This window comes from Lepidochelys kempii, chromosome 1 (assembly GCF_965140265.1).
Source record: "Lepidochelys kempii isolate rLepKem1 chromosome 1, rLepKem1.hap2, whole genome shotgun sequence".
NCBI classification, from domain to species: Eukaryota; Metazoa; Chordata; order Testudines; family Cheloniidae; genus Lepidochelys; species Lepidochelys kempii.
The window spans coordinates 335,356,496-335,428,112 of record NC_133256.1 but is presented as its reverse complement, the minus strand read 5'-3'; the positions used below and the strand labels follow the sequence as shown (position 1 = coordinate 335,428,112).

Genomic DNA, 71,617 nt, shown 5'->3' with positions numbered 1-71,617 from the left:
GACTGGGAACTGCATTAGCTGCATGTGTCCTAGCATACACGGGTCAGCATCTGTAGTTTGTGAACACTTTTAAAAAACACTTTCAATAAACAGAGGGCCAAATCCTCAGTTGGTGTAAGTCAATAGAGCTGTGATGATTTACACTAGCTAAGGATCTGGCCCTAAATTTTAAAAAGACTGAGAAACCGCCTTGACCTGTGGAACTTTCAAGACAATCTTCAGGTGACGTCTCTAAGTAGTGCTGGATCTGAGCCCCAGGGTTCTGATCTGGATCTCAGACTCCTCAAAGTCTGGGGGTAATCAACTTTGATTTGGACCCATCTCTTTTGCTAACCTCAAAGGTGTAACTCCAGGTTTATTTCATGAGCGCCGCTTTCCTCACACAAGCCAATCAAGTACGTTAGCTACATTTCTATCTGAGACAGGTTCCTATTAGGGCAAGTGATGAGACTGGCTTATTGTTCTGTGAATTTGCTCATAAATCAATTACGAGCTCCGAGGTCCTGGCTTAATGCTTCAGTAGGTTGGACATTGAGTGTAAATGGAGAAGGCAAATTTCAGCCAAGCCACCAGCATGACCTGTCCTCTAAATCATTAGTTCAAAACTACAGTTCCTTTGATGTGGTTTTTCTTGTACTCTTCTAAGGCTCAGAAGGACATATGGGGCCAAATTCAGCCCAGGTGCCCGCCTACATCTGGATTCGGCTCTTAATTGTTCTGTTAATTTTGAAAGGGCCTGTTTAAAAGCTTATCACCCTGGGTGCATAGAATCATAGGACTGGAAGGGACCTCGAGAGGTCATCTAGTCCTGTCCCCTGCACTCATGGCAGGACTAAGTATTATCTAGACCATTCCTGACAGGTGTTTGTCCAACCTGCTCTTAAAAATCTCCAGTGATGGAGATTCCACAACCTCCTTAGGCAATTTATTCCAGTGCTTAACCACCCTGACAGTTAGGAAGTTTTTCCTAATGTCCAACCTAAACCTCCCTTGCTGCAATTTAAGCCCATTGCTTCTTGTCCTATTCTCAGAGGTTAACAATTTTTCTTCCTCCTCCTTGTTGTAACAATCTCGTATGTACTTGAAAACTGTTATCATGTCCCCTCTCAGTCTTCTCTTCTCCAGACTAAACAAACCCACTTTTTTCAGTCTTCTCAATTTAACATACTGCCATTTGTTTTCTTCTGTTGCACACATATGGTACTACTCACTTTACAAAATACTCTTCAAGGGACTGTCTGTAAGCTGAACTACACTTAAATGACAAACTAATGTATCAGACTCTTGATTCCCTGCTGTACCTCATGATAGACCTTTTTCATGTCGATCTCTAAGTGGCAAACTAATACATGTTAAGAAAAATGGCCACTGATATATTAATAAAATATACAATGGTGTATAACGAAAACAGCTTCCACTGCTACTCAAATGCATATGGAAACTCCCCATTGATGTTCAACTTTATGTGTTTATATAGCAGTGGTATCTTCCCTTACAAAGGAGGTTTGGAATGTCAGGTGATTGGTGAGACAATCTAGAATACTGAGTTCGGTTAGAAACGTCTATGTATCAGAAAGGTGGAGATTGACTGGAGGGAGTTTGGAGAAGAGGAACGCATGGTGGATGGACTGGTTTATGATGGGAGGTTTAAAGAGCTTTGCCCAGCTAAGCAACAACAAAGCAAGATAACATGATATATATTTGGAAGGCATAAGCACCAAGAATGAAAAGGAATTCTTCTTCTATGCCTTATCTCTGAGTAATCTCATCCACAAACACAAATTCAATTACCAGCTCTATGCTGACAACTCACAGGTCTATGTCTCTATTCCAGACTTGTCTCCTTCTGGCCAAACTAAAAGCACTGCCTGTCTCTCTGACATCACTCAACATGATTAACACACAGGTCATTAACTGCGCCCCGGAGCCTCGCTGCCCCTTCTCAATCACTGTAGACCACACCACCGTCCTGCCTGTCACTCAGGCACACAACCTGGGCATCATCTTCAACTCAGACCTCTGTGCTTTCTCCCATGCTGCCCATCATGCTTGGGAGGTGCTGTTCATAAGCACCTGCAAAGCTGACTCATTATCCTCCTTCAAATCCCTCCTTCAAACTCTCCTTTTCCATGATGTCTACGGCAAACTTGACAACAGTTGGGCTGCTGGTGAGCTGATACTACAGCCTAGCATGCTGCCCAATACAGTCTCACTGTTTCCTTGTACTTCCCTGTCTGTATCTATCTGTTGTCTTATCTTATACTTAAATTGTAAGATCCTTGGGACAGAGACTAACTTTTTGTCCTGTGTTTGTACAGCGCCTAGCATAATGGGGTCCTGGTCCATGACTAGGGCTCCTAGGTACTATGATTATGCAAATAATAATAATTAATAATAAAATAGAGAGGTCGGGTTATCCCATGTAAACTGCCAGATTTCTTGCACTTGCTTCTGAAGTGTGTGGTACTAGGCACTCTCAGAGATAGAGACTGAACTAGATGCACTGTTGGTCTGATCTGATTACGGCAATTCCTATATTCCTAATGAGGAACAATAAACTGAAATTAAGAGAGGGAAAACGTAGGCCGAATATCAAGAAAAGCTGACAATGAGCTGGTTTAAAAAAAAGTAAAAAAAAAATACCACAAATGTTTTTGGAATTTGTCACTGGAACCCGACATTTCAAAGAAAGTTGACATTTTACCTTTTGGGCAGGCGGGGGGTGGTGGTGGGGGTATTGAATCATTGAAAAAACAACCAGCTCTGGAGCACAAATCTTCAATGAAAGCTTGTTTCGTTTTTCTCAAATATAATTTTCAATTTTAAAAAATGGTCAAAGACTTGAAATTTGGATAAATTGAAGCAGCCTGGTCGAGTAAATTGTAGAGCATATTCCATGGGTAATCCTGGAACTCTCATAGCTTTGAACACTTAAAACCAGACTGCACTGAGGCCACCCTGGCTTACCAGGAGATCTTCCATGATATGAGACTCAAAAAGGAATCCTACAAAAAGTGGAAACTCGGTCAAATTACGAAGTATGAATCTAAACAAATAACACAAGTATGTAGGGACACAATTAGAAAGGCCAAGGCACAAAATGAGATTAAACTAGCTAGAGACATAAAGGGTAACAAGAAAAATTCTACAAATACATTAGAAACAAGAGAAAGACCAAGGACGGAGGACAGGGTATGTCCGTTACTGAATGCGGGGTGGGAGGAAACAATCACAGAAAAATGTGGAAATGACAGAAGTGATAAATGACTTCTTTGTTTTGGTTTTCACCAAAAAGTTTAGTAGCAATTGGATATCTAGCTTCATGCATGTGAGTGAAAATGAGGTTAGCTCAGAGGTTAAAATAGGGAAAGAATAAGTTAAAAAATATTTAAACAAGTTAGATGTCTTCAAGTCAGCAGGGCCTGATGAAATACATCCTAGACCTACATTGAATACTCAAGGAGCTGACTGAGGAGATATCTGAGCCATTAGCAATTATCTTTGAAAAGTCATGGAAGATGGGTGAGATTCTAGAGGACTGGAAAAGGGCAAATATAGTGGCAATCTATCAAAACGGAAATACAGACAACCCAGAGAATTACAGACCAGTCAGTTTAACTTCAGTACCCAGAAAGATAATGGAGGGAATAATTAAACAATCAATTTGCAGACCCCTAGAAGGTGATAAGTAACATCATGGATTTGTCATGAACAAATCATGTCAAACCTTCTTGCTTTCTTTGACTGGGTAACAAGCCTTGTGGATAGGGGGGAAAGTAGTAGATTTGGTATATCTTGACTTTAGTAAGGCTTTTGCTACTGTCTCACATGACCTTCTCAAAAACAAACTAGGGAAATATGTCCTAGATGGAGCTACTAAAAGGTGGGTGTAAAACTAGTTGGAAACTGTTCCCAGAGAGTAGTTAACAGTGGTTCACAGTCAAGCTGGAAGGGCGTATCGAGTGGGGTCCTGTGGGGATCTGTTCTGGGTCCAGTTCTATTCAATATCTTCATCAGTGATTTAGATAATAGTATAGAGAGTACACTTATAAAGTTTGCGGACAATACCAAATTGGGAGGGGTTGCAAGTGCTTTGGAGGATAGGATTAAAATTCAAAATGCTCTGGACAAACTGGAGATGTGGTCTGAAGTAAATAGGATGAAATTCAATAAGGACAAATGCAAAGTACTCCACTTAGGAAGGAACAATCAGTTGCACACATAGAAAATGGGAAATGACGGCCTAGGAAGGAGTACTGGAGAAAGGGATCTGGGGTCATAGTGGACCACAAGCTAAATATGAGTCAGTGTAACACTGTTGCAAAAAAAAAAAAAAAAAGCAAACATCATTCTAGGATGTATTAGCAGCAGTGTTGTAAGCAAGACACAAGTAGTAATTCTTCTGATCTACTCCGTGCTGATTAGGCCTCAACTGGAGTATTGTGACCAGTTCTGAACACCACATACCAGGAAAGATGTGGACAAATTGGAGAAAGTCGAGAGAAGAGCAACAAAAATGATTAAAGGTCTAGAAAACATGACCTGTGAGGGTAGATTGAACAAATTGGGTTTGTTTAGTCTGGAAAAGAGAAGACTGAGTGGGGGACATGATAACAGTTTTCAAGTACATAAAAGGTTGTTACAAGAAGGAGGGAGAAAACCTGTTCTCTTTAACCTCTGAGAATAAGACAAGAAGCAATGGGCTTAAATTGCAGCAAGGGCAGTTTAGGTTGTACATTAGGAAAAACTTCCTGTCAGGGTAGTTAAGCACTGGAATAAATTGCCTAGGGACCCAGACAGACAGGTGTGGCCCAGCCCCCGGCCCCTATCCGACCCCCCCGTTCCCTGTCCCCTGACCACCCCCGGACCTCCCACCCCTGACTGCCCCCCACCACTCCATCCAACTCTGCCTCTCCTTCCTGACTGCCCCCCCAGGACCTCTGACCCCATTCAACCTGCCTGTTCCCTGCCCTCTGCTGCCCCTGACCCCTATCCACACCCCCACCCCCTGACCACCACCCCGAACTCCCCTGCCCTCTATCCAACCCCCCCTGCTCCCTGGCCCTTTACCACACTGCCTGGAGCACCGATGGCTGGCGGCACTACAGCCATGCCGCCCACAGCACCAGGACAGGCAGCCGCACCGCCCGGCTGGAGCCAGCCACCCCACCACGCAGCACAGAGCACCGGGTCAGGCTGCGGCTCTGCAGCTGTGCTGCCCAGCAAAAGCTCGCAGCCCCACTGCCCAGAGCATTGTGCCAGTGGCACAGTGAGCTGAGGCTGCGGGGGAGGGGGAACAGCAGGGGAGGGGCCAGGGGCGAGCCTCCTGGGCCAGGAGCTCAGGGGCTGGGCAGGACGGTCCCGCAGGCCGGATGTGGCCCGCGGGCCATAGTTTGCCCACCTCTGGGTTAGCTTCATGGAAGAAGAATGATTAAAACTTAAAGCTAGCCAGTGAGACCAAAGAGATCGTTTCTGCCCTTTATTTCTGTTCTGTCCAACAAATTATGCAGTTCTGGTATTAGTTCTGAACAAAAGCTGGCTGCTTAGAAAAGATGCATCCCTCCTCTGCTTCAGAGCAGCTGATGGCTGCATGTATAAACTCTTCTTAGTAGTGAAGTGGAGGTCCTTGTTCATATTCTCTTGTCTACCCAGGCACATAACGGTCACAGAAATCCATGCAAGGGGCATGGGACTGGGCACCAGGAACGCCTGAGTTCTAATCTTGGTTCTGCCGGTGAAATCTGCAAAATAGAGATAACAATACTTACTTCCCTACCTTCCAGCAGTGCACTTAACATTCATTAGCTAATATTTTGAAAAAGAATATATTATGAATTTACAGGCCATGTGAAACCAAGCATAAGAGGACATAAACTTGGTTTCCCAGGCAGTGTCTCTATTGCTATTGTGGATAAAGCCACAGTTGATACACTTTTAAGAGATTCTCTTGTCTATCTTGCAAATGACTCTTTAAATAAACAGTATGCTGTTCTATAGTTTTTCCATGACCAACCTCTGGCCACACTGCAGGAAGGAATAGCCTGTGAAACATAAATGAAGTTAACCTTTGACACACTGTCAGGCCAGAAAATGTCATACAAATAAATGTTTAGAGAACGTGTGTGCATATGTAAACATCCCGTACATCTTAAATAGATACATTTGTCGACATTTTCCAAAGGGTTAAAGGAAATTAACAAGTGAGCAGATTCCATATGGACAAAACTATGGGCCAAACTTTGTTCTTATTTTTTTGTATATCCCCATGGCCTTCAGTGGAGTTGCATGCCAACCCCAAACACTCAAAAATCATGAGTCAGCCCTCTTCCCCCCATCCCACAACAACAAAAATGGCCTTGGCTTCTTTTTATTTGCCTTCTGGGTTTTAAACCTTTAGGTTTTGCTTTTTCTCTGCAACCATGTGTAAGCAGTGTCAGGATGAGCTCCACCCTGACATCTGGTGATGAGGTGTGGCAAGTTGTGGAAAAGAACTTCAGGGGCCAATCTCATTTGCATAGGCACACCCACCCCGCCTAGAATGAGACCATAGCTGCCCAAATGGTCACTTTGGCTGCTGTGGGATTCCCAGTGTCTCTGTTATTGGGGCAGGAAGAATAAATTGTTATTACCCTGATTATGGGAACTGTGCTTGGAACTGTATGTGGCCTTTTGTTATGATGGAGGGATTCACCATCAACTAAGTAGCACTCGCTAGGCAAGGGTCATGGGTTCCAAAACTCTGTGAATAGAGAGAGGCTGGGGGCAAGTATTAATACTTGGTGGCATGGGTTCCTTGGTGAGGGCCTTACATGCTAATTGTACTTCCTCTTTTCTCCACTGTAGAATATCAGAGCTAATTTTGATTTCATTAGAAGTCTAGTTACAGAATGTTGAGCTCACTTTGGGCTAACAGTGCACCAGCACTGGGGCTCCCCTACTACGAGCTGAAATCACTGAGTGTTGTGTTAAGTAGTGGGGGAGCCTGAAGATATATTGTGGAGCAGTTTGCAGGACAGCTGGAGTGCCTTGTGGACAGGCTGGTGAAGCAGTTCAACGTGGAGCAGTTTGTGGGCCGTGGAGCGGAGCGAAGGAGTTTGTGGGGCGGCTGGTGGAGCGGAGCTATGGGGCGGTCAGCTTCAGATCATGTAAGGTGCCTCTTACCCCTGTCCCATCTCCACCCAGGTTGGGAGGTAAAGCTCTGCAGATAAACTTTCAAACTCTGGGGCTGCCCTGACCAGGGACAGAGACTTTTGGGTCATTGGACTTTTGGGACTTTGGGTGATTTGGGGTTGCTGGACTCAAGAACCAAAGGGAAAAGGGCATGCCCCAATTTGCTTGGGGTGGGTTTTTTTTTTGCTCATGGGTTGTGTTATGAATCCTGTTGGTGGTGTTTCCCCAACAGAATGCCACATTGTTTCTCTCTGTTATTAAAAGGCTTTTTGCTACACTCAGACTATGTGCTTGCAAGAGGGGAAGTATTGCCTCTTGGAGGCGCCCAGCGGGGGTGGTATATATTTGTCCCAGGTCACTGGGTGGGGGCTTGAGCCGGTTTGCATTGTGTTATTGGAATGGATCCCCTAGATATTGAACCCGGCCCTTGTTGCTGCCAACTCTCACGGCAGAAGGGTTACACTTTAGGTTTTGCTTTTTCTCTGCAACCATGAGGACCACAAAGTTTTGCTTTGTTTTGTTTAATGGAAGCTGAGATATCATTAAATCACATAGCCCCCCAGGGCTTGGGCTTTAAGAAAGATACTAAATATTGCAATTCCTAGAGCTGGCAATACCTCTGAGCCAATGATTTTAAACTAATACCTAAATAATAATAAAATGCCTAGTTCTTATATAGCACTTTTCATCAGGAGATCTCAAAGCTCTTTACAATAGAGATAAGTATCATAATACCTATTTTACAAAGATCCTTCTCCATTACTTCCCCCAAAGTTCGGCAGACGGATTCTGCAGAGCACCCCCTTCTTCACCTAAATTGAAAAGTCAGTTCTGTCCACAACATGCCCCATTCTTAACACTGAAATGTCTTTTAGGAGGGTAAGCTTTGTTCACAGCTTAAGACTTTCCCAGCACCAATTAACAAAGTAAAATGTTCCCTGCAAGTCTCTGGGCAGAAGTAGTCAGGAATAAATGAGATTTTTTTATTTAATACAACTCACCACGTAACCGCCTTCTGTTTTCCTCCTTTCTTCCCAGATGTCTTCCTTGAGCTTCCTCCTTGTTCTCAAGTAAATTTTACATTGGATCACTCCTCTTCAGTCAGCCTTAGCAACAATAGTACTTGGTATTTTCCCCATCGCACTGAGATAATATGGTGATGAGTAGTATCAAAACAGATAGATTTAGGAATTTGGTGCTAAATTCAGGTTGCTTAACAGCAGTGCAAATAAAACGGCAGCTTCTAAGAACTGCACTTCCATTTAAGACAAGAACAGAATTCTGGTTGTCCATAGTTCAAGAGATTCAAGACGATACCAAAGATAAAACCCGTATATTGTTTTTAAAATGTACTGAAGCAAGCTACTGACACCTTGAGTTGCTGACTTAAAATAACATTTTAATTTTATTGACTTTTCACTGATGGAGCTGGGTGGGTGTTTGTTGTTTTTTTACTTTCTGCACTTCACTCAGTGAAATAGATTTGTCAGCTTCACTTTCTGTTTATAATCAGCTTCAGTTTCCAGTTATCGTCCTCTCACAAGAATCTTAGACTGAATTTGCAGCACTGCAGGGCATTCAATATGTCCAAAACAACACATTTTCATGGATTAATCATTTTAAAAGTCAGGAAATACTTTCTAGTCATATTTGAATTTGTAAAAAAAATCCTCTTCCATTATTTAAACAAAATTTAAATGTGGGGCTATTTGGTGAGATTTATAAACCCAGTCAAAGGCAGTTTACCTTAAAGCAATGAAGGAAAGGGAATAAGTTTGTTTTGTGTGTAAGCTCTTCAGGGAAAGGATCTGTCATTCGATTTGTGTAGTACACAGCTAGTGCACTTATGGGCACTATTGGCCTCATCCAGTGTCCACTGAAGTCTATGGGAGTCTGACCAGGAATTTCAGTGGGTGTTAGATCAGGACCAGTGTAAATGAATGATGATAACAGAAAATGGAAATTACAATTCCAGCAAGACTGTCTCAAGGCAGGCAGCCCCTCAGCAGCATAAGTGGGAACAATGCCAATTCAATAGACTGGCATATAAATACAGCAGATGGCTAAGACACCACACGCACGTTTGAAATGTATTTGCTAAAGGCCCATCTGGGAATACTCAGCTCTGTTTTTTTTGCTTCCACATATCTATTGTCTGAAGGGATGCACTGCCCTTCCCTTATCTAGCCTTCAGCTGGGTCAACATTCAGCAACAAAAATATAGATTCCCCCTCCGTGTAAGTAGAAACGTCAATCTAATTGACTCAAGCAGAATCATACTCTGGTCTTCCTCTTTATTATTGCACGGAATGAACCAAAACAGACTTCCAGTTCCCCACCACAGATGGCTAATTAGGATCCTGGCATGAGGAAATCTGTTCAGTGGCCTTCTGCACTTGGAATGGGCCCTCTGTGATGCAGCTGATACCGAGACCTACATAGCTTTCATTGATGTAGCCTTTCCCTCACTTTCTCCCGTGCACATGTAACCAAACTGAAACAAGGTGGACTTGCAGCCTCCCCTCCAGTCCAGATTTTGTACCATTACATATCCGTCACTCCTGGGCAAGAGTGTACATTGTACTGCCCAAAACATGAGAGATTCACAGTCCCAGCCCTAAGGAACTCCCAGTCTGATTCAGACCCCAATGATTCTGTATGCGCTGAGCAATGGTGCAAACAACAAGAGGTGGCAATGTCTAATAAAGAGCACCGCAGAAAAGCATTACACTCGAGGAAGATGCCTTGGCAATATTCCTCCTTCCTGGAACAACATCCGAAGCCCTTCATTCAACACCATCTGTGCAGCTGTGCATTCATCTCCAGGATGTGTGTCCCTGTCTTGAGCCTTTACCCTCTTCCACCAAGATGATGGACAAGACCACCACCTGTGCTCCAAACTCCTACACTCTCATTCCCAGAGCCTGTAGTCACTGCCGATCTGCTCAGGGTCAGACCTGGCAGTATCATTAGTGCCCGCACGGAGGAGCAGCATGGGGTAGTGGTCAGAGGGACAGATGAGCCTCTGCAACCTTTCAGCGACGTCTCAGATTCAGGCTCCAAACAGGCAGCAAACACTCCGGCATAGATATTAGCACTAGGGGTGCAGGGGGTGCTGGCTTGAAGTGGTTTCCATCACGTACAGGGTTTACAGTTTGGTTTTAATGGCTCTCAGCACCCCCGCTATACACACTGTTCCAGCACCTCCGCCCCCCGGGAACATCAGGTCAGGTCAGCAGGGACTCCTCTCAGAAGGGAGTCCCCAGTCACCAACACCCTGCATCTCTTGGGTGTGGTTGCCGTGACCCTCCCAGCCTTGGGGGGCGGGGGGCTCTTCTTCCTCAGCCTTGGGAATCTGCTTCTCTCCTCCTGTTGACAGAACAGCAAACTGGTTCCTGATGTTTATTGCACTGGGACAAATTCTTTGCAAGCGTAAACTGGCACAGCTCCATGGACTTTTACTTTGCTAATGGCTAGCTCAGTGCTCTTCACTATTTTTGGAGTGGGTGCCACTTTGGCAAAAAACCTTCAATGTGAGAGCCACATCAACCCGGCACAGACGGTTGAACGCTCTGAGTTCTTTGTTGGTTGATATGGTAATATTACTGTTATTGGTAATATTGCTTAGGGTGCAGGAGGGGTTATGGGGGGCTGGCTCTGGGAGGGGCTCAGGGCTGGGGCTTGGGGTGCAGGAGTGGGTGAGAGGTGCAAGCTCTGGGAGGGAGTTTGGTTGCAGGAGGGGACTTCAGGCTGGGGAAGTGTGTTTGGGTGCAGGAGGGGGTATGGGGTGCAGGCTCTGGGAGGGGGCTCAAGGTGCAGGAGGGGGCATAGGGGGCTGCTTCCGGGAAACTGCAGGTTGGGTGGTGGAAGAGCTATTCAGAACCTGCCCACTGAAGGGGGCGGCACTTACTTCGGGTGGCCCCGGCCCCACGCCACTCCTGGAAGGGGCCAACATGCCCCTGTGGCCCCTGTGCGAGGGCACATGGCTCTGTGCACTGCCCATCTCTACAGGCTCTGCCCCCACAACTCCCATTGGACACAGTTCCCCATTCCCGGCCAATGGGAGCTGCAGGGGTGGTGCTTGCAGGCAGGAGCAGCGTGCTGAGACCTCTGCCCCCCATCCCGCCTACTTCTCCCAGGGGCGTGCTGACAACTTCCGGGAGCAGCGTGAGGCTGGGGCAGGTAGGGAGCCTGCCTTAGCTGCAGCCCCAGTGCACCGCCCGGGATGGTGCGATCCACAGGGAGCCGCATTTAGGGTTCATGGGAGCAGCCAGTGGCTCGCAGGCCGACACTGACAGAAGGACACATAGATTTTAAGGCCAGCAGAGACAATGATGATCATCTAGTCCAGGGGTTATCAAACTGGAGGTCGGGACCCCTCAGGGAGTCATGAGGTTATTACATGGGGGATCGCGAGCTGTCAGCTTCTGCCCCAAACCCCGCTTTGCCTCCAGCATTTATAATGGTGTTAAATATATAAAAAAGTGTTTTTAATTGATAAGGGGGGTCGCACGCAGAGGATTGCTATGTGAAAGGGGTCACCTGTACAAAAGTTTGAGAACCACTGATCTAGTCTGACTGGCATAACACCAGCCATAGAAACTCACCCAGTAATTTCTGATATGGGAAGAGATGTTACTCAGATTGCATACCCCCTTGAAAAGACATCATCATCTAGTACTGGAATCACATATTCCATGTATATAGAAATTCCATATGCTTCTACTGAGCAACATTTAATCTTCATCTCAATGTGTCAACAATTTGTAAGTAATAAAAATGGAACTTTTTTCTCAAAAAAAGGGAAGTATATTATGTGAACATTTAAAAAATTCACTTTTTTCACAATTTTCCGTGAAAACTTTTGGTTTTCCAACAATCAAGATGATTTTTTTTTTTAATTTTATGTTGGGGAGAAAAAACACGTTTTTCCACCAATAGTTAAAAAAGGGGGAGAGCTAAGAGTTTTTTTGATGGAATTTTTTTTCGCTAGTTTTAAATAACTCCTCCTCCCCCACGTAATGGTCTTAAGTAGGAAGATGAATAGTGACAAAAGATATTTGCAACCATTTTGGTTCTTTTGATTTCATTTCAGCTATGTTCACACCTCATTGTTTGCTGTTTGCAAACATTCATACCCTATGTTTGCGGAAATCAATGGTTGTGCCCGTGGCTAAAATATTTGCTTACTCAATAAACAAAATTCAATTTGTGACTAAATCAAATTCATTTCAGGCAGAAGCAAAGTAAGTTACAAAGTTAAGGTCATCCATCCAATCAGCACACAGAAACAATGCCATGTGACATAGCTGACTGTGATGGGGTTTAATCCCCCTCACCTGCAAGGCAAGGGAAGAACCCCAGTTAGACACGCTCTGCACCTGGAGGGGGAGGGGTGATTAACCAATTGCCTCCTGGTCAGAGGAAGCAGAGCTAACCTGATAAGTAGACTGAGGGAGCTCAGTTGGAGAGAGACCACAGCTGAGACAGGTCTCCTTGGAGGAGAAAAGCCCTGGGACAGGGTTTAACCAGACAAATAACAACAGAGGAAGAATACTACAGGAGTAGGTTAGGCTCCTATAGGGGAAGCTCTGAGGTGCAGCTCACAAAGGAACTCCACTGAAGCCTGAGAGAGGCAAATGAGCTATTACTTTGAAGGTTTGCTTGGAATGGGTTTAGACTTTTGTGACCTGGCAGGTGGGCCAAACCACAGAATGCCCAGAGGGGGAGTTGAGAGAAGAAGCAGGTCTGAGGGAGAGCACAAGAGGGGGTGCCAGAGATGAGGACTCCCTGTAATGCTGTACTCAGGCATGAGGGGTTCCCTACAGGTGAGGATACATGCTTAGAGTGGCCAATCCCATTGTTCTACTAGCAAACTGTCAATTATGAGGGCTGGATTATAAATCAGAGCAATTTGTGGAGTGAGGTGCTAGTCAGCCTGCATAAGGTCGTAGCGTCTGGCCCTGACCGACTGGTCAATATAGAGAGTTGGTGAACAACTTATAAGCTGAAATTTTTGTGTACAGCACTAGCCAGGTGTGTCTTTGTCCCCCTCTAGGGGCTGGACCATGTAAAAATCCTTGAGTCTGCCATTGCCCCCAAGCTAATGAATCCACATTTTTGTTTAAACTCACTGGTCCCTGCAAATGACCCATCCCAAGGTGGTGTTATATTAGCGAAAACTAAATCCCTCTGACTTCAGTTTGTGCAGCCTGGTTGCCATTAGCCTCAATGTATATAGTAAAAAGGCTAGTAGCTTATACAGAGGTCCTGAAACTTTCCTAAACACTGATAGCTCCTTTGGGAGAGACCCTGAACCATTTCTTATTTTTTTTTTTTGCAAGACAATTAATAAGTGATCGCTTACAATACGGCCTCCATACAGCTTCTACGTTGTTAGTTTCACTCTCATTTGATTGAGTTCCGTTATTAAGACTTCCTTCCCTTCTCAAAACCACCCAAACAGGCACATACACAATGTGCCAGGTGCAGGCTTCCACTTATGAGCTTTTCTCAATTGGTTTTGCTGGCTGCAGCTGGCTGCCTGATCACAGGCTTGAATTCCTATATCAATGCCCCAAATGCTTCTAACAGCTGTCTCGTTTTCACAGGCATTCCTGATTTCTTTTCAATGGTTATTTTCCCCCATCCCATACCCCTTCAATTGTGATTTAACAAGGTCAGACTAAACCACAATGTAGGCAATTTTACAACATCTTCAAGAGCAATTGTTTGCCTGCATCGATGAAATCAGTGGTAGTAGCTGGGTGCTCAGACCACTTAAAATGAGGCCACTTATTTAGGTGCCTCAAAAATTGACTTAAGAGCCTAACTTTAGCCAGCAGCTTTGAAACTCTTGGCCCAGCAAAATGTCTTCTCCTGAAGATAAGGGCTACCAGGTTCCTAGGAGGAATGTCATCTAGTGTGGTGTTTCTCAACTCCAGGGGGGTCATAGGATGGGTTTAGGGGGGTGCAAGTGCAGGGCTGGCATTAGGGGGTGGCAAGCAGGGCAATTGCCTGGGGCCCATGCTGTAGGGGGCTCCGCAGAGCTAGAGTTACATGCTTCAGCCCTGCTGCCCGGGGCTGGGGCTGGAACCCAAGACCAAGCTTAAGGTAAAGGTTTGCAATTTGTTCAAGTGGGGGAGGGTCACAATTTTTGTAAAGTCCAGAGGGGGTCGCCAGCACAAAAAGGTTGAGAAACATTGGTCCAGTGACAGGAATATAATAGTAGGAGTCAAGAGTTCTGGGTTCTATCAGGGCTGGGTTAAGGCATGGGCATGTTGTTAGAGTCCTGGATCCCAGAGGCCTGTAATGGTAGAGTCTCAGATTAACTTTTTAAAAGCCATATTTCTAGCGTAACCTTTCTGCTAGTCAGAGTTGGCAGCAACAAGGACGAGGTTCAGTATCTAGCGGTTCCTTTTCAACAACAACACAACACAGAACTGGCTCATGCCCCCACCAAGTGACCTGGGACAATTACACCTCACCCCCTGGGCATCTATAAGAGGCAATACTTCCCCTCTCACAAGCACAGAGTCTGAGTATAGCAAAGAAACTTTTAATAAAAGGAGAAAAGTAACTCAGCATTAATTTGGGAAAACACAGCAAACAGGGTTCATAAACATAAACCATGAGCAGAAGACCCACCCCCAAGTAAATTGGGCAGTGTCCTTTTCCCTCAGGTTCTTAAGTCCAGCCACCAAAAGTCCCTTTAACGTGCCCGCCTCTTCTCTGCGCCCCATTCACAGTTGTTCTTGGTCAGTGCAGACCCAGAGTTCAGAAGCACATCTGCAAAGTTCACCTCCCACCCTGGGTGGTGGTGGGGGGAGTAAGAAGGCACCTTACTCACTCCACTGCCCAGGCACTTGCTCGCCACTCCTCTTCGCCAGTTGCCCTGCCGGCCAATTGGTGCTCCCTGCCTCTCCTCCAGGCACCCTGCTGGCTGAGTGCCACACCAGCTGCCCTGCTGGCCGAGTGCCACGTCTCCCTGCAGGGCTCTGCTCCAGTTCTCTCTACTGGCCAATTGCTGATCCACCAGGATGTCTTCAGGTCCCACTGCTTAACACAACTCTCAACAATTTCAGCTGTTAGTGGGGGAGCCTCCCTGCTGGTGCACACTGGGCAGTCTCTTGCAATAGAGATACTGTTTTAAAGAAGATCTAACACTTAGACCTACATATCAGTGATTTCAGCTCTGTGGTGTGAACAAGACTCTCAATTAAGTCTAAATTAGCTCTTTCATTACACAGTGAAGATAGGAAGGATCAAACAGTCTAAGACCCTTCAGCAGAACCCACACAGCCAGGCACAAATACCTATCCCCACCCTCTCTCAACTCCCTGGGCTTTGGAACCCATGTCCCCAGCCTAGAGAGTGCCATTTAGTTGAGCGTGAGTCCCTCAATCAGAGTATGCCAGGTACAGTTCTGCTGCCCTCAATTCACACAACAAGGATAACAACGCTTTATTACTCCCACCCCCAATAACAAGAAGACTGGGGATCCAATGCCAGTCAAAAGTGATCATTTGGACAAGCAATCCCATCATGCTGAGCACCTAGGCAGGGTGGGTCTTCCCTTACAAACGAGATCAGCTCCTGAAGTCCTCTTCCCCAGCTCATGACTAGATGTCAGGGGAGAGCTCATTCAGATTCCTCTTACACTAGCAAAGAAAAGTAAAGCTTGAAAACATGCCCAGGGCAACCAATGCACTGATATCTGCCTGACTCTGTAAACAGATTCCAGCAGGGGAAGGAAGAGCAGAGCCGAGGAAGGAGATTCCTGCTGCCAGGCTTACCACTGCAGCCCTTTCTCTGCGAAGGGGGCCACTGCCACCAACGCACGCTCTGAGACAGACTATGATGAGAGAGCCTACTGAGAGGGGTGAGTGCCTGGAGCCTTGGGCTACCTTAATCCAATCCTAGGTTGTGTGCCTCCCCATCTGTAAAACTGGCATATTATTAAAACAGGGATATCTATAAGCACTTAGAGGATAATAGGGATATAAAGAATAGCCAGCCATGGATTTGTCAAGAACCAGTCATGCCAAACCAACTTAATTTCCTTCTTTGACATGATTACTGGCCTAGTGGATAGGGGGGATGCTGTAGCTGTGATATACCTTGATATTTAGTAAGGCATTTGATGCAGCCCTTCTTGAAGTTCTCATAAGTAAACCAGGGAAATGTGGTCTAGCTGAAATTACTATGAAGGTGGACACACAACTGGTTGAAAGACAATACTCAGAGTAGTTATCGGTGGTTTGCTGTCAAACTGGGAAGGCGTATCTAGTAAGCTCCCATAGCGGTCCCCTACTCTTTCTGTGTCCAGTACAAGTCAATATTTTCATTAATGACTTGGATAATGGAGTAGAGTATGATGATAAAATTTTCAGGTAACACCACACTAGAAAAAGTTGCAAGGACTCTGGAGGACAGGATTAGAATTCTTGGCAAATTGGAGAATTGGTCTGAATTCAACAAGATGAAATTCAATAAAGAGAATTGCAAAGTACTACACTTAGGAAGGAAAGATCAAATGCACAACTACAAAATGGAGAATAACTGGGGTAGTACCACTGAAAAGGATGTGGCAGTAGTGGATCACAAACTGAATGAGTCAACAAAGTGACGCAGTTGCAAAAAAAGCTAATGTCATTGTGGGGTGTTGTCTGTAAGACATAGGAGGTAATTTTTCTGCTTTACTTGACACTGGTGAGGCTTCAGCTGGAGTACTGTGTCCAGTTCTGGGTTCTACACATCAGGAAAGATGTGGACAAATTGCAGAGATTCCATAGAACAGCAACAAAAATGATAAAAGACTTAGGAAATGTGACCTATGAGGAAAGGTTTAAAAAACTGGGCACCTTTAGTCTTGAGAAAAGAAGACTGAGAGGGGACCTGATAACGGTCTTCAAATGTGTTAAGGGCTGTTGTCATGAGGACGGCGATCAAGTGTTCTCCGTGTCCACTGAAGGTAGAACAAGAAGTAATGGGCTTAATCTGCAGAAAGGGAAATTTAGATCAGATATTAGGGAAAACTTTCTGACTATAAAAAGAAAAGGAGTACTTGTGGCACCTTAGAGACTAACAAATTTATTCGAGCATAAGCTTTCGTGAGCTACAGCTCACTTCATTGGATACATTCAGTGGGAAAAAAAATGCATCCAATGAAGTGAGCTGTAGCTTATGAAAGCTTATGCTCAAATAAATTGGTTAGTCTCTAAGGTGCCACAAGTACTCCTTTTCTTTTTGCGAATACAGACTCACACGGCTGCTACTCTGAAACCTTTCTGACTATAAGGACTGTTATACTGTGTAATAGGCTTCCAAGGGAGTTTGTGGAATCCCTGTTATTGGAGGCTTTTAAGAACAAGTTGGACAAACACCTGTCAGGGATGGTCTAGGTTTATTTGCTCCTGCCTCAGTACAGGACTTGATGACCTCTTGAGGTCCCTTCCAGCCCTACAGTTCTATGATTCTATATCAAACTACTTCATAGAGTTGTTGTGAAACTGGCAGTAATTTATAATGTTTGAGATCCTTTGATGGAAGGTACAAGAGGCCAAGTATCATTATTATTTCTGAGACCAACTTGTATCTATGAATCAGTATGATAACAAAGCCCTAACTTTACAGGAATTATTGGCTCAGATAAGCACAGTCACGCATACAGCAGCGATGTCTCTGCTGGTACCAGCCTCTCCATCTTCAGCTTACAGTAGCCCAATACAGGAGACTGAACAAGCTTGTGTCCTCTTGGCAGAATCATCCTTTATGGCTCAGTTGCCAGTAACAGTAGCTAGTGTTTCACACTTCCTTCTTCACCACCAGCCCTATTATAGGTGAACAAAGGGCTTTCTCTTCTTGTCACAGGACCCGGGGAGACACATTACCTCTTCTGCCAGAGTATGGGGAGTGGCATCCTCAGCAGCATGGAGGAAAAAATAGTTGGCATCAACAAATGCAGTTGTTTTTAGAGCCACACAATTCCAAGCTGGAGTATGCTAATAGCAGCTATTCCTCTATTGGCTGACAGGGTGTGGCAGCCATCCTTGGTATCCAACAAATTGCACTGTTCCCATATGTTGTCAGTAATGTTTCCCTCTACCCTGGTTTAAAAACTATTGCTAAAATGTCCATGAGTATCCACCCATGTATTATTCTGATGATAAATATCAGTCAAGCTATGAGCCAGATTCTCAGCTGGTGCACACTGGCATAGCTCCATTGACATCACCTGACATAGAGATGGTGAAAATCTGGCTATAGGTGTTCCCTTGGCTCCATGGTAGTTTCATATGAAAATGTAGTCATGACTGAGTTAAAAAACCAAATTCTTGAATAGAAAGCGAAACCCGTTTATCCAACCCTTCCTTAACTGTCTCTCTGCATTATATTTACACAATAGTAAATATAGGTGTATATTGCTACAAAGCAACCTGTGGCATTTCACAAAGTTTACACTCATGTGTGGATAATTTCATGTGCTACTGAAATGCATCTGAGACAAAATGTTGCACAATTTAACACCATGCAGCAAAACTAGACTGTAGTTTTGGGTAGGAAATGCAGAATATCTTATTCAGATCAAACTGGGAGGGACATGCAGGTTGGCAGAATGTTATTAACCAAGTTGGAGTTTGTCTAGGAACTCGGGGTTAACCACTGATGTTTTGATTAAAAAATGCTTGAAGATCTTAAACGTCCATGAGAGGTCAGAACCTCAGATTTGTTTCTTGCAGAAGACAGTACCTCCACCAGAACAGTGACATTAACACCATTCCCGGGCATTAGTTCATTACTGACTTAGAAGGAACAATGCCACCTACTGGCTCACCAGTATCACTTCCTAGGTTTTCAAGAGCCAGCCACACCTGGACAAGTTTAGCTTGTGAGATATGAAAGGATCATACAGCATTAGGTGATACTAACTTGTGTGTGGGCGGGAGAGGGGGGAATTAATCAGTCTTAAAATATTAAAACACAAGTTAATTACTGGAAACCAAGGGCCAAATTCTCCACTGGTGAAGTCGATGGAGTTACATAAGCAAAGAATTTGGTCTAAGGACCTGGTTTTGCTACTGTTTACAACAATGTAACTCTACTGAAGTGTGTGGAATTGAACTACTTTAAATGAGATCAAAATGTTTCTTTGAAGCAGACGTTACATTCTGTCTTTTTTCATACAAAAACTGGACGGACATTAATTTAGTGCATAGGCAAGCTAAGATTCAGCCAGCTGGTTTCTAATAAAAATAGACAACTGGTTTGTTGTAATAAGGACCAATCTGATTTTTTTACCGGTAAGTCAAACTGCACTTGAACCATTTCTGAGACTCAAAAAAGATTCTACTTAATTCTCTTTAATCCAGTTTTCACACACCACTGCAGTTCCTCCCTTCAGCGAGAAGCAGAAGTACACAAATAACTCGTGAAAGGGTAATTCTGCAGCAGGAAATACTATAACATTTATGAGAAACCACATAGTGCAAGGATACCAGATCACAGATGGCTGGCTATTTCACACCTCTACAGTTGGATGCATATCTGAATTGTACCTTAAACCCTTTTGAGATCTGTTCATTATTAGTGTACAAGCCTGGTTCTTTCCTACTGCACACACAGCAGACATCTCAGGCTTGATTCTTCTCTCACAGCAGTTTACACTGGAGTAACTCCACTGACTTCAGTGGATTTACTTTTGATTTATACCCATGTAAAGGAGACAGTCATGAAGCCTGTTCTCTAAGAAACAAAGTTGCAATGCCTTTTCAGTTCAGTGGGAGTTGTCTCTGTATCAAAGAATAGAATTTTGGCCCACATAATTTAGGATGTGGGCCCACTAATTCCTGGCTCTTCAAAGGCACATAATGCCTAAATACCTTTGAGGATCTGGGCTTAAATATTTTTTGCAAACATAAAACATTAATCGTGCAAATCACCACTGGATTTCAATTAAATGCAGGGATTTATGCAATCAAGATGAAAATATCTGGCAGTGAAGTCATAGTAACCTTTATCTTCCATATTTCAAACACTTCTAAAGATAAGCACTGAAATAGCTTTCTCCAGTGTACACAAAACCTTCTTTTCTGAAATGTAAATGTTTGAGTATTAGGTCACTTTAATATTTCAAAATCAGTTGGAACTTGGTAATCATAATCAGTTAGCCCCAATCCAGAAGAACAATTAAGACCTACTTCACTTTTAGCAAGTGAATAGTCCCATTGATTTCAATGGGACTATTCACATGCTTAAAATTGAGCCTTAAGTGCCTGGCTGGTCTGGGGCCTATGTGCATACGTGTAAAGTAATGACTTCAAACAAACTTGGACAAAACTTCTTGATTTAGTGGCACTCTCTGTCAACATTAGTGGTACAACTCACTAACTTCAGGGAATTCAAAGAAGGCCAAATAAAATATGTGAGAGAATGAAGAAACTGAGGAATTCTCAAAAGACTCTAAGGGAGTTAGGGGCCAAAATTCCATTGAAATCCTTTGAAAACCCCATCTTAAAAGAGCAAAATTATGCTTGTTGTGGCCAAACAGCAAGTAAGTTGGATATGCTAACCAGCTGCAAATACTTGAAGGGTGTCAATACCTAGGAAGGAACCGAACTAGAATGGACCAAAAAGGTAGATTGGTTTGTTTGCAAGTTTCTAAAATGTTCAAACTTTAGCAACCCGAGAACCCCCATTTTGATTTACAATTTTTCCCAGACCCCCAACACTCCTAACTCAGCCCCAGGCCCTGCCCCCACTCCAGCCCTTCCTCCAAGGCCCCACATCTTCCTGCCCCCACTGCACCCCTGCCCCTCCTCTTCCCCGCCTCTTTCCATGCCCCCGTGAGCATGCTCCATCTCTGCTCCTTCCCCTCCCTCCCAGCGCCTCCTGCACACAGGGGAACAGCTGTTCTGTGGCATGCAGGAGGCACTGGCCGGGGAGGAGTTATGGGAGGGAGGGTGAGGAGTTGATCAGCAGGGCTTGCGGACCTGCTGGAGTACCTCAACTGGCAGGAATATACTAAATAATCAAATAGGTCTTTTCCACCTCTAATTTCTGTTTCCAAACTGCTTAAATAAAAATATTGCTTTTCCCTGAATATATCAAGGTGTCGACCTAGGACTGGAAATGCACACGAGGGACAGTGGATGAGATAACAGCCTCATTCACTACAGAATGCTGGTTGTAAGGCCCCTGCCTCATTCCCTGCGGGAGTTAAAAGGTGTGTAATGAATGAGGCAGAGGCTGCAAAGAAGATTTTCTACAGAAATTTCACCAATTGAATTCAACTGGTGCAAGCCTCTGCATGGAGACTTATTGCATTGGTTTAAACATGGCTTATTTATGTACAAGTTGTGCCTACACATTACAAGCTATACCAATATAAGCCAAGTTTGAATAGACAGAAGAGCTGGTCTCCACACAGCTTGTGTATTGATTTAAACACATTGGTTTAGAAACAGATGTAGCTGAACTGATGCAACCCTCTACTGTGGATGCAGTTATACTATTATCAAATTGCTTATAATGGTATATATGATGTCATGGAAAATAATAGTATTTTGTTAATAATATGTAATGGTTTTTAAACCAATATGATCAAAGCAGTACAAGCCCTAATATTGTCTACACACAACATTACACTGGTTTAGCTAAAGGTCTGTTTTGGGTTTGTTTGGGGGAGTAGGTTGGTCTCTCCTCTTCTACTTTAGAGCATAAGATCTCTGGGGCACGGATCATTTTTTTGTTATGTGTGTGTACAGTCCTAGCACAATGGGGCTGAGGACTCTATTTGCTATTGCAATACCAATACAATTTGATTCTTATATATTATGTTCCTTGGTGCAGTGACCTTGTCTTGTCTGTAAAGTACTATGCCCTTCCATGGTGCTAGATAAGCAATTATTAATAATAACTCTGTTTTTTGGCACTTGTGAGTTGTAACCAAATGATAAGTTTTTAGCCCAGCTATTCCACTGTCAGTCATTCTTTGTGCACAGAAAGGTGACCTACCATAGCAAGCACTGGGCTGGCACAAGTATCAATCAAAGGTCTGATTTGGGGTTTGTAAGTGTATACTTAGGTGCCAGCTCCTTAATCAAGTTCACAAAGTCTGTTTTCTCTATACATGCTCTGCACACTTCTCCCCAGTTATCCAGGATCTTCCTCAGCTCAGCCACTCTCATCTTGGACAGATCCACCGAATTTAAGTCCAGTTTCCTTTCTGCAAAAACAAAGAACATGAGACATACTTTAGAGACCACAGGAGGGTTCATATTTGTCCTCAACTCCTCTGTGCTGCCAAAGAAAAAGATTCCAGTTCCTACAAATGTTCCAAAAGTGTCTCCTATAACTCAGGTAGTAGTTGAGTGAAGGACAAAAAGTTAAATATAAGGGGCCAGATCCTCACCTATTGTATATCTGCATAGCTCACGTGCAAAACAATAGAATTACACTGATTTATACCAGCTGAGGACCTGGCCTATAAATTCTGATTCTGATATCATTAACACACTGATGTAAAAGTGGAAACCCCATTGCCTTTAATGGAGTTATTCCTGATTCACATCGTGTGAAAACAGGGTCAGACCCAACTTTTCTTCTCAAAGTGACCACCTGTATAAGAAGTACATGGTTGAAACTATTGAAAATTGAAGTTTTCAACAAAAATCCATCTATTGGGTTTTTTCAACCAGTTACAGATTGTTCAATGTTCCTTCTATTGTTTTTTTTTCAAAATTTCAATAACATTTTTCAATGATTTTTGCAAAATTTGGAATTGTTTTTGACCAAATCTGATTAAAAGGACAGATCTTCCTCTATCTATTGAATATCCTACCTTCTGTGGCTCAAAACAAGGTCTATATAAAAAGGATGGTGATTCGATCTTTGAAGGAGCTACGACACAGAGCCTTATGGCCCTCATGTAACAAGACATGGACTCATACAAAGAAATTTGGCAACCATTTTTCTGCCTTATTCACCTGACACATGTACCCAGCAGGACCCTTGCTACACATAGTGATGTAATTCCGATCTTTGTTTTTAAGGCAAGTAAGAACATTGGTCTGTCCCATCATTGCTATTCCTATGGTCCATCTAGCCCAGTATTCTGTCTGACAGTGACCAGTGCCAGATGCTTCAGGGGGGGTGAGCAGAAGAGGGCAATTATCCAGTGATCCATCCCCTGAAATCCAGTCCCAGCTTCTGGCAAGCAGAGACTTAAGGACACCCAGAGTTGGAGTTGCGTCCTTGACCATCTTGTCCAATAGCCTTTGATGGACCATTCCCCCATGAACTTATCTCATTCTTTTTTGAACCCAGTTATAGTTTTGGCCTAGACAACATCTCATGGCAATGAGTTCCACAGGTTGACTGTGCATTGGGTGAAGCGGTACTTCCTTTTGTTTGTTTTAAACCTGCTGCCTATTAATTTTATTGGGTGACCCCTGGTTTGTGGGTTTTGTGAAGGGGCAAATAACACTTCCATATTCATTTTCTCTGCACTAGACATCATTTCATAGACTTCTATCATATCCCCCCTTACTCATCCCTTTTCCAAGCTGACCTGTCCCAGTTGTTTTTTAATCTCACCTCATAAGGAAGCTGTTACATACCAATAATCACTTTTGTTGCCCTTCGCTGTACCTCTTCCAATTCTAATATATTTTTTTTAAGATTGGGTGACCAGAACTGCATGCAGTATTCAAGGTATAGGTATACCATGGATTTATATGGTGACAATATTATCCATCACTTTCCTAATTGTTCTTAACATTCTGTTCGCTTTTTTGATTACCACTGCACATTGAGCAGATGTTTTCAGAGAACTATCCACGATGTCTCCAAGATTTTTCTTGAACAGCAACGATTAATTTAGACACCATTGTTTTGTATGTATAGTTGAGATTGTTTTCCAAATGTGCATTATGCACTTATCAACCTTGAACTTCATCTGACATTTTGTTGCCCAATCACCCAGTTGAGTGAGATCCCTTTGTAACACCTTGCAATCAGTTCTATCTTGAATAACTTTCTATTGTCTGCAAATTTTGCCATCTCACTGTTCACCCCCCCCTTTCCAGATCATTTATGAGTATGTTGAACAGCACAGTATTTCACGTCTACCTGGAAAGAGACCATCGGTGAGCAGTTTGTGGAGGAAGATGAGTCATGATACATCCCTTTAAAAATAAAATCAAAACCCTTTAAAAAAAAAAAAAAATGGGCAATCACTCTTTTAGAATTTTCAACCATTTTCAATACTTCATAATAAAAAGGAATTGTGCTTTGGAGACTATAGAACAGCTCCCACAACCGCACTGGGGAAAGAATTGGGCCTGTTAAATGGCCAGCTTCTCAACAGTAGCCCTTATTCTGCAGAGAAACCTTCACAGCTGGAATTGGCAAAGCTAGACAACACTGCTCACTGATATCAACGGCAGGACTCATGCTGCTTTCAGTGGGCTTTGCATCTCGCCCTGAGGACTCTGAGCTTTAGCAACATATTGGTGTGGTGGACGTTGGGTCAAAGTAACTCTCAGGGGAGGGGGAACAGGACATTTCAGTGTCCTAAAGGCAGGATGGAAATACTGGCTGAATTGGGTACAGAGAATGGAAGAAGGTGCATTTTCATGAGTTAGCAATTTCCTTGGCCATTTCTCACCACCTCTCTGTGACTTGGCATCCAGCAGTAGAGACTTTATTTTAAATGGCTTGTGTGAGCAGGCTGATTCCTTGTGGAACTGGCTTAGCAGAGCTCACTCCCTAAGCTTCTCAAGCCCTGACTGGCATCTGTTCCAATTCCTGCATAAAAATTGCTTGCAAGTATACCCAAGAGTGCCATGTGAGTGGTTCGGCTCAGCTGGGCAACAGGATGCCTTTGCCTCTGGTATAGAGACATTAAAACACAAATGAAGGATAACAGGCATGGGGTCAGCATCCTGCCAGTTCTTCAAATTCAAAGTGACTTGCAAAGAAAAGGACAAAGGGGTTGTGCTTTGTTTCTGCTTCTTCCTGGTGTATACAGGCCTGAAAGGTTTTTTAAGACACAGATAAGTTACAAGGATTTTTTTTCCTTGCTTGTTTTTTGCATTATACATTCAGTTTTACCACAGAAAACTACATGGACAAGTGGAAAGAAGTAAGTATTCAATATCAGTTACACAAAGGAAGTGCAGCCTAACTGAAGAGAGAGAAGAGATTTTTTAATTCACCATGTTTAAAATGATTTGTTTTTTGTTAATAGCTACTTAACTCAAACACATGCAAAAAAGCTCTCTCTTTAAAGAATTCCACATAACTGCCCCTTCACATAAGGGCTGAGAGAGTGCCCACCCACATACTTAAGCCAGCCAAAGAATCCTCCAGCAAAAATAGTGAAGACAAGACTTAATGCTCCTGATATTTCTAACTGGGGGAGGGCATTTCTCTCCTAATTTCTGAGAAGCAAAAAGAGTACAAACCTATTTATTTTCCTCTCTACAACCCATTTGACAATGAATATGGTATGTAGGCAGGAGCCAATGGGGATTCATGGGGATAATAAGTAGGTACAGAATGCAACTAGATCTCTAGGCCCACCAGTTTACTCCAGACTCTGGCCCTACCATATTTGAGCTCACAGATCTGAGTGTCGTTCTTCTTCAGTTTCTCGCATATCTTCGACACAGGCACATGAGCACTCATTGGGCGGCTGACCTCGCTGATGATCTTCGTGGCTGCATCGCTTGTTGCCCCAATGTAATAGCACTGAAACAAGCAGGACACATCATCAGCACTAAGAGAAAACCGGGAGTGGCTCCTGCCAACTGCTGAGGGGTTTACGTGAAGTACTGTATACCTCCAACTCCCATTGAAGTTGATGGAATTTGAAGATGCTTAGCACTCTGAAGGATTGTACACTAAAACTCAGACTCCTACCACTTCCTCTTTTGACAGAAAGACCTTCCCCGTAGTGGTGTGTTAAATGGATGCTTTGTTATGCTTGGTGGAATGCTGGGATATTGCAGGTCTGGCACATCTCACAGGAGACGAGGTGTGTTTGTGTTTGATGTACCTTATCTATGAGGCAGCTTGGAAGCTGTTATTGTGCAAATAACAGATTTGTGCAAATAACAGATTCCTCTGACTCTGATTACTACTTTGTACAAGGTATTGTTATTAAATAAGCCACTGACAATATGAAATACTGTCTCCAGGACATGAATTATATCACCCTGTTAACACAATCAATCATAATTTGTTACCAATGGGACATTTCCATCTCATCATAACACCTTCTAGAATGGGGTGCATCTGATGGAAAACAATGGCCCATTTTTGTTACGTCTTTCAATAGGCAGAGAGCAAATAGATACTTTCAATCAGAAGGACCTTTGTTTTGTATTAGGGATCAGATTTTGCCACCCTTATTCATGTTGAATAGTCTCAGTGAGGAAAACAGAACTACTTGGCATATGGGGTACTATTCAGCATGAGAATGGTTAGGCGGTTGGTGTGCTGAGGCCATGGCCCATCATGCTGACCAAGACAGTTTTCTTGCTTCCTTGTGCTCCCCCATCCGTCTGTCTGTATCCACCTGTTGTCTCTTGTCTTACATTTAGACCGCAGACTCTTTGGGGCAGGGACAGTCTTTTTGTTCTGGGTTTGTACGTATCTAGCACAATGGGGTCCTGGTCCATGACATGCTCCTACGCAGTGTAGGTACTACAGTAATACAAATAATAACAAAACCTGGCTCTAGGAGGCTAACGAAACAAGAGAGGACACAGTGACGCCATTGTGTGACCATGCAGTGTGGGTGTGTCGTTTAACAGTCTTCAGTGAACTGAAAACAAAATGGCTGCCAGTCTTTGCAAACAGCGGTCCTTAAAGATTTAAAGTGGCAGAATACAGACCACCCGTGCATAACAAAGCTAAAGACACCACAGCTCTCATCGGGACTGTCACTAGCCTAAAGCCAGGCTGGTGAGGTGCTGAATAGCACTGCAGCATTGTGCCCTGCCCAGAAGCTCTTCCCTATGGGGCTCAGTGATTCCTCTACCACTCCTTATCATCACTTGGCTGCTTAGCAGAGCAGAAAGAAGAATGAAGGGCATTTTTTCTCCCCAGCGAACACTGGGAAACAGCTGAAAAGCCTCTGAATTGTGAGGGACTCAGCATTAAGGCATGGCAGGAGAACTTGGCTTTAAAAACTAACATAACATAACATAAAAGTTAGATACTGCAGTAGGCTTCCGCCAGCCCCAGTCTCTTCTGCAGTCCAGAACCCCCCACTTCCAAAATGGAGGGTGCCTAGTGGCCTTTGGTCTCTGCAGCCTTAGCCCACATCCTTGCACAATGACAGCTCTTCTACTTACTCAGTGCTGTGCAGGACACAGCACAGTAATACTGAGAAGCACCTGCCACAGGCTTGAAATATGTGGTGTCCCCATCGAACTGTAGGGTGTAGGCCTGTGATTAGTGCTACCCCTGAGCCCAGGAAACAGAAATCATCTGTTTATCCACAGAACAGGTATATCATGGGTGGCAGCAGGGCAAACCTCTCCCACATGGTCCCACCAGCTTTGATCTGGAGGGATCACTTCTAGGAACGAAAGGGCAGCTCAGTCCCCCGCCTTGCCCTCTTAGCTAAACTACCCAAAAGGATGCTAACTAATGCCGATTGTGGTGGTGCATTTGGGGTCCCATCCAATGCCCAATGAATGAAGGGAAAGATTCCCATTAATTTCAAAGAGTGTTGGATCAGGGTCTTAATAATGTGGACACTTATAAACCTGAAATTAAACAAAAACCTTCAAACTTATTTTACCTAAGCTAGCAGTTGGTAATAATTTTCAGCCACTGTTGACGTAGCTGAATTTGAACCAGTGCCCTACAGCTCAATACTAAATGACAGTGCAGATTAACCAATATTATCTCATCTAATCAGTATTTTTTTTTCAAAGCATCATGAACTTAAAGACAAAAGAGATGAGTACCAAGCGGTGTTCTTTTCCTTTTGTATCCATGCAGCTGTTAACCAGTTCTCTCTCTATGGTGGCCACAGTGAAGTCAGAATGTTTTTCTTTTAATGAGTTGTAAAATCTATCCAAAAATCCTTTACACACTGTAAAAAGAAAATAAAATATATAAGCCACCCAGTAGGGTCTAGCAAAGCCTCAGGAATTTTAATAACTTGGCTAAAAACAGGGATCCATTAGCACATCATAAAAACAGAAAATGACAGATTTTAACAAATGAAGAATTTAAAAAAACAAACAAAAGGTTTATTTCAGCATTTTAGCTCCCAGTATTGCCAACAACAGGAATGGAAGGAATATGTAGGAATGGAATTCGTCCTGTCAGCTCTGGATGTTTCTCACGCCTTAAGTCTTTTATTATAACAGGAGATCAGAATACATCAGCATTTTGATCTTGGTTCGATTAAGTTAATCTCAACTAGAAAATTTAATTGTGTTTAATCACCATGAAAAAAAAATCAGTTTAGGTGAGACGATACTGCCCAGGACTGGCCAGGGAAGACAAGGAAAGGCTGTTGTGTTCTGTCCCTTTTAAGTACGCATCCTGCCCCCATTACCATAGTATCTGATTGCCTCAGTCTTTAATGCAGGCTCAGGTGAAGGATTTTTGCCTAGAATTGGCTAGTTGGCTATAAGTGCAGAAAGCACAGATCCATGAATTTCAGACACATTCCCAGGCATTGCTGGAGGAGATGACTTCACAGCGTGAACAAAGCAGGTAGAGGAAAGTTTATTATTCTGTGCTGGCCAATGAAGTTAAGACACTTCTACTTGGCAAAGAAAACGTTTTGGACAGGTGAGGACAAGTAACCCTCCCCCCCCACCACCCCCAGTATGAATGGTGGCTCAGGAAGGCCGAGCCAGGTGGACAGCAAGTTTCTCACACCTGTGGATACTGGGGGGCTGTCCACAGAGAGCACAAGAGTTCTCACAAGAAGAGTGGTGCCGGACATGGAGTCTCAAGACCCAGGTGGAGGCAGAGAAAGACCACTTCAAAGAGCAGATGTGTGAAGGAGCCAGACTGAACAGAGGCCTTGAGAAGGCAATTGCTCATCTAGAAAACAGACAGAAGGAGGTGGAACATCTGCTACTTTTGGAGAAGAACTGCTATTCTCACTACAAGAAATGGGGAAAGGCAGTAGCTGAAGCTCAGGACACAGAGAGGCTCATGCTTGCCCTGGAGCAGCAGATGACTGAGCTGAAACAGGAGGAACTTAAAATGGGAGAGTGAGAAAAAGGAAAAGATGCTGCTAAAGGAGCAACTGAAAAGTCTGCAGGTAACAGAGCAGGCTGAGATCTCCTAGCTCCAAGAAGAGCTAGTCACGCTCACTGAAGAGTTAAAAAGGAAGCAAGAGTTTCTCACAACTATACATATAGAAGGAAGCTCTTCATAGTGACAGCAAGGCCGAGATTGTGGTGATCCAGAAGAGGACAGATGAGCGGAAATCTCCGCAATTTTGGAACCTGAAATTACAATAGACTCTACAGACAGTTATGTGGAATGTCTCTGAGGTGCAGGGCCAGCTACAGAGCTAGCCTAATGAACATGCATGCGGAGGCTCTGCAAACACTTCAGACCCAGATTCAGATGTTGGAGACCCAGCCAATGAGTTTGCAAGACTGAAACGCAGTGCTCAGATGGGAGCTACAGCAACAATGGAGCAAGAAGGAGATGGTCACAGGACAGCAGGATGACCTCAACATCCAAGCCAACAACCACCTCCTGGAACAAATGGAGGAAATGAGAAGACTGAGGTTGATGGTCCAGAAGAGGGCAGAGAGGTGTGATAAGCACACAAGCATGGTGACCGCTGACCAGAAAGCTTGTATTCCCACAAGCAAATGGAGTAAGGATTCAAGCAGCTGGGAAGATGGTATAAGTGTGTGGATTCACCACACAGTGACAGATATAATATCAACAGCCACCAATACAGAGATTGTGTAGACTATAGCCTTTACACCACTCAACAAACCCAACCCCTACTGGAATGGAGAAAAGTAGAAGACAGGTTCAAAGAGGAAATCATGGCTCAATTCAATATCCTACAGGCCCAAAGGGTTGAGCACTTGCAAGAACTCGAAGGGATGTACTCCTCAAGAGACAGGATGTGAGCTCAAGCTATACAATGGGAACAGGACCTGACCAGAATTGAAAAAAGAGATTGGAGAACAAGTGTTTGATGATGCAAAGGAGCAGACTAAGCTCCAGAACTTAAGGTTCCAACTTGCTTCAGGTCCAGCATGGATAAAGGTAAAGAGCTGGAGAGCCTGAAGGAGCCATTCTTATGTAACACTGACAGACTCTGGTTGTCATCGGGCGGGATTGAACCTGGAATCTCTGGAGCTTAATGCATAAGCCTCTACTACATGAGCTAAAAGCCACATGGCTCTTAGCTAAGGCTGTAGCAGACTCATTAAGCTCTAAGTGGTGCCGGTGCCACTAGAAGGGACAGAACACCACACACAGGAGTTGTGTGGGTTACACTTAGAAAAGAGTTGTAGTGGTTGCACCCTGAAGGATAGCTTGAGCCACGAGGGACCTCAAACAGTTGAAATTAAGAGCTGCCCCGCCCTAGCTCAGATGACACAGGAACACAACAAGGCTGTAAGGCAAGGCCACAGCCAGACCCCAACTAAAAAGAGCTTTCCCCAGAGGAAAAAGGAAGACTAAAAATGATCCTAACATACTGAATGACATCCATGCAACAGTGTGGGTACAGAAAGAACAAAAGCAGGTGTTGCTAAGCCAGATACTAACAGCTGTGGGCAAAACAGTACAGAAACCTGCTGAACCTGAACCTTAAGATATCCTTAACCAGCCACTGGCGAAGTGACCTAAACCCTGAGAAGAAGACAAGGCTCGTTTAGAAGCCCAAGCAAAGGACTGAATTTAAAGGCCCTAGAGCTGCAGCTGAAGACCCCTGGCAAGGGCAGATAGTTTGGGCTTTTTGCTACCCCAGAAGGGGTTCCTTTTTGACTGTGTGACCCGACCATAGGGCCAAGGCACTGAAGACCCACCAAGAAAGGTCAGCAACGTACAGGGGGCTCCAGCTGCAGAAAAAGGCCTGCAGTACTGCATGCAGCAACAGGAGGTGCTTGAGGAGCGTCCCATTACCATTTCCCATAACCTATCTCACATCTTGGAGTTATGTCATTAACACAATACTTTTGCATTTATACAGTTCCTTCCAGCCCAGGGTTTCAAAATGCTTCATAAACATTAATTAATTAAGCCTCACAACACTGCTGTGGCATGTTGTTAGCACCATTTAATAGGTGGGGAACCTGGGGCCCAGAGAGGTGAAAGGCTAACATTTTCAAACCTTGGCATCTGCTCCTGGGCTCCTAAATCCAGATTTTAATACTGCATGCAGACAACATCAACTGAACATAAACTTAAAGGGGCCGATTTTCCCTCCTCATTTAATGAGTTAAAAATATTTGAACTTGCAGAAAGAAAAGGAGTACTTGTGGCACCTTAGAGACTAACCAATTTATTTGAGCATGAGCTTTCGTGAGCTACAGCTCACTTCATAGCATGAGCTTTCGTGAGCTACAGCTCACTTCATCGATGAAGTGAGCTGTAGCTCACGAAAGCTCATGCTCAAATAAATTGGTTAGTCTCTAAGGTGCCACAAGTACTCCTTTTCTTTTTGCGAATACAGACTAACACGGCTGTTACTCTGAAACCTGAACTTGCAGAGTAAGTCCTGGCATCGCCAGTTACTACTACCAGTTGAAAATGTTCAGTTGGTTCCTACTAGTTCCAGTTGTTAACTAGGGATCCAATTCAGCAAAGCACCCCTATTCAGTAAAGTACTTGCTTAAAGTTCTGTGTATGCTTAAGTGCTTTGCTGAGTTAGGGTATAGGTTTGGAATAGAGTCTTTTAGTTCCTGGGGCAGTTGATCCTCCAGTAAGAACTACCAGAGGCCAGCAGTGACTACCTGAATGATTTTAATGGAGTCTATTGAAAGTTTCCAGTAGGGTAATCTGGGGAACATGCTGCTTATTTGTTCTTTTGCTTTATTAATGTGAAGTGCAGGTGTAACTTTCTTTGCAGCATCCCGGTGCCTACCCCTGAGGATAATCCAATGTCCGCATGAATATGATGATTTGCTACGAACATTTTTTTTAAATGGTAACTTGTCTCAAGTCTAGCTATCAAGTATGGAGACATGGAAGATAACTTGGTGGCCTTGTGTAATTAGCCATGTGTACTCTTTCCAAAGTGAAGAATTAGGCAGGGAGCTGCTGACCGAATGGAGCAAGAGAAGGGATTTAGCAAGTCATTGATTATTTTATTCAGTTCAGTGCTGTTTACAAGCAAACAAAATCAGTTGGTCTCACTGGTCAATTATCCCAGGATTATTTGGTGCAGGAAAGCAGCTTTGTCTAGGACAGTAATTTAATGACTCTTGTTACAGGTCTGGATTTTGGTTGTTTCAGGCTATCAGACAATAGAATTTTTCTATCTCAGTGACTAAAACTTGTGACTCAGTGTATTATAAAGGAGGTGTGGTTACCACTTACCAGGCTAGCCACGTCCTTTCAAGGAAAAAGAAGAAAAGCAACAACTCAACTCTTGGACAACAGCAAAGGGAATTTTATAGTTTGTTTTGTAATAACCTAACAAAAAGCCCAGTGATGTTGGTTAATTAACCCTTTGGCACCAAGCTTTCCCAATGCTTAAAACTCTGCTGCAAAATCCCCAACCTGTCAAACACTCCAAGCTGCAAAAGACTTATCAGGTGGTAATTGTATGATATGTTCATGCCACCTACAGGAAAAAACACATCCCTTCAAGAGATGTTGCTTGTAAAGCTTTGCATTAATACTTTTTTTTTTTAAAATGGCTGTTATGCGAGATTGATTATCTAGTATCACTGGACACCCTGCTCATAAAAAAAATCCTATTCAAGTTATCATTAATTAACCAAAACATTTAATGCATCTAATTCACTAATGGCAGGTTTTATAAAGTATTTAATAGTCACTTTCCCCTGTCTGTGTCCCAGTTACCTCAATTGTGAAATGGGGATAATGATAATGACTTCCTTTGTAACGCGCTTCGAGATCTATTGATGAACAACTCTATGTAATATTGTTATTATACTTTACAACTATATCACAAAAGTGCTCTGAGAATTGTCAATTCACACTCCACTGAAATCCATCCAACTCTGGGGAGCAGCAGGTTAACAGACACAACACACACAGCAGTTTGGGACAGGAAATGAAGAGTACCCGTGTCCATCTGAAACTGAAGAAAGTATTCTGACGTGGGCAGAATGTAGTTACGCTGTGTGGAATTTAACCCCACCCCCGGGGGGGCTAATAGCCCTAATTTTACAAAAACTTCCATGAGAACTTTCATGATCACAAGTGATCAGAACCTCAGTTTTACACCCCTTTAAAAAGCCAGCACCTCCAGTAGCATGATGCTCCTAATACCACAGTGAGGAACTTGGTTCTGTACAAACTCGGAGAGGAAAGTGCCACCTACCGGTTCACCAACACCACTTCCTGCAGCATCTGGGTTTACCCTGGGGGTTTCCTAAGTATTGACTCAGTCTGCCCCTGCTTACCTCCTGGGATATGATAAGAGCATAGACAGTGATGATACAGCTGTCATCCACAGCCTCCTACAAGCTTAATTTTCAAGGAATTAAGGCAGCACATGCAAAAGATAATTAAAAGGGGTTCTTTTACCCCCCCAGGGACATTTTAGAGCACATATTATTTACTGAGCACCAGCAGTGGGCTGGGCAGTAGTGCAGTCAAGGGTAAATTCAGGTAAACTGAGTTTACCTGCCTCTCATTTGGGGAACATGGAGTTTAGGTTAGATTAGTTCACCCACTTCTTTTTTTTTACCACTACAGCACTGATGCTGGGCACTGCATACATGTCTTTGCTTCCCAGCTAATATCTAACAGATGTTTCTGCTTGTTTTTATCACTGTGATTTTACTACAGGTACAGGCTAAAATCCAAGGGGGAGCTCTTTGAATCTCAGCGTTTCAGGCTGACCCTGGGCTTTCAGTGCAGTAGTAGCTTGGATTCCTACAGCAGAGGGGCTCACAATGTGCTAACAGCGCATCTCGCTGGCAGGTCCGGCCTTTGAATTTGTGGAGCGCCAATGTGCCAGATGGGAAGAATCATGCCATGAGCTGCCTCCCACTCCTGGGAGGGGGCCTGGAGATTATGCAGGCCTGTGGCAACTTGTGTTCTCCCACACAGGTCTAGCTACTAAGGAAGGAAATAGGTCTGCAAGCTGCAGACTGGGAAGTGTTTGCTTTGCTGAGAGCCTGCCATCAGTAGTTTATACTGAGGCTGGTGCTGATAGTTGGCCATCTGAGTTGAACTAACATATTTCAACAGAACTCTTGGCTAAAACTCTACCTCCCTGCAATTCAGTGTGAGAGCTCTCTATGGAGACTTAAAGGAAATTGAATCTCTCTGTTCAGAGACACATGTGACTCCTTCATCGTAGTATCTGAACATCTCCCAAGTATTTATGGATTTTAGCTCACAAACCCCTATGACATGAAGTACTACGGTGTCCATTTTACAGAGGGGAAACCGAATCTTACGGTCTGACTATGCTGCACTGGGGAGGTCTGATTGCAGCAGGGGTAGACGTACCTGAACCTGCTTTGATTGAACCACAAGAGCAGTGAAGCCGCTGCAGCACAGGATGTACGAGCCCACCCGGGACCCTGGGGACTCTAGCAGCTAGTCCACACTGCTGCAGCTTCACTGCTTGGTATCCAAGCCAGCTTGAGTAACAACAGCAGTGAAGCCATGGCAGCATGGCTTAGCACCACACACCTAGAACCCCTGGTACATACGTGAGCAGCTGCTGCGCTTGCTGCCACAGTTCCACTTCTGTTGCCACTCGACCTAGCTTTGATCTAGCTGGCTTGGGCCTGCCTACACATGCTGCAATCACACCTCCAGTTGCAGTGTAGACATACCCATGGAGAGTGACTTGCCATATGCATGTAGGAATTCTGTAGCAGACCCAGGAATTTAACCCAGCTGTTCCGAGTCCCAATCCAATGCTCTCCTGACCATCCCTCCTCCCCATGCAGAAGAGTGGACACCATTAAGCCTTTAATACACTTACAATACATTGCTATTGCAAACTGGGCATCTCTTCCATTTTCCTTATTTAAGTGTAACTCCTTGGTAGCTGCCCCGTGTGCCAGGCAAGTCCCAGGATCAGGGCAGCTCCAGAGCTGCCCACGCACCTTCTGAAGTACTAACTTGCCAATGGAATGGCAGCACTGAGAAGTCTGTCACTGCAGTAGCCCAGAAATTAAAGTGATGGTGCTTTGTTGAAAGTAAAATGTTTAAAGGATTTTTTTTGCCTGTGCTACTGTTACCATCTCAGATGGTTAAAGACAAAAGAATTCTTAAAATTTCATTTACTTTCCCCCAGTTATGGTACTTGTAGCCTTTTAGTCAGCTTGGATCAGGAGTGGGCAAACTTTTTGGCCTGACGGCCACATCTGGGTGGGGAAATTGCATGTAGGGCCATGAATGTAGGGCTGGGGCAGGGGGTTAGGTTGCGGGAGGGAGTGCTGGGTGTGAGAAGGGGTGCAGTGTGCAGGAAGGGGTTGGGGTGCGGGATGTACAAGGGGGCTCAGGGCAGGGGGTTGGGGGGCAGGAGGGGTGTGGCAGGGAGATCAGGGCAGGGGTTCAGGGTGCAGGTGCTTACTTGGAGCGGCTCTCATGTGGCAGCGGCACACAGGGAGGCTAAGGCAGGCTCCCTGCCTGCCCTGGCCCCGCGCCGCTCCCAGAAGCGGCCGACACCACGTCCATGTGGCCTCTGGGGAAGGGGGAGCAGAGGGCTCTGCGCGCTGCCCTTGCATGTGGGTACCTCCCCCGAAGCTCCCATTGGCCGCGGTTCCCCGTTCCCAGCCAATGGGAGCTGCGGGGGAGCGGTGCCTGCAGGCGAGGGCAATACACGGAGCCCTCTGCCCCCACCCCCTTCCCCAGAGGCCGCAGGGACGTGGTACCGGCCGCTTCTGGGAGTGGTGCGGGGCCTGCGGTGCCATGGGGGTGGCAATCCTGCAGGCCGGATCCAAAGCCCTGATGGGCCAGATCCGGCCCGCGGGCCGTAGCTTGCCCACCCATGGTTTGGATTGTGAAATTAGATTGCTCGATTTCACTTTCTGGTTGGTATGCACTAGCACCATGCTGTTATTACACTGCAGTGTAACACTTAAGATCCTGATCCTGAAACCTGCTCCACATGGGCAGACCCCTGGGCCTCTGTGGAACCACATTGGCTTTGGCCGTTGCATGGGAATGGTTTGCAGGATCAGGGCCTCAATTCTTATGCACTAATACAATGCTGCATTGAGGTTTTCATTTTTAAAGTGTTTAGAGCATAAAACATTTTTATTCATTTTACAATTTGGATTTTGTTTAAAAAAGATTCAAACGGGCCTAAAATTTTTAGTTGACACATTCCATTTAAATCAAGCGTGTTCTAAAACATCACACACACATATAGGCTCTGGGGAACTATGTTTGTTTTCTGTTGCCTAACAGTACTGGTGTGTCCCCATGTCCCTCTTACTGCAAGAAGAAAAGCTGATAGAGAACGCTTTTGTGTGCCTCACATCAACATTCATCTACTGTTTATGTACTAAGAAAAGGAGTACTTGTGGCACCTTAGAGACTAACCAATTTATTTGAGTATAAGCTTTCGTGAGCTACAGCTCACTTCATCAGATGCATCCGATGAAGTGAGCTGTAGCTCACGAAATCTTATGCTCAAATAAATTGGTTAGTCTCTAAGGTGCCACAAGTACTCCTTTTCTTTTTGCGAATACAGACTAACATGGCTGTCACTCTGAAACCTGTTTATGTACTGATTGTGTGTATATTTAGCATACAGGACCTAAAGAAAACAAGGGGCTGTACAGTGAGAGATAAGAGCTTTTAAAGAAAATTAATGACAGCATACAGATGGTAGGTTAGAAAATTTTATTTACACATTTTACTTAGCACATATTATTGTACACCTGTGGCCGAGATGAGCCACAGTTTCATAAGCTACAAGCAAGGAGAGACATGATGGCAAAATGGTATGACTTGCGTCGAATTTTTGCCATTGTTGCACAAAGAGTCTGACTTAACTGGGCATAGGGGTTATTTTTACGACTGTCAATGACACAGGTATCATCCCTCCTTGCGCCCCATTCCAACTTTTGCAACCCTGTGCACATGCCAGTTTTGACACCCTTGTCCTCTTTTCCCACACTACCTCTTTATGCTCAAAATGTTCTTTGTCAACCCCTCCTTAAGACTCCCTTCTACAAGCCATTAACTAACGTAATGGGGAGGGAGGAGGCATGAAGAAAACTTTCACTGTGTTTTATCCCTCTGCCCTACCCTTCACCTGTTGCTTGATTGCTAGATTGTGAGTTCTTAGAAGCAGAGACTATGTCTTGTATATTTGCACAGAGGTTAGCATATTTACGGTGCTAATGTTACAAATATTATTTATAATGCAGTATTTTCTACAGGCTTTCATGTTGACCCCATTAAATCAAGCAGATACACAACCTGGTGTAACGGACAGAGCCACATGGATCCAGGCAGAGATTCCTAAAAGGTGGCCAAGATTTTGTTTTATTTACTCTATTTCTCCATCAATGGCCAGGTATAACAGGCCAGAGCAACCAGTGCTTACAAAAAAGCCCTCTAATAAATGGAGGCCTGGCTCCATGGAACCGTGGCCTTAATTTTGACAACTGAATTCCAACCTTGATTTCTACCTGTGACGCATGACCAGAAAGGGTTAAGTGTCCTGCAGGATGAATGACTCAAATTCAACCCTTAAAAATATGTGGGGAGATAATGTTTGTGTTTTTGTGTATTTACATATATATTGGTAGAGGTCAACAATGTAATCAAACAGTCCCTGTCTATGCTGTATTCTGTTAATTCAGAGATCAAAAGAACATTTCAGCATTTAAATGAACTGTAAACACAGGATATCCCTGTATTTATCTCTTTGAAGTGTATAGCCAGTCATCTGCGAATGGTGGAAAAACAGACGATTGCCTTATATTAATTTGTGTAGCTAAGTACTGGTGATAGACCTTCTTCGAAGTTGCCCTGATTGCCTATTGTAAGCCAAGGGACTTTGACCTATCAAAGAAGGCCTGAAATTGTATAAAAGATCCTTGGGTCATAGATTCATAGATTCATAGATATTTAGGTCAGAAGGGACCATTATGATCATCTAGTCTGACCTCCTGCACAATGCAGGCCACAGAATTTCACCCACCACTCCTAAAAAAGACCTCACACCTATATCTGTGCTATTGAAGTCCTCAAATTGTAGTTTGAAGACCTCAAGGAGCAGAGAATCCTCCAGCAAGTGACCCGTGCCCCATGCTACAGAGGAAGGCGAAAAACCTCCAGGGCCTTCCAATCTGCCCTGGAGGAAAATTCCTTCCCGACCCCAAATATGGCGATCAGCTAAACCCTGAGCATATGGGCAAGATTCATCAGCCAGATACTACAGAAAATTCTTTCCCGGGTAACTTGGATCTTACCCCATCTAAAAACCCATCACAGGCCATTGGGCCTATTTACCATGAATATTTAATTACCAAAACCATGTTATCCCATCATACCATCTCCTCCATAAACTTATCGAGTTTAATCTTAAAGCAAGATAGATCTTTTGCCCCCACTACTTCCCTCGGAAGGCTATTCCAAAACTTCACTCCTCTGATGGTTAGAAACCTTCGTCTAATTTCTAATCTAAATTTCCTAGTGGCCAGTTTATATCCATTTGTTCTTGTGTCCACATTGGTATTGAGTTTAAATAATTCCTCTCCCTCTCTGGTATTTATCCCTCTGATATATTTATAGAGAGCAATCATATCTCCCCTCAACCTTCTTTTAGTTAGGCTAAACAAGCCAAGCTCCCTGAGTCTCATAGAATCATAGAATATCAGGGTTGGAAGGGACCCCAGAAGGTCATCTAGTCCAACCCCCTGCTCAAAGCAGGACCAATTCCCAGTTAAATCATCCCAGCCAGGGCTTTGTCAAGCCTGACCTTAAAAACCTCTAAGGAAGGAGATTCTACCACCTCCCTAGGTAACGCATTCCAGTGTTTCACCACCCTTTTAGTGAAAAAGTTTTTCCTAATATCCAATCTAAACCTCCCCCACTGCAACTTGAGACCATTACTCCTCGTTCTGTCATCTGCTACCATTGAGAACAGTCTAGAGCCATCCTCTTTGGAACCCCCTTTCAGGTAGTTGAAAGCAGCTATCAAATCCCCCCTCATTCTTCTCTTCTGCAGGCTAAACAATCCCAGCTCCCTCAGCCTCTCCTCATAAGTCATGTGTTCCAGTCCCCTAATCATTTTTGTTGCCCTTCGCTGGACTCTCTCCAATTTATCCTGATCCTCTCATCTCAGATTTGCTTCAGCTTCATCGGGGGAAGTTTGAGTTGCAAGACTGAGATCCCAGTTAAACCAGAACACACTGAATAGGATATTGGACTATAATCTATGGACTAAATTCTAAAAGAACTCCTTGCAACTACAAAGCTCACCATCTCTGCTATGAATCTGAACCTCAAGAATTGAACTCATGCCTATATGTATATTGATCTTTTAACCACTCTCTCTCTCTCCCTTTTCTTTTTAAATAAATTTTAGTTAATAAGAATGGCTGTAAGAAAGCATGTATTTGGATAAAATCTGGAATATTCATTAACCTGGAAGGTAATGTGTCTGATTCCTTGGGATTGGTAGGAACTTTTTTATATGATGAAATGAGATTTTTAAGAAATCATCATACCTGACTTGGGTGTGTAGGCGGAGGCCTGAGGCTGGGTTTCTTTAAGGGGACTGTGTTGTTGATTTCTGAGTAACCAGCGAGTATAACAGAAGCTGCTTTGTGCTGGCTTGGTAAGTCTAAGTATTGGCATATCTACTAGCTTGGGGGATTGCCTGCCCCACTCTTTGCAGTTCACCCTGAGTGACCTCAGCTGGCTCCCCTGGGATGCCGGTGACTACCATCTGTCAGTGACACAGAAGCGTCATTAACTATGCGTGCAAGCAGCATTCAAAATCACTGCTCTAGAGCACCAGGAGCGAGGACACGAGGCCTCTGCGTATGACTCCAGCCTGTCTGCCATGTCTGACCTGATTTCCGAAGTGGCTGAGCGAGCACAGGTAGCGCCCACTTGCTTTCATGGGATCTTTGACTGAGCACTTCCGAAAATCAAAGCGAGGGGGCGCCAGGCAGCGGAGGCAAATCTGCCCCAGGGGAGCTGGCAGGAACCCCAAAGAGACTCTCCCGGGGACGCTGCGGGGGCCGGGGCCACGCATGGGGGGGGCTGCACTTCCCACGGTGGATTAACCAGTCCTGGGGTGGGGGGGGGCGGCTCTCCCTCCCCCCCCCGGATGAGGACGATCGCACTGTTAAGAGACCGCCGTGAGGCACAGGGCGCACGCCGCAGCGAGCAGCCGGGGTCATGCAGCTACTGCTAGCACCGGACAGCGGCACACGGGGCAGTCAGGCCAGCGGGCCCCAGTCCCTCTGCCCCGCCCGGCCCCACGGGGCGCGGGCGGCGGCGGCGGCCCAGGGGCCCGCGCACAGCAGGGCGAGGGCCGGAGCTGCGCGGGGGGCCGCGCGCGGGGGGCTGGCAGCGCCGCCGGGCTCGAGACGAGACCCCCGCCGACTGACCCCGCCCCCTTCTCCCCTCCCGGCCGCCGCCGCCGCCGCCGCCGCCACCAGGAGGAAGAAAAGTGCTTGGGTTGCTGGGCTCGGTGACGACGAACCCCGGCTCGATCTTTCATTGGCGGCTCGCCGCCTCCGTCTGTACCCGGAAGGGCGAGGGAGAAACCTGAGCCTGTCTCTGCGATTGGCCCGAGCGAAAGCTTCGTCGGGAGGCCGATGCGGAATTTGATTGGCGCGGGCGGCGTCGCGGTGCATTGTGGGGGGGGGGGGAAGCGGCGGCGGTGGCGTGGAGTAAGGGGCTCATGGCGGCCATAGGCGTCCATTTGGGCTCCACCTGCGCCTGTGTGGCCGTCTATAAGGTAGGCCGCGCTGGGGGTGCGGGGAGGGGTAGCCGGGGGTGGGGAGCCCTCCCCCCAGGCCGGCCGCTTGGGGGTGGGGCCCTCTCTGGTGCCGCTGTGGGGGCCGGCTCGGCTCGGGGTGGGGTGCCAGGGCCACCGTTCACAGAGTCATAGAATATCGGGGTTGGGAGGGACCTCAGGAGATCATTTAGTCCAAGCCCCTGCTCAGAGCAGGCCCGATCCCCAATGGCCCCCTCAAGGATTGAACTCACAACCCTGGGTTTAGCAGGCCAATGCTCGAACCACTGAGCTAGCCCTCCCCCTGTGAGCAGGATGCGTGTGTACCACAGTCAGGGCCACAGGCTGTAAAGGGCTGGGATGGCTAAGCCCTGGACAGCCCGCCAAGGGACGTGAGAGATTCTCCCTCCCTTGGTGTCCTCGGGAGGATGCTTTTCTGAAAGATGCTTTTGTGGCACACAAGTTATGCAGGGGTCCCTGGGTGCAGTTCTCTGGACTGGACAGGTCACGGTGGCCTCACAGTGTGCGAAAAAGCCGTTCTAGTGTCTGTCCGTTGCTGTTAGCCGCAGAGCTGTTCAGTGGGGGCATTTAGCTGTTACCACTCAATGGAGAGATCTTGGAGTCATTGCGGATAGTTCTCTGAAATCCTCGACTCCATGTGCAGTGGGAGTCAAAAAAATGCAAACAGAATGTTGGGAATCCATTAAGAGAGAGATAGATAATACAGAAAATATCATGTTGCCTCTATATAAATCAATGGTATGCCCACCTCTTGAATACTGCGTGCAGATGTGCTCGCCCCACCTCAAAAAAGATATATTGGAATTCGAAAAGGTTCAGAAAAGGCAACAAGAATTATTAGGGGTGTGGAATGGTTGCCATATGAGGAGAGATTAATAAAACTGGGAGTTTTCAGCTTGGAAAAGAGATGACTAAGGGGGATATGATAGAGGTCTATAAAATCATGACTGGAGCGTAGAAAGTAAATAAGGAAGTGTTATTTACTCCTTCTCATAACTCAAGAACTAGGAGTCACCAAATGAAATTAATAGGCAGCAGGCTTAAAACAAACAAAAGGAAATATTTTTTCATGCAACGTATGGTCAGTCTATGGAACTTTTTGCCAGAGAATGTTGTGAAGGCCAAGACTATAACAGGGTTAAAAAAAGAACTAGATAAGTTCATGGACGGTAGGTCCATCAATGGCTTTTAGCCAGGATGGGCAGGGATAGCGACTCTAGCCTCTGTTTGCCAAAAGCTGGAAATGGGTGACGGCATGGATCTCTTGATGATTACCTGTTCTGTTCATTCTCTCTGGGGCACCTGGCATTTGCCACTGTCGGAAGATAGAATACTGGGCTAGATGGACCTTTGATCTGACCCAGTATGGCCGTTCTTATGTTCCCAATAGAGGATCTCGCTCTGCAGGATGGAACGATGAAATGCTAAACTCACTCATAGAGCGCAAGTTTTTAATTGGCACCACTGGCTGTGTTTGGTAATAAATGTTGATGCTGCATATTTCATTGCTAAGGTAGGAAGGTATGTTAATATTTCACTGAATGACTTCTCTCTGCCTTTGGGTGGTGTATTTTGTTTTTAGGATGGCCGTGCAGATGTGGTTGCCAATGATGCAGGTGATAGAGTCACACCAGCTGTTGTTGCTTACTCAAAAAACGAAGAGGTAATTTTTTTATCGCTGTAGCAGTTTTCTGCAGAGAGGAATGTCCATTTTTCATTTCATAATTTCTTTTCCATTTTGCAGGTGGTTGGTTTGGCAGCAAAACAAAGTAGAGTAAGAAATATTGCAAATACAGTAGTGAAAGTAAAGCAGATTCTTGGGAGAAGGTAAGTGAATAGATATGAAAGAAAATATACACACACTCCTCAAATGAAATATTACAAATTGGGGATGAAAATAGCAAATGCTTATTTAACGCATATTTGTACACAAGTCTTCTCACTAAAGCTGGTCTGTTAATGAGATATATATAATTTAAGATCTAAAGTTTAATCAGTTTAATAGTTTGGCTTTGATAAGAGAGGTCACTAGATCCCAAAAATTGTCTTTGGTAGTTTTTCCGTTCTTTAATGAACTGTGGAATAAGAAGTTAGAGACTTTAGAGTATTCTTTGCCTGCATTTGTTTGCAGAATCAAACTGGAATAAGAATTTGCCAATAGGTAATCCTCACACTTCATAACTTGTCCAAAATAATGCTGGGTTTGGCCTACTTCTCAACTGTAGTGTGGACTCTTATTACCAAGATTTCTTTATTTGTATGCAGAAAACATTACAAAGGTTAAAATATGCTGCTGTACATTTACTGAATTATTACCTTGAATTTAAAGTAAACTACAAGTAAATCCACAAATTAACAAAGACCATCTTGTGAACTACAGTGAACACAAGAATCATAGATATTAAGGTCAGAAGGGACCATGATGATCATCTAGTCTGACCTCCTGCACAATGCAGGCCACAGAATCTCATCCACCCATTCCTGCGATAAACTTCTCACCTATGTCTGAGCTACGTAAGTCCTCAGATTATGGTTTAAAGACTTCAAGGAGCAGAGAATCCTCCAGCAAGTGACCCTTGCCCCATGCTACAGAGGAAGGCGAAAAACCTCCAGGGCCTCTTCCAATCTGCCCTAGAGGAAAATTCCTTCCCGACCCCAAATATGGCGATCAGCTGAACCCTGAGCATATGGGCAAGATTCACCAGCCAGATCCCACCACTCAGTGCTCGTGTCCTGAGTCCAAAAGCGGTATTCCACTCTGGTCAGCACCTCCATGAATGCCACAAGCAATCTCGTGTCGTTCATTCATCATTGCAAATTAGCAAGGTTCTACTTTATTTGGTTTTTAGTCCTGCCTAATAAAATGCTCAACTTTGTAATCAGAGAGGTGACAAATCAACAAGAAAGGTTTGTAACAGATTAAAAACAAATTAAAATTCTTTAAATGGCAGGCCGAGGGAGAGAATCTACCTGTGTATAGCCTGATTTTTATTTTATTTTCCTTCTGGTGTAGAATTTTGACAGTTAAACTTTTGCTCATCTTTTAGAATAAGTTAATCAGCTTGTAACTGCTGTGATTATTTACAACTGATATAACGAAAATGATATTGACATATGGTCCTGAAATAAAAATCACGTTGAATGCAGAAGATACTGTTAATTGTTCAGATTTTATTTTGTATCCGTGAGGGTAGTAAATCAGAAGTGATTGATATTTTTCCAGGGTGCGCTTTGTTTTCTTTCTTCAAAATGTAACTTAGGCTTTATCTACGCTACGCACCTTTTAGCGACACAGCTGTGCCACTACAGCCAGGCCGCTAAAAGATGCACAGTGTAGCTGCGCTCCTGCTGACAGAGCACTGTTCATACCGATGCTTTTTGTCGGTAAAACTTTTTTGTCGTTCGAGGGTGTTTTGGTTTTTTTTAACACCCCTGAATGACAAGAGTTTTGCCGACAAAATTCCCGAGTAGACAAAGCCTTAGAAAAATTGTCCCTTTCTCTTGAGTTTTTCCATGACAGGGGTGGGGCCCCAGACCTGCTTTTTATTAATAGTAATTGCAACAGGAGTTTTGACTAAAATCAATAAAATACAAGTGGATCTTCGTAGACGGAGTGTCATAAGCTGAAAAAATGAACAACTAGGTAGGTGGAACCACACATCCAATGCCACCTGCAAAACATCACTCTTAATTTGTTTTGACAGCTCTGGTGACCCACAAGCTGAGAAATATATTGCAGAAAGCAAATGTCCAGTAAGTATGATCCAGTTTTTTTCTTGTCCCTAGAGTTGAAAAAATTGGCATTGGTTCCATCATTTATTTTAGTATCACAAACACCTCATTACAGTGTCTTTGTGCCATATGGGTCTGATCACTATCTGAAGCTCTACAGGACGCCATGTGTGATAGAAGCTTCTTTTTTAATGAGAGGTTTTGCTATATTCTGCTTTAAACCCTCTATTTGTCTCTCTTGTGGAGTTAGAGCCATCCATTATATGTGGGTTCTCCCTTGGGTAATATGCCTGAAGGAGAACTTCAGAGACGGTGATTCTTTAATGCAGTCAAAGAGAATACTAACTAGCTTTTATTAACATTATAAATAAATGCAGAAAACGCTCAGCATAGAAAGCATGAAATTAAAATGTTTATTACACAAGCAACCACATAATTGAATCTTAAGACAACATTATCCTTGCTACTGGAAAGCTTTGTTTCAAAGAAAGATTTTAAAAAAAACTTTATTAACTCAAGATACTGACCTGATCTCTGTTTCAGGAGCTCACAGGCATGGGGGAGTCTGAGTAACAGATCAATGATCCCCTGTATCCAGCCCTTGCCTCACCTCCTTCCTCCCAGAGGAGTGACAGCCAGGCTGTGTTAATCGTTGACCACCCATCTCGATAAATTCATGTAAATTGGCGCAAAAGCTAGATAATATGAGGGTCTGAAAGTCCTCCCTGTGTGCCTGGGAAAAATTGTGCCTTAGACAAACCTTCCCCAACATTTCCATGATATTTGAGGTCCAAATCCTTAGGGGTTTTTTCCCTTGTGTTTGAATGTTATATACCATGGGCTTGGCTTCATGATTCAGGCCTGGATATGACCCCCCTCCTTGGTCAAATCTGTTGTGGAGTCTTCAGACCATTTGGGCCAAACACAAACATGAAAATGTTTCCCTGATCTAGTTTTCTTTTCTGGGAATGGAAACCAAATTAGACATAAACATTAATTTTCATTACAAACAAACTGAGACCTACCATGTCACATGCACATATGTTGGCTTTATTCCTAGGTCACTGAGAAGAATGGAAAACTCCAGTATGAAATAGATAACAAACTTGTTTGCCCTGAAGAAGTTGCAAAACTCATATTCAGTAAAATGAAAGGTAAATAGGGAGTAAAACTTTAAAAGTTATCAACACCTTGGCTATATTAAGGCGTCTTTTAAAAATAGTAATATTTTAATCCACATGTTCTGCCTCTGTTTGTAAACAGAAACTGCTCAGTCTGCTTTGGGTTCCGATGTCAGTGATGTGGTTATTACTGTGCCATTTGAGTTTGGAGAGAACCAGAAAAATGCCCTTGGGTAAGAAGAATGACTTCTCTTTTCATTTAGATGCAGGGGGACAGAATGGCTCAAGGGATTACTGATGGTAGGGCCCTACCAAATTCATGGTCCATTTTGGTCAACGTTATGGTCCTAGGATTTTAAAAATCATAAATGTCATGCTTTCAGCTATTTAAATCTGAAATTTCACAGTGTTGTATTTGTAGGGATTGACCCAAAAAGGAGTTGGGAGAGGAGGGGTGTCATAAGGTTCACACACACAAGGGTCACATTGGGTCAGGACCTCCAATTTGAAAAATGCTTGTCTCCCCCGTGAAATATGTATAGCGTAGGGGAAAAGCACACAAAAGACCAGATTTTACAGTCCTTGATGCGTCTTTCATGGCCATGAATTTGGTAGGGCCCTACTGATGGGATATGGAGACTTCCATATTTGGACCTAAATCCTGTAACTGATAGTGCATGGGGCAGGTTGCTGTGCGTCTATAGAGCCTTCACAGGTGTAGCAATCTGAACATCCACTAACAGTTACAAGATTCAGAGTAGCAGCCGTGTTAGTCTGTATTTGCAAAAAGAAAAGGAGTACTTGTGGCACCTTAGAGACTAACCGACTGATTAGTCTCTGAGGTGCCACAGGTACTCCTTTTATAGTTACAAGATTGGAACCCTAGTTTGCTGGTTCAAATTTGGACCACCCTGGTAATAATCAGGAGTAGAATCCTGGCCCAGTTGAAGACAGTGGGAGTTTTGCTACTGACTTCAATAGAAAAGACTTCACCCCAGAGGTTTTATCACCTGGTGACTGTTGTGTTCCACTTGAAATGTGTCAAAGTTTGACTCAGACTCCCAATTTATCAGACCACTCTGTTTTATTAGCAAAGCTGCTCTGCTAATACATTTAGAAGTGAGCCCCCCCCGAGTGGGGCTTGTGTCTCTTAATTTATACAGTTTTTTGGAGGACAAGTTACAGAGAAGTTACAGACAAAAGAAGAAAAAGATTTTAGTCACCACCCTTAGAGATCCCTGAGACCAGTCATGTATCTTCAATTACCTGCCACCCTTAACAATCTCCTTTAACAGCTTCCAGTTACCTTAACTAATTGCCCTTCACACCTTCTATTCTGATGCCTGCTTCTTAGACGTGCTGGCTCTATCTTAATTGCTTCTCCATTCAAAAGCTAACTGTCCCTATGTGTGCTCCCTCAGATACTTTGTAACATGTTTTGGCATGCCCTCTCATATACAATGTATCCAGCATGTCCCCTTATACAATGTTATACTTCCACAAATGCAAATGACTTCAGTGCTGTTCCTCCTTAGGTTTTTACATCACAAATCTGAGCATCAAAATTGGTACCAAATAGCACCTTTATGGGCGATCGTACCAGGGAGGTTAGATGCTGAGAGACTGAACTCTTATCCTGCCATGCTAGGTTTGAGACGCCCTGGTAGGACAACACAGGACCACTGTCTGTACCACTGTTTATACTTGTAGGGGTTCTCTCTCCAGGGCTGTCAGTCCTTTTTATATTACACAAGCCTAAGTCATTTTAAAAAAAAAAAGTATTTTACTATTATAAATCGAAATGCTCCAACTTTTAGATTTTAAAAAAAGCAGATGCCAGATGTCTATTAAAAATCCATCTGGAAATAAGCATTGTGAGTGTCAAAGTCAGATTCAGGACTCACATAATTTGTCAGACCACTCTGTTTATTAGCAAAGCGCTTTGCCAATTCACCCAGATATGTGAGTCCCTCTTTGAGGCTCAAGCTAACTTATTTATACAAATAAGCCAAAGCCAATTTAACATAAGAGACAAAAGGAAGCAGAAACTGACAAATATACATACATATCTTATTTGCATACTAACTTTTACCAATATCCTAGCTCAGTAGGAGCTCTAAGTTAATTAGTTTGAGGACCCATTGTCTCTCACTCCTTAATGTTTCTCATCCTGACAACTATATTTCAACAAACCCTTCAAATAGCATTTCTTTAATGAATTATAATTTCAGTATAATTCATTCTACTTTCACATGAGTCTTAAACCAGCAAATGGTATTTGAGAGTCATTGAGCAAAGCACTTATGAGGTTTTTGTGTTACTGAGGACATTTCATACTTGCCAGTTAATCTGAGAAATGCTAAATTAGTTACATGGCTATTACAAGATGCATATTGGAGTGTGTCACAATGGCTTAGTACTTCTGTTTCAAGCGTAAAGGCAATAGACTTTTATCTGGAAGAAATTTTATTGTAGGCAGTTCAGAGACATTGAATTTTCCAGAGATGTTTTTTTTTTTTTTTTTTTTTGGACGCAATCAAGGTGATTTGGATCAGATATAAAACCAAACTTTCCTGCTATCAGTGCTGAGAACAATTTATGGGGATTTTTTCTGGAATGTTATCAGTTAGATTTTGTTCTTAAAGTTAAAACTTCTGCTGCCAAATAAAACACAGCCAATTTCACTTTGTTATATTTTGAGTCAGAGACTCTCATGCATTACAATACATTTTTCCTTGACACTTCATATATACAATTAAGGCAGGGGATCCAATAACAATTTGCATTATAGACAGGACTTTTAATAGTGTTCCTTGACTAGGCCAAAACCTTGGAAATATCATTTTATATCTGGGTAACATGGCTCTGTGGTGTATGTACATTGAAGAGGCCTCAGTAATATGTACCACTACAGTAAGTGAAATGCAGATCTTTAGCTGTGGTGTGTCTTATCACAGGCAAGCAGCTGGGGCAGCTGGATTTAATGTTCTGAGATTAATTCATGAGCCATCTGCAGCTCTCTTGGCGTATGGAATTGGACAAGATTCACCCACTGGGAAAAGGTAAAATGCTTTTATCTCATTTTTGTGTGTGCTTTTTAAAATAGATTTAACTGTGGTTGCTTGAAAACTGGAGGTTTTGATGAACAATAGTGGTGTGTAATTAAGGCTTTATTGTGACTACAAAAATCGGGAGACGTCATTGTATTGTCATAACAATAAATGCAAAAATCATAACTTTGCTAGGAAATGCCCAGGGAACACAATATTATAGTTAACATTAAAGTTTGTCATTGGAAATTTGAAAAGTTTTTTTTATAGCCTTCATTTTCAATACAGATTTGTTTTCAATTACTTAAATGACTTTGAACGGATAACCGTAATTTAAAAACCCATACTGTGCTACACTTGATATGGAAAAAAATATGTAAAAAAGTTGTCTTGCTCGGTAGTGAGCTGACTGGATTGACAAAAGACCATGACTACTTAACTTGAAAATAAAAACTAAAATGTAATTCAATTTGTTAAGGAAGTTATGACAATAGTAAACATAGTACTGTTCTATCCAAGTTTTAAGTTAAAATATGTCGCTTCTATTACCTGAGTATTCAAGTGCTGTACAAAATTAAAAAGTTGAGATCTGCCCAGGTGTCAGTTTTCTGTCCTGCTGTAAGTATAACTAGGGCTCATAACATCAAGTAAATGTTAGTTCCCAGTTACGCTCCGTTTAGTCATAGGCTGTTTGCTACTTGTAAGCATGCTATCAACTATTGTTCTGTTTCTTGGAGGAATACTGTAAAATAATAGCCATAGATATGATAGATGTATTTCAGTACTTCCAATCAAATGTTATTGACAAACAATTTAAAAAACTTAATTTACATTGTGTGTATATGTTTAGTTAGAAACAATGAGTATGAGGAAATGTATGTATTTTACTGATCTAGTTTTCAGGTTTTTGTTTTGTTTTGTTTTAACCTGGCAGCAATGTGTTGGTTTTTAAGCTTGGAGGAACATCGCTCTCTGTGACAGTTATAGAAGTAAATAGTGGAATATATCGTGTTCTTGCCACAAACACAGATGATAGTATAGGTGGTGTCTGTTTCACAGAAGCCTTAGCACAACATTTAGCTTCTGAATTTCAGAGGTAAGTGCTGAATATTTTACAGCTACAGAAAAACATACATTGCTATTAATGTTGGGACTACCTTTTTTAAAATGGTCTCTGGAGGCAAAGTGGGGTTTGGGGTGGAGGCTCACAGCTCACAACCCCCCCCCAATGACCTTGTGACCCCCCCGTTTGAGAACCCCCGTTCTAGGTGTTACCACCATATAAATATTGAATAATAATTCCATGCATTTAGCAAAAGTTGGCTTAGGTGAATTCACTGATCCTACATAAAACCACCCTGTAAGTTTCAGATGGATAACATTCTTTTTCTGACTCAAACTGTTGTGCAGTGTTGCTGTAAGCTGCTTTTTTTTTTTTTTTTTTTTTTAAAGCAGTCTCATTCCAACTCTGGGGTGTTTTGTTTTTGTTTTTAAATAACGGCAGCTTTTATTAAGAAGTTGTTGAAGCAATTGCTATATATTCCTAATCACTTAGTCAAGTTTATAGAATGCTTTGAGATCTTTTGGATGAGGTTGTTACAACTTCTGTTTAATGTTGTTTTGTTTCTTGAAACAACTCTGATTGAACTTTAAATTGATTAGCTTCAGGCATCTTCTTCCCATATTGCATTCATTTAGGAGATTGTTCTGAGGAGAGACTGATGAAATCTCTGCTTGTTAAAACACTAATTCCTGGCTTTCCCCAAATAGCACTGAAGAATGTGTCCTTTGCTTGAATTTGAAGCAGACATTTTTCTTTATTCTTGTAAGGCCATTCAAAATGTACAGTTTACTGAAGAATGGGAAAAGGAGCCACTTTAATACTAACTTCTTGAAAGCATATCTAATGCATTATGTCTAAAACAGTTTCTCAGTCATCGTAAAGACTTCTTTTTAATACAGATCTTACAAACATGATGTAAGAGGAAATTCCAGAGCTATGATGAAGCTAATGAACAGCGCTGATGTTGCAAAGCACTCTTTGTCAACCTTGGGAAGTTCAAACTGTTTCGTAGACTCATTATATGATGGTCTGGATTTTGATTGTAATGTGTCCAGGTAAGGGTGATCCTTTTGAAATTACTTTTGATATTTTTGTTAGGATTGTTTTCTAGGATTGTGTGTGTGTGTAAAATTGAATTTTGGGGTGGAGGGGTACTGAAGATGAAAACTGGGTTTTTGATCTCTCATTCCTGCAATATCTAGAAGTCTCTGCTAATGTGAATAGCTCCGTTGGCTTTAGTGTCAGATGAGTAAAGGCTGCAAGAATTGGGCTCTGAGTACTAACGAAGGCTTCTAGCATTGCACTGCAGGTTCTGACTGTTCACTTTTGAAAGGTCCCCCAGAATTTTGTCTTTATTTCATATGCACTATTTTCCAGACTTTTACTTGAAGGATGAATAGTCCTAATCCAGCATAATGACATAGCATCTGACTTTATTGAAGACGGGGCTTGAAAACCTTACCAGAGACCTACTGGCCAGAGCTAGATATCAAAAAAAAGTGGATAGAGAGCCCTGATAAGTGAGAGGTGTAGGGAGCTGGGATTTGTACCAGGTGTTCTGTTCCAAGACCCTGCACAGAGTAAGTTCTATCCCTTTTGCTGAGAGGGGCAGAAACTTTCTCTCCCTTCCACCCCTCCTCGGTTCTCTGGTGTGAGAGTGGACTGTTTATACTACTCTTACCTCTCCCTGGAGGCTTGCGTTTTTTTGTTTGTTTGTTTGTTTGTTTTTTCCCCCGTTTGGAGAAGGATTGTCTTCCCCTGTCAATTCTGCTACTGCTCATTGCTTTCCCAGTTGGCAGTAGAAGCAGAATAAAATAGGATGCTTGGCAGTTTTCTTAACAGAATAGCAGCAGTTCCATTTTGCTGCTGCTGCAGCCTGGTATAAAAACAAATTAAAAACAAAAACAACAAAACCCACCACAGTAGCACAGACAAAGGAGCAGTCTATCTGCAGACTTACATAAAAACTGTTTGGATTGCTCTAGTTCAGTTTCATGGACTAATATTTTGTTTTAATTAAAGTGATTCATTGTATACCTTTCAACCACGTAAAGCTTCCCCAGACTCCTTTGGTGAGTAGTATTCTCAAGCTCTGATTAAAGGTAGTAAAACATACTGGGGTCCTCAGACTACTTGCTTGTGAACATAAAGCAAGAGGTTGACCGTTAATTCTTAAGAACTCTTCTTACTTTGTTTTACCTCTGCAGATAAATTTGTTTTTAGTGTTTCATGCATCTTCAGATTAAAAATCAAAATTAGATTCAATTTTTCCACTTTGTCTCACCACCTTGTTGTACCCCCACAACTTGCATATGGAGATGGTTTTCTGTGGACCATCTGGGGTATGTCTATACAGGAGGAAAAACTGGCCTTGTAATTCTCTACTGGTGTACTGCTGCTGATGGAGTTATAGTGCAGGGAGCATGCAGGCACTTTTTCCACCACATTATCTCAGCAGAGTTAATGTGTATTGGTGAAACTTTGGGTGGAACAACACCCAATTTTTTTGCATGTCTAAACTGCTGCATTTTTTCGGCTGTTCTTCACAAAAACAAAATCAAAGTTGAATCCACAGCTTTCTTGGTGTATTTGTGAAGCCATAATATTTCTGAGACTCTTTCACACCAGTACATTGCTCCTGCTGTTACTTAATCCTGCCACTTCATGGCTATGGAAACAGAGTATGCTGTGGAAAATATCTTTCTCTTCCATTTTAACTGCTAATTCTTCCAACAGCTGAGAGATTGTATTTGCTGTTTACTTAGCATTTTCTCTGTTTGTTAAACAGGGCCAGATTTGAACTGATTTGTTCTCCACTTTTTAATAAATGTGTAGAAGCAATTAAAAAAGTCTTGCAACAAGTTGGATTTACAGCAGATGACATTAACAAGGTAACAATTAATCTTTATTCTCAGGATGTTTATGAACTCATTTGGAAGAACACCTGGGGAATATATTAACAAGGAATTAGCCATTAGCTGTTAATTTCTAGGGCTCAAAGTACACCACTGTATGTGAAGCATTTTCTGGCTGCTAAATGTCATGCTAGTTAAAGGTACAATTTACCCTCTGCATGTGTGTAGCTCTTATTACTGCTGAGGGGTGTTGTGTTCACATTAAGGGAAAAATGTATCGCACACAAGACTTTGGGTTTATAAAAGAACTAAAGGGTGACTAAAGCCTTATGGTTTAAAACTGTCCTTTTCATTTCTGTAGCACATTGATGATAAATCCTTGATCAATTCAAGGAAACTAAAATCAGTTATATGATTTATTTATTTTTAATATTTTATATGCCTAGGCTGGGATGGGTGCTATACTTACCTTATCTAAAATGTTGTCTAAAAGATTTTTGATATACTTGGAGATTTATTATAATTTCATAGGTTTATTTTAGGTTTTTAAACATTCTTAAAACTTAAACCATGTACATCATATAACTGAGGGCTAAGGGACTGTTCCAACACCCACTGAAGTCTGTGGAATTTGTCTTCATTGGGAATTGGATTGTGCTCTAAGTGTGTGAGAGGGGCTTTTTCGCATGTCTTTAAAGGAACTCCTGAGTTCTAGTTCATGTCTGAGTAAATCACTTAACCCAATTTAATGGGCCAGTGAGGCAGAGGTTAATATTTACCCAAATCACAGAAGTATGAGTTGTTTAGCTAGAGTTAAAAGTACCTTAAAAATGGAGAGGTATGTAAAGTACAAAGTAACTACGTAGTAGTAGTAAATTTTTTTTTTTTTTAATTTTTAGATTTGCACAGTACTTCTGATTGCAGAACCCAAGATCAATTACAGTAATATTGCAGAATAGTAGAGGCCAATAAGTCTTTCAGTTATTCAGCACAAAGGATAATACTACATGCCACTGGGATTTCCATAGTCAGTGTTGCACGTGTAATGTCTGTTTTAGTTTCAGTGATAGGGTAGAGAAGGGATGGCATCTAAGATATAAAGTTCTGCAATAACTAACAGATGCTCTTAGCACAGTGAGAACTGATCCTTGAATGGGAACTTCAGGCAAAAGAGCACATCAAGGTATCCTGTAGGGGTTTGAAAGCTGTGAAAAGCTAACTTAAAAATAGTGCCTACAGGTTTGAACTGAGCGTAGTGTGTTTTAAAAAAAAATTTCTAACAAAAGGAAACGGTGAGTAGAGGAGTCAACACAAAACAAAGTGAAAATTGTAACATTAAATTTTTAAAAAGGAAACTAAATTCAGTGAATAAAAGTGGAATGTTAAGTGAAGTCTTTTTTAAAAGTGAACATTTTTGATAAATCCCTGAGCGCTGTTTTATGTAAATAGTTGGCTGTCATGAATTTTTGCTTCATTTCCAGGTCAGGTTGGCCTCCGCTAAGACACTGTTGTTGTTTGGGGTGGGGAGTTAATTGGTTCTGTCTTTATGGAATGCTATTTTTTAGCTAGCTCACTGATACAATAGGAGGCCTGCTCCAGAAATGATTTCATGCTTGCAAGCTGCCTTTTTTTTGAGACAAATGCTAAGGGTCCAGAGGTCAGGCAAAAATAATGTATTTATATTTTTTATTGTAGTATTTCTGGTTTTTTTACACAGTGGGTCATAGAGCATTAAACATTACAGAGCAATTTAACCTTCCACAATGTAGCTGTATGTTCACTTATGTTCTGTAAAGTTCTGAAGTCACTAAGGAATAATATTTTCTAGGTAGTTCTATGTGGTGGGTCTGCTCGAATTCCAAAGCTACAACAGCTGATTAAAGACCTTTTCCCAGCTGTGGAGCTGCTGAATTCTATCACACCAGATGAGGTCATTCCCATTGGGGCAGCCACAGAAGCAGGGATCCTAGTAGGGAAAGAGAACCTCTCGTTAGAGGAGGAGGCACTATCTATTGAGTGTTCTGCCAAAGATATTCTAGTTAAGGTAAGTCTCATAGTTTAATATTGAAACTTTTTTACTCCACTAATGCAAAAATGGATCAATATTGGTGGTGACTCACTTGGAAATGTTATGTTCATTGATTTACAGTGGTGGTAGTCTCCAATAACCATGCTAGCACTAGCAATTGCATTGCAACTTCCTACTAAATAAATCAATATGTAGGGCCTGATCCATAGCCTATCAAAATCAATAGACATACTCCTGTTGATTTCATTGGGCTTTGGATCAAATCCTTGCTATGCTATAATAGCTGAATTTACCATTCCGTGTGCAGTATTTTCTATAGCTACAATAGGAAATGCTTCAAATACTACCATGCTGCAGCATTTGCCTTTATTGTGAGTATTAATGCTGAATTATACTTTTAAGCAGAGACCACTGTATGTAGCTATCATCTGATAATTAAAAATCAGTTTTTGCTAGCTTAACTCCCATTGAGTAGAGCCGAATAAAACTCTAGACTCAAACGTCTTTAAATATGAACTCCTTCTGTAAAGTTCAGAGATTAGATACGTCATGCCAACTTTTCTTGTTTGTTAGGGTGTAGATGAATCGGGGACTGACAAATTCACAGTGCTGTTTCCATCAGGAACTCCCTTGCCAGCACGAAGGCAGCACACACTACTTGCCCCAGGAAATAATTCCTCTGTATGTCTTGAACTATATGAGTCTCTAGGCAAAAGTCCTGCAAAAGAGGAAGACAAATTTGCACAGGTGTGTACATACAAGAAGTTAATATAAAATTCTTGCTGTGAATTATTTGGAAATTCAGTGGATGTACAAGAACAGACTTTTTGTTGGGAGGAGTGGAAGTCCCTACACTAGTCTCTCTAGAAATTGCCTTTAAATCATTCCCATAAACAGATCATACTGACTTTCCAAGCAAAGTATTTTTTAAAAAAGGAATTCTACCTTTACCTAGCACCTTTATCAAGCTGAAGAATCCTGCAAGTGCTTTGCAGGCTGCTCATATATAGAGCGCTGCTGAAATGCAGCAAGCAACTAGCCCAGCAACATACTTCACAATGGTAAGAGAACTTTTTGGCCAGGAATGGTGGGGTAAATAGCACACACAGTGCTACAGGATCTATTCAAGTCCACCTAGATTGAATAGGATCTTAGTTTCAAATACTGCTTTGGAAAAAAACACACAGTACGTTACATGGTACTCAACTTCTCTAAATCAGAAGTATTAAAAAACAGTCAGGTACATCTAATACTCCCTGGATGAGTAGTGGCAAGGATTCAATGTTAGCCTAGTGGATAGAGCACTTGACTGCAAATCAACAGAATCCTTGAAGAAATGCCTCCTACAAAAAGCACACTTAGTTGGTCTGCATTCTGCATGGTGCTGATCACCTCTAGCTGGAGGTACTTTCATACCACTTAGTAGCCAAAGACAAAGGTTTGCCATAACTTGAGCTTTTTAGGAAGGGAATGGGAGTGTTCTGAAGTTCACATACTGAGTATTTTAGGACCTGATCAAAAGAGGTGATGAGCATGCTCAACTGATACTGAAATTAATGGGAGTTGAAGGTGCGCTGCCCCTTTCAGGATCAGACCTTGCATAGCCTTTCCCATTTCAAGGAGCTACCTTTACATGAAGTGACCTCAACAGAAGGATTGAGCCCTTCCTGTATGGATCTCTCTTGCACGTACACATGGACTTACTGTTTTGCAACCTACTTTGTATCTTAAATTACTAGTAATAAATTCTGAACAGAATAAATAACATTCAGCATGTACAATTTTGATTATTTTGGGAAAATGCAGTACTTGTGATTTTGTCGCCTCCATTTGGGAGAGTTAGGATCACAGAAATGTAGGATTAGAAGGGACCACAATAGGTCATCTAGTCCAGTCCCTTGCACTTAGGCAGGAGTAGTATAATCTAGATTGTGCCTGACAGGTGTTTATTTAACCTGTTCATAAAACCTCCAGTGACAAAGATTCTACAACCTCCCTAGGTAATATGTTCCAGTGCTTAACTGCCCTTACTTAGGAAGTTTTTCCCTACTATGCAAGATCAATCTCCTTTGCTGCAAATTAAGCCCATTACTACTTCTCTTTATCCAGAGGACAGTACTCCTTCCTAGGCAGTCATTTCCCATTTTGTATTTGGGTAATTGATTATTCCTTCCTAAGTGTAGTATTTTGCATTTGTCTTTACTGAATTTCATCAGACTGTTTTCCAATTTGTCGGCTGAGTTTAGGTTCTTGTTTTAAAATCCTAGACTTGAGAGACAGCATCAGCAGAATAGGCAAGTGGGCAGTGGCCTAGAACATTAGAGCAAGGGATTTCATTCCTAACGACGAATGTATTTCTGGAATTTGGACACTAGATCTGTTCATGTGCTTAGTTTACTTTGTATCAGTGCATATAATCAATTTTAGCCTTTTATTATTATTTTTTTAAACAGATTGTACTCCAGGATTTAGATAAAAAGGAAGGAGGTCTTCATGACATATTAACTATTCTCACTATGAAAAGGTACCAGAAATCCAAATATTTCCTTGTCTGTGCATTAACTCACTGAGTGCCTATGAAAAGTACATTTGAGAGAAATAGACTTTTTCTGCTGCTGAACTTCATCTGAGAATTGATTATATTTTCTCTCTAAGAAAGAGCAGCAGTTAATTTATTTGTGGGGCTCTTGCAACCTCGGTATGAATTTGTGGGGAATCTGTGGTTTATCTTTTTCTGCCTTTCCCAAAAGCCATGTTAATGTTGATTCTTGATGTCCCTAAATAAAATTTTTCATACATGCTATGTTAAGATCTATTTTCAAGACTTCTGGTGTACAATATGTAAATATTTATTTCTCTCTTGCTTAGGGATGGATCCTTACATGTTACCTGCACAGATCAAGATACAGGAAAATGTGAAGTCATCACTGTTGAAGTGGCATCATAGTTTCATTTGAAAGGAGACTCTTTTTGTTGGCTTGTTTCCCAAACGTGTGTGTGTGAGTGTGAGAGAGAGGGAGAGAAAAAAATACTTTTAATGAGCCATTGCAGACTGGAATAAATTAGATAACAGCATTTCAGCACCAAATCTTTTTTTTTTTTTTAAGTTACAAATGAAAATATAATGCAAAAGGTCACCCCAAACTTTCAGATAATAGAGAGAGTAATGCAAATCCCCATCTATCGATCGATATTTAAGTTTCCAAAAGTGACACATCCAAATGTTTTTATTATTCAGTAATAGGTTTATTACAGAATGAAGACTTTTCAAATCATATGATTTAAGTTAGGGGTTCCTGCTTCCTATCTCATTAACCTAATAGAGACATAGACCCTTTTGGAACTGTTGATACATCAGTCATAAACAGCCAACCAGTGAACAAGCAAAAATCAGTCACCTGTTTGTAGTTGGGTCCTTAAAGTTTGTACCAAGTTGTATCAAAACTTGAGTAGAATCATAGAATCATAGAATATCAGGGTTGGAAGGGACCCCAGAAGGTCATCTAGTCCAACCCCCTGCTCGAAGCAGGACCAATTCCCAGTTAAATCATCCCAGCCAGGGCTTTGTCAAGCCTGACCTTAAAAACCTCTAAGGAAGGAGATTCTACCACCTCCCTAGGTAATGCATTCCAGTGTTTCACCACCCTCTTAGTGAAAAAGTTTTTCCTAATATCCAATCTAAACCTCCCCCACTGCAACTTGAGACCATTACTCCTCGTTCTGTCATCTGCTACCATTGAGAACAGTCTAAAGCCATCCTCTTTGGAACCCCCTTTCAGGTAGTTGAAAGCAGCTATCAAATCCCCCCTCATTCTTCTCTTCTGCAGGCTAAACAATCCCAGCTCCCTCAGCCTCTCCTCATAACTCATGTGTTCCAGACCCCTAATCATTTTTGTTGCCCTTCGCTGGACTCTCTCCAATTTATCCACATCCTTCTTGAAGTGTGGGGCCCAAAACTGGACACAGTACTCCAGATGAGGCCTCACCAATGTCGAATAGAGGGGAACGATCACGTGCCTCGATCTGCTCGCTATGCCCCTACTTATACATCCCAAAATGCCATTGGCCTTCTTGGCAACAAGGGCACACTGCTGACTCATATCCAGCTTCTCGTCCACTGTCACCCCTAGGTCCTTTTCCGCAGAACTGCTGCCTAGCCATTCGGTCCCTAGTCTGTAGCTGTGCATTGGGTTCTTCCGTCCTAAGTGCAGGACCCTGCACTTATCCTTATTGAACCTCATCAGATTTCTTTTGGCCCAATCCTCCAATTTGTCTAGGTCCTTCTGTATCCTATCCCTCCCCTCCAGCGTATCTACCACTCCTCCCAGTTTAGTATCATCCGCAAATTTGCTGAGAGTGCAATCCACACCATCCTCCAGATCATTTATGAAGATATTGAACAAAACCGGCCCCAGGACCAACCCTTGGGGCACTCCACTTGATACCGGCTGCCAACTAGACATGGAGCCATTGATCACTACCCGTTGAGCCCGACAATCTAGCCAGCTTTCTACCCACCTTATAGTGCATTCATCCAGCCCATACTTCCTTAACTTGCTGACAAGAATACTGTGGGAGACCGTGTCAAAAGCTTTGCTAAAGTCAAGAAACAATACATCCACTGCTTTCCCTTCATCCACAGAACCAGTAATCTCATCATAAAAGGCGATTAGATTAGTCAGGCATGACCTTCCCTTGGTGAATCCATGCTGGCTGTTCCTGATCACTTTCCTCTCATGCAAGTGCTTCAGGATTGATTCTTTGAGGACCAACTCCATGATTTTTCCAGGGACTGAGGTGAGGCTGACTGGCCTGTAGTTCCCAGGATCCTCCTTCCCTTTTTTAAAGATTGGCACTACATTAGCCTTTTTCCAGTCATCCGGGACTTCCCCCGTTCGCCACGAGTTTTCAAAGATAATGGCCAATGGCTCTGCAATCACAGCCGCCAATTTCTTCAGCACTCTCGGATGCAACTCGTCCGGCCCCATGGACTTGTGCACGTCCAGCTTTTCTAAATAGTCCCTAACCACCTCTATCTCCACAGAGGGCTGGCCATCTCTTCCCCATTTTGTGATGCCCAGCGCAGCAGTCTGGGAGCTGACCTTGTTAGTGAAAAGAGAGGCAAAAAAAGCATTGAGTACATTAGCTTTTTCCACATCCTCTGTCACTAGGTTGCCTCCCTCATTCAGTAAGGGGCCCACACATTCCTTGGCTTTCTTCTTGTTGCCAACATACCTGAAGAAACTCTTCTTGTTACTCTTGACATCTCTGGCTAGCTGCAGCTCCAGGTGCGATTTGGCCCTCCTGATATCATTCCTACATGCCCGAGCAATATTTTTATACTCTTCCCTGGTCATATGTCCAACCTTCCACTTCTTGTAAGCTTCTTTTTTATGTTTAAGATCTGCTAGGATTTCACCATTAAGCCAAGCTGGTCGCCTGCCATATTTACTATTCTTTCGACTCATTGGGATGGTTTGTCCCTGTAACCTCAACAGGGATTCCTTGAAATACAGCCAGCTCTCCTGGACTCCTTTCCCCTTCAAGTTAGTCCCCCAGGGGATCCTGGCCATCTGTTCCCTGAGGGAGTCGAAGTCTGCTTTCCTGAAGTCCAGGGTCCGTATCCTGCTGCTTACCTTTCTTTCCTGCATCAGGATCCTGAACTCAACCAACTCATGGTCACTGCCTCCCAGATTCCCATCCACTTTTGCTTCCCCCACTAATTCTACCCGGTTTGTGAGCAGCAGGTCAAGAAAAGCGCCCCCCCCCCAGTTGGCTCCTCTAGCACTTGCGCCAGGAAATTGTCCCCTACGCTTTCCAAAAACTTCCTGGATTGTCTATGCACCGCTGTATTGCTCTCCCAGCAGATATCAGGAAAATTAAAGTCACCCATGAGAATCAGGGCATGCGATCTAGTAGCTTCCGTGAGCTGCCGGAAGAAAGCCTCATCTACCTCATCCCCCTGGTCCGGTGGTCTATAGCAGACTCCTACCACTACATCACTCTTGTTGCACACACTTCTAAACTTAATCCAGAGACACTCAGGTTTTTCTCCAGTTTCGTACCAGAGCTCTGAGCAGTCATACTGCTCCCTTACATACAGTGCTACTCCCCCACCTTTTCTGCCCTGCCTGTCCTTCCTGAACAGTTTATAACCATCCATGACAGTACTCCAGTATGAGTTATCCCACCAAGTCTCTGTTATTCCGATCACGTCAGTAACGAAACTGCTTCTCAAGACTGCAAGGTGTGATCCCTTTTGGAGTTGAGAGTCCTGTGTGCAGATTTCGCTGTTCAAGCTAATGTCAAATGGCTTTGTGATCACTACATGGAAAACCTGTATGAGGGAAGACATTCGTGTGTACTTGTTTACTTATGGAATAGCAATAAAATGGTTTTATATACATGTTGATGCACACTATACTTAATGGCAGGGATGCAGACAGCTTTTTCAAACCTAGTACGGTAAATTCAGAGCACTACTTGGTTTATGGTGGATAGAAACTTTAGTGTGTTTTGCTGCTTGCAGAGTACACTAGGTATAATAATTGAGTTAACCAGACAAGTGCAGTTTTTACAGTACTTGGGATCCAAGTTGAGAGAGGCTTAGCACCAGCAATTTTCAAAGATATCAGTTCACATTGATTTCAGTTCAGTACCAATTCAATTCAAGTGGGAGAAATGTTGAAATGTTAAATGGTTAAAGTTATAACCCTGATCGATGCAGTAGTACTTCACCTTGACATTTAAAGGGCCACAAATATAAGGATTGGAGAGGAAGGCTGATCTCGTGCTTAAGGTGCTAGGATAAGACTTGAGACCCACACCCAATTCCCTGCTTTGTCACAGACTTCCCATCTGTCCATAGATATGTCACTAAAACTCACTGATACGTTCCCATCTGTAAAACAGGGATAACAGTGTCACGGAAACACAGGATCGGTGCTATCTCCACAGCTTTGGAAGAGTCTCTAGGAGGAACCCTGCAATGTGCTAGACCCCCAAGGGATCTTACTCTTCCTCCAAGGTAGGTCATGCCGCAGAACTGCCTCCTTGACTGAACCTCTGGGTATCTTGCATACCTCAAAACCTTTTCCTATAAACCTCAGGTGTCAGTTCAACCATAAGCAGTAGAGCCTTTTTTGATCTGTTTAGAGTCCCCAGTATCAATTTATCAATCTGGCTGTATGCCTCTAAAGCTTGGGCATTGAGGGGGTGAGACAGCAGAACTAGTCCACAGGGTCAACCATGTACAAATTGCAAGTCTTTTCAAAGCCTGTGACATTGGCATCTCTATCCACCCCTTCCTTGAACTGAGGCAACAATTTGGTATCTAGGCTCCCTGTGGGAATTAGCATCACGGCGTCTTTCTCCTCTTACCCCTCAATAGGTTCTGTTCCCCCTCTGCTACTCCATATTCAGTTCATGCTTTCTCTGTTTCCCCTGGTGCTTTTGCTGATTCCCATGGTCAGGTCGTTCCTTCTCAGTCAGCTAGCTCCTTTGCTCTCAGCTCCAACTCCCACCACTTCAAATCTGTCAGTGGGAAACCTGGTCATGAGGACACACTGCTGGAAGGGGAAGCGAGTCTTGAGGATGCTACGTGGCTGCCTGTGTCCCTCAGACCCTCTTGGAACGAGGCCTCTGGGGCTGACAGCGTACTTGTGGCACGAGGGGCGGGTTTGGTGGCTTCCAAGCCAGGCTATTCCACTGGGGGAGTGTGAAGGTCAGGCCTCTGGTCTCAACTCTCATGCCCCAGTGTATCCAATTCACAGGGTGTACGCAGAGCAGACCCTGAAGCATAATCACTTTATCATGCCCGTAGGAGGTGGCTGGGAAAAGGGTCTGGGGTACCAGGACACAGATGCTGGCAAGGCCCAATGTGGTGGACCCAGATCAGTTTGTGCCCAGTGAATAATCCTGAGGGGGAGCTTGGACCCTCAGTTAAGGTGCCTATAGCGAGAATGTGCCTGAAGTGGGGTGCCCAGGAAGGGTGCACAAAGGCTGGGGTGTAGGACCTGCAAAGGTGCTCATGGGAAATTATCTGGATGACTGGCCAGATGGTAGCCAGAACCACAGAGTACCACCCTGTCCGCACCCATAATCACACACTACCAAGCTTGGGGCTAGCGAGCTTCTGACTGAAGAGTGTGCTCCCTGGGACAGGGCTGCATTGGGCTAAGATAGAGAGGGGGAAACCAAGGCACAGCCAAGAGGTTTGTGACTTCAGTCCCTGCCAGCAAGGAGGGACAGGTCATACTCCCTGCCCTAGCAGCTGAATTTCAGACAGGACTGCAGGAGGATATTCCCCTATCCCCCCCCCGTAGACAAACCGAGGGCCATGGCAGGCTGCAGTGCTGCAAACTTTCTTAAGGCTGACTGCAGGGTAAGATTCCTGTGGGAGAACGGATTCCTGTATAGGGAATGGGTTCCTCCCCAGCACTGAGGCTTGGGTCATCAGGAGACAGTTTGTGGTTCCTTAGAGGTACTGTCAGAGGCTATTGTAGCTGGCCCATGATGTCCCCCTCTCAGGACATCAGAGGATCCAGTGCACCAGGCAAAAGTTGCTGCAGAACATACTGTTCTAGACCTTTGATGCAGTCAAGCAGTACTGCAAGTTCTGTGATCCCTGTCAGAGGGTAGGAGTAAGTGTAAAGCAGCCCTGAGACAACTGCCCATCATAGAGGGAATCCTTCCAGAAGGTGGCGATGGACATTGTGGAGCCCCTTATCAAGGCAACCCGGTCAGGGAAGAAATACATTCTGGTGGTGGTAGACCTAGTGAGTGGCAAACTCAAGGCAGACGCACTGCTGACCATTGTCAGTAGAATAGGGCTCCCCAGCGAGGTCCTTACAGAGCAGGGAAATAATTTCATGTCAGCCCTTCTGTGGTGCTTATGGGAGAAATGTGGGGTCTGGTACACCTGTGTCTCTGCACATCACCCTCAGACAAATGGTATGACCACCCTGTGCATACCTGCTCATCCGGCACAAAGACCAAATGATGGTTCTCATCCATTTGTGATGGGCCTTCTAAGTTATCAAACCATTCAATTAAGTGAACTATGTGGTGGAACTGTCTGCCCCGGCTCACAGCCACCAAGTTGATCACGTCAATATGATGAAACCATACTTTGACAGGGAGAAAGTGGTGCTGGCAGTGGGAGAAGAACAAGGAATATCCCCTGGTAGATTTTATGCCTGAGATGGGAGCCAGGCCTCCTCTAGAATCAATTCCAGCAGGCCTGGGCTCACTAACCTAGCTGCCTAGCAGGTGTAGACAGGAGCCCAATCTCCCATCAGATGTTCCCCATTCAGAGTCACTGGTTCAAGTGACCCGGCTCAGAATGGTCTCGAAGAGGGAAGAGATGAGACATTGGGAATTTTCTGTAATTTTTATGAAGCCTATGTGTGCATCAGTTTCCCCTATATTTTGAAAGGCTTCTCAGTGGAGGAAAAAGAAAAAAATACTTTCTCTGTGGAAAGTATGCATCCGATGAAGTGAGCTGTAGCTCACGAAAGCTTATGCTCAAATAAATTGGTTAGTCTCTAAGGTGCCACAAGTACTCCTTTTCTTTTTGCGAATACAGACTAACACGGCTGTTACTCTGAAATCAGTGGAGGAAAAAAGACTGTTTGGGAGATACAGGTATGAATGTTGCCTAGCTGTCTGAACGGGTCATTAAAAAGGACTGGCGGAGCCAACCCCATATCAATGGAAAATCCAAGAAGACAATTGAAAAGCCAATCACCAGGCGCTGACACCTAGCAACTAATGACCCAGAGGGAGATAGATTTCCCTGCTTCTTAGCAGGGAAGCTGAGCAAAGATCCCAGCTCAAGAACAAAGGATTGGGAAAGTGTGTATAGGAGGGGGCAGGGAGGGGAGACAAGAGGTTGCTTCTGGAGTGAGGTAGGAGGCTCTCACCTGGGAACTGACCAAGGAGGTCAGACTGAGAGAGACAGAGCCTGAACATGGGAGTTCACTACAGCTTGGTTAGGCTCTGGGCTAACCAGGATGATCTATGCCAGGGGTGGGCAAAGTTTTTGGCCTAAGGGCCACATCTGAGTATGGAAATTGTATGGTGGACCATGAATGCTCACAAAATTGGGAGTTGGGGTATAGGAGGGGGTGAGAGCTCTGGCTGGAGGTGCAGGCTCTGGGGTGGGGCCAGAAATGAGTTTAGGGGGTGTGTGGGGGGGGCTCTGGGCTGGTGCAGGGGATTGGGGTGCAGGGGGATGAGGGCTCCAGCTGGGGGCACTGGGGATGAGGGGTTTGGGGTGCAGGAGGGTGCTCAGGGCTGGGACCAAGGGATTCAGAGGGCAGGAGGGGGAACAGAGCTGGGGCAGGGGGTTGGGGCGTGGGAGGAGGTCAGGGGTGCGGGGTCTCAGCAGCGCTTACCTCAAGCTGCTCCCAGAAGCAGTGGCATGTCCCCCCTCCGGCTCCTACGCTGAGCCATGGCACCGGCCAGGCGTCTCTGCACTGCCCCTGCAGCTCCCATTGGCAGTGGTTCTCAGCCAATGGGAGCTGCGGGGGTGGGGCTTGGGACAGGGGCAGCGTGTGGAGCCCCCTGGCTGGCCCTATGCATAAGAGTCGGAGTGGGGACATGCTGCTTCTGGCAGCCGCATGGAGCCATGGCACAAGTGGAGCTGGGCAAGCCCCCAACCCCACTCCCTGGCAGGAGCTTGAGGGCTGGATCCAAACGTCTGACAGGCCAGACGTGGCCCACCCCGGTCTATGCTTTAACTTTCAGTTCTCTGTGCTAACCCCCAAGGGCTTCCTATGTTGTGTTCCAGCTGACTTAATAAACACGACTGTTTTAACACCACCATTTGAGCGTCACTGCAAATACTTGGTACAAGTCTCTGCCAGCAGCCTTGGTCAGTTGGACTCACTGAACAAAGCTCACAGTGTGAATCAGGAGAGCTAAAACCCCACAGGTCTCAAGAAGACTGTGAGGTATCATGGCCTACCCTGGAGATAGCATGGCCTATCCTAGGCAGAGGTGTGGCCAGGGGGTCTCCGTGCACTGCCCCAGGCATGGACTCCATGGGCTGGGAACAGGGAACCACAGCCAATGGGAGCTGCAGGGGCGGTGCCTGCAGGCAGGGGCAGCGCACACAGCCACCTGGCCGCCCGTGAGCCTAGGAGCTCCTGCCAAACATGCTGCTGCTTCTGGGCACCGCCCAGCCAGAACCTGCACCCCAAACCCCCTCCCACACCCCAACCTCTTGCCCCAACCCCCTCCCAGAGCCCTCACCCCCTCCTGTACCCCAATTCCCTGCCCCAGCCCTGAACCCCTCCCACACCCAAACTCCCTCCTGGAGCCCGCATCCCAATCCCCTGCACTAGGCTCAGCCCAGAGCCCCCTCCCACACTCTGAACCCCGCGGCCCCACCCCTCAGCCCAGAGCCTGTGCCCCCACCCCTGCCCCAGCCCTGTGAAAGTGAGTGAGGGAAGGGGAACACAAGCAATTGGGGGGAGAGGCTGGAGTGAGTGGGGGCAGGGCCTTGGGGAAGGGGGTGGGGCAAGGGTGTTTGGGTTTGTGCGATTAGACAACTGGCAACCAGATCTCAGGGTAAGATAATGAATTGCCCTGGGCACCTCTCCACCACTGCAGTGTGCTGGCTGTGCACCTACTCTAGAGGTGGCTGTGTGATTCCTGAATGTATTTAGCTTTGCAACAGACAAAGAAAACAGAACTGATTATTTTAGTTTAAGCTAATAGCAATGAGACTTACTGTATTGTAGGCACACCAACTGTTAATACGCTCCTATTGTTTGTCAGGATATCTAGCTAAATGGAAATAGATCCTCTTCTGAAGGGTATTCAAATATAATGGAATTGTTACTGGTCTGGAAATTCTGGTGGGAAAATTCATGCCATTGACCAGCAGGGCTTTAACAATGTGGGTAACATACAGACGTCCTGCAAAATCCAACAAAATCTTGGTTCTTTTTCCTGTAACAGCTTCAGCATTCCAGCTTTGGCTAAGCACAGTGAGTAAACTAATTTAGATACGTTCTTTCACAAACAATCTTTCTAAATCCTCTGAGACTGTCTCCTTTAGCAAACACAGAAGGTTTTTTAGAAGCAACAGATTGCCTGCAGTTAGAAGCAATAGATTGCCTACTTTTTATCCCTTTTCTTTCCTGTTCAATGGCAGCTGAACTTTTTGGTAAAAATCTTTATACATGTGTAGAGCAGAGTACAAAGACTTCTGCCCTGGTTTAGTCCTCTGTCATCCCTTGACCCCCCCAAAAAATGAACAAGCAAACTGGAGGTCAGTGCTCTGTTACTAGAATAAGAATTTGAAATTAACCTGAGTCCCCAGAATGATACCAGGATCTGTCCAGCAGGAAGGTCAAGAATTGGAAGCCCCTTTTAAATTTTTTTTTTTTGGGTGAACAATTGGTACTGTCAAAGTCAGATTCAAGACTCACAAAATTTGTCAGACCACTCTGTTTATTAGCAAAGCGCTTTGCCAATGCACCCAAATATGTGAGCCTCCTGCAAAAGCTCAAGCTAACTTATTTAAACAGATAAGGGAAAGCCAATTTAACATAAGAGACAAAAGGAAGCAGAAACTGACAAATATACATACATATCTTATTTGCACACTAACGTTTACCAATCTCCTAGCTCAGTAGAAGCTCTAAGTTAATTAGTTTGAAGACCCATTGTCTCACACTCCTTAATGTTTCTCTTCCTGACAACTATATTTCAACAAACCCTTCAAGCAGCATTTCTTTAATGAATTATAATTTCAATATAATTCATTCTACTTTCACAATACCTATCCACTGACTGCCCAGGTCTAAGGCTTTATAATAGGGCAAAAATGCTTTTCTGGGTGTGGAAAGAGCCCAGTGGCAAACAAAGTGCAGAAAGACAGAGGCAGAAAGGAGTGGGAGAACCCAGGAAGGAGACAAAACAAGTAAGGAGGGAAGGAAGAAAAAAGGACTGGACAGGAGACGAATTTGTGGTAATGAGAAAAGAAGAAACAATCAGTTGTGGAGCAAAGTGCCTTTCATAAACTAATAGTTTCAAATAATGTTAACTTTCTAGTGCCTTTTCAATGCACTATATTATATGCTGAATGTCTCAGAGAAGCTAAAACCTTCATTCCTGGCACCTACCCCCAGCCCAAGCAGCAACACTGTCCCACAAGGATACCCCAACCTTATACATTTTCAGAGTAAGAGATAATTAATTGTCAGACCTAGTCCATCCTGCTGTCAGTGCAAGTTTGTTTTTTATTGTATATTTACTAATACATTCAGCTAGTTTACATGTTCCGAGTGTTGAGACTTCTACCACTTCCGTAGAAATTTATTTTACAGGCTAGTAAATCCTAAAAGTGACTACCTTTTTCTTTACAGTTTTTTTAATTCTAAAACAACTCTTCCCTGTCCCCAGACATGCAACTTCCTACTAAAAAAAACCAAAACAAAACAAACATTTTTTGATGGTAAGAAAGAGTTGTGGCATATAAATGTCCCTGTTGAACTGTGCAGTAGAAAGCAAACTTTTCAGCCACCATTTATTGCTGAAGTATGTGTTGGTTGAATGCAGAAGGCTCTGTTATTTATTTAAAATAGTACCCATGGGATATGCATCTAATTTCTGAGAGATGCTGTTGTTATTGAACTGCCAGCTTTCACTGTTTTGGATTAATTTGAAGGCTGGTTCAAAAGCAAGCCCTTCTTGCAAGGAAGGATATTGTAATGCAATGTCAGAATAAGATATTTAAAATTTCACTCAGAACTGACTATTAAATGAATCCTGTGACAAATCCAGAAGGCACTGATCATAATATCCCTATTTTAAACCTCCCCCCCCCCCCCCCCAAGCTTGGTAACTAGGCAAAAGCATTGGTGCAACCAAATATCAGGAGCCTTGGAGCAAACTCAGTGGTTTGATCATTGGCCTGCTAAACCCAGGGTTGTGAGTTCAATCTTTGAGGGGACCATTTAGGGATCTGGGGCAAAAATTGGGGATTGGTCCTGCTTTGAGCAGGGGGTTGGACTAGATGACCTCCTGAGGTCCCTTCCAACCCTGATATTCTATGATTCTATGAAATGTATCATATAGGGTTGCCGATTTTGGTTGGACATATTCCTAGAGGTTTCATCACAGGACGATCTTTAATTCCTGGGGACAAGGAAAAGAGACAGATTTTTAAAGGTATATAGGTCCCTAGCTGTGTCTTTAGGTGCATAAATACCTTTAAAAATCTGGCTCAACGCTCATGCCTATCATTGTTTCAACAAGAAAACGAAGGTGTTATATAGTCTCCAAAAATGAGGGGATCTGGAACTATTTTTATTAACAAACAGCCAAGCCACAAGTCAATCATGCAAACCAGTGAATAAAGCAAACTCTCTGTGAAATGAAAACAATCTTATGATTATTCCCACCCTCAGCTCTCTCAGGTGGTTAAGGTTATCCCTGCTGGTCCTCCACCTTGCTAGGGGGAGGAGTACAAGAGTGAATAGCACCAAGGCACATGGTGTCAACGCTCACCAGGCTGCAAGGGGAAGAAGTGCTGCATTTGAGTCCAACAGAACAGCAGCACTTCTTCCACCTGCTAATGTGGGTTGCGGTCAAGATGAACTGGAACAGGGGTGGCCAACCTGAGCCTGAGAAGGAGACAGAATTTACCAATGTATATTGCCAAAGAGCCACAGTAATAAGTCAGCAGCCCCCCATCAGCTCCCACATCCTGCTTTCAGCACCTCCAACCAACTGGCAGCCCCCATGGATCAGTGCCTCCCCCTCCCTCCCTGCATCTCCCAATCAGCTTTTTTGTGGCATGCAGAAGGCTCTGAGGGGGGGAGGAAAAGGAGTCAGGGCATGGCAGGCTCAGGGGAGAGCACGGGAAGGGGTGGAGTGGGGGCAGCATAGGTGCCAACTCTGTGGGTGCTCCAGGGCTGGAGCACCCACAGGGAAAAATTAGAGAGCACCCACTGACAGCCAAGCTCCCCTCCTCCCCCACACCCAAGTGCACCGCGTCCCCACTCCTCTGCCTACCTCCTAGCGCTTCCCGCCACCAAACAGCTGTTTGGCAGCACTTAGGACTTTCCAGGAGGGATGGGGGAGGATCAGGGACGCAGTGCCCTCAGGGGAGGAGGCGGAGAAGAGGCGGGGCAGGGACTTGGGGGAAGGGGGGTGGAATGGGGGCAGGAAGGGGGTAGGGACTTTGGGGAAGGGGTAGAATGGGGGCAGGGCGAGGGCGGTGTTGAGCACCCACCAGGTACAGCAGGGGTCAGCGGCTGGGGCAGAGCCAGGAGTTGAGCAGTGAGCACCCCCTGGCCCACTGGAAACTTGGCACCTGTAGCTCCAGCCCCGAAGGAGTCGGGGCCTAGACAAGGAGCCGCATATTAACTTCTGAAGAGCCGCAGGTGGCTCGGGAGCCAGAGGTTGGCCACCCCGCACTAGATCAGTGAATCGGGGAGTCACAGACTATCAGGGTTGGAAGGGACCTCAGGAGGCCATCTAGTCCAACCCCCTGCTCAGAGCCGCACCAGCCCCAACCTGCTCCCGGGGGAGGGAGGTGTCGGGGCTCAGGCGGGCCAATCCAGAAGAGAAGCCCCCTTCTCCCCAAGCCTCGGGAGAGCGGGTCTGCAGCACGGACACAACCCGCGGCCCCGCAAAGCGTTTCCAGGGGCGAGGCGGTCCGCCAGGGCCGCTGGAGGAAAGGCAGCGGGCCGGCTCTGACTGGCGACGGACTGGGGCCGCAGCAGGCCGCTGCTCGTCCGTGCACAGGCCGGTTTACAGGCCGGCGCGGCGGCGGCGGCTGCGGAGGAGGAGGAGCGGCTGGGCTGGGCGGCAGCGTTGTTTCCATGCGGTCAAGCGGGGCGGGGCGGGGGCCGAGCACCCTCCGTTCCCGCCAAAGCTGCTCAGCCCCGCCCAGGGCCACGGCCTGCCCGCGGGCAGTCCCAGAGACACTGGGTGGGGGAGGGGCGCTCGTTGGTGAAGCGGGGCTGGACTCGAGACCGAAGGGCCCCCACGGGAGGCAAATGATCCTACTCCCCCAGAGCACGTTTCAGCGCTAGTCCGGCTTAGCTCGGGCGGGAGGGGGGAGGGGCGAGACTCTAGTCAGCGTTTGGCGGGTTCCCCTCCCCCCCTCACCTTAGAGAGCCCCTCCCCGGAGCGGGGTGCTCACCGCTGGAGGGGGGGGGCTGCGCGTGGGAGCGACGCCAGCCGCTCGGGAGCGCGCGCGGAGGGTGAGGGGGTCTCCCGCCGCGCCGGGTGGCCTGGGGGGCGGTCGCGAGGCGCCTCGCGCCCTGGGGGTTCTCTGCCCACGCGCGCGGGGCGGGGCCGCGCCGCCGGTGCAGCATTGGGGCCCCGCGGAGGGGCGGGGCCATCGGGCGTGGGCGGAGCCTGCAGCTGGCGCCCTCCCCGGCGGCCCAAGTTCCGCAGGGTTTGAATGCAGGCCCCTGCAAGATGGCGGGCAGGCGAGGAGGTGAGG

The 71,617-nt window shown here is 44.4% G+C and overlaps 3 protein-coding genes across 8 annotated transcripts in view; 2 read left to right on the top strand and 1 right to left on the bottom strand.

The window, feature by feature from the left end:
• Nucleotides 1-22,217: 22,217 nt before the first annotated feature.
• Nucleotides 22,218-41,038, bottom strand: CDNF (cerebral dopamine neurotrophic factor). The gene is given in 6 exon segments (XM_073328700.1): nucleotides 22,218-22,396; nucleotides 25,782-25,923; nucleotides 28,155-28,282; nucleotides 31,520-31,530; nucleotides 40,783-40,924; nucleotides 40,927-41,038. Coding segments are annotated over 6 exon segments (714 nt in total).
• Nucleotides 41,039-41,145: 107 nt separating this feature from the next.
• Nucleotides 41,146-58,221, top strand: HSPA14 (heat shock protein family A (Hsp70) member 14). Of its 2 annotated transcripts, XM_073328698.1 has the most exons (14): nucleotides 41,150-41,278; nucleotides 42,879-42,959; nucleotides 43,041-43,123; nucleotides 45,001-45,049; nucleotides 46,089-46,182; nucleotides 46,292-46,382; nucleotides 49,107-49,211; nucleotides 50,134-50,295; nucleotides 51,162-51,317; nucleotides 53,051-53,153; nucleotides 54,946-55,161; nucleotides 55,720-55,893; nucleotides 57,600-57,670; nucleotides 58,015-58,221. In XM_073328698.1, the coding sequence occupies exons 1-14, from the start codon at nucleotides 41,222-41,224 to the stop codon at nucleotides 58,091-58,093; spliced, it is 1,521 nt and encodes a 506-aa protein (XP_073184799.1). In that variant the 5' UTR covers nucleotides 41,150-41,221; the 3' UTR covers nucleotides 58,094-58,221. The 2 variants fall into 2 exon arrangements, with proteins under 2 accessions (XP_073184800.1, XP_073184799.1); XM_073328699.1 differs by lacking the exon at nucleotides 55,720-55,893 and having other exon boundaries at nucleotides 41,146-41,278.
• A 13,273-nt stretch (nucleotides 58,222-71,494) lies between these two features.
• SUV39H2 (SUV39H2 histone lysine methyltransferase) overlaps nucleotides 71,495-71,617 on the top strand; it is a 13,571-nt gene continuing 13,448 nt past the window's right edge. For 2 of the 5 annotated variants that reach the window (XM_073328695.1, XM_073328694.1), the window contains exon 1: nucleotides 71,516-71,611. In XM_073328695.1, the coding sequence (XP_073184796.1) occupies nucleotides 71,593-71,611 (19 nt within the window). In that variant the 5' untranslated portion in view covers nucleotides 71,516-71,592. The other 3 variants (XM_073328693.1, XM_073328697.1, XM_073328696.1) reach the window with 3 other exon arrangements.

Excerpts from the sequence above, each read along its gene's own strand:
- HSPA14 (XM_073328698.1), top strand. The coding sequence starts at position 41,222 with ATGGCGGCCATAGGCGTCCATTTGGGCTCCACCTGCGCCTGTGTGGCC. Across the intron at positions 43,124-45,000 it reads AAGCAGATTCTTGGGAGAAG|CTCTGGTGACCCACAAGCTG; the intron begins GTAAGTGAATAG and ends TTGTTTTGACAG. Across the intron at positions 49,212-50,133 it reads GATTCACCCACTGGGAAAAG|CAATGTGTTGGTTTTTAAGC; the intron begins GTAAAATGCTTT and ends TTAACCTGGCAG.